Source organism: Rhinoderma darwinii, chromosome 2 (assembly GCF_050947455.1).
Source record: "Rhinoderma darwinii isolate aRhiDar2 chromosome 2, aRhiDar2.hap1, whole genome shotgun sequence".
Classification (NCBI taxonomy): Eukaryota; Metazoa; Chordata; class Amphibia; order Anura; family Rhinodermatidae; genus Rhinoderma; species Rhinoderma darwinii.
Window position 1 is genome coordinate 260263325 of NC_134688.1, and position 72089 is coordinate 260335413.

At 44.2% G+C, this 72089-nt stretch overlaps 1 protein-coding gene across 1 annotated transcript; it reads right to left on the reverse strand.

The window, feature by feature from the left end:
- Nucleotides 1-15893: 15893 nt before the first annotated feature.
- Nucleotides 15894-49391, reverse strand: SRSF10 (serine and arginine rich splicing factor 10). The gene is made up of 6 exons (XM_075853204.1): nt 49220-49391; nt 32552-32656; nt 28340-28443; nt 24329-24494; nt 24185-24232; nt 15894-19217 (listed from the first exon to the last, which is right to left on the reverse strand). The coding sequence occupies exons 1-6, from the start codon at nt 49282-49284 to the stop codon at nt 18956-18958; spliced, it is 750 nt and encodes a 249-aa protein (XP_075709319.1). The 5' UTR covers nt 49285-49391; the 3' UTR covers nt 15894-18955.
- Nucleotides 49392-72089: the final 22698 nt, after the last annotated feature.

A 72089-nucleotide genomic window follows, 5' to 3' on the forward strand; every position in this document is an offset into this window, starting at 1 on the left:
GTCATGTGTTGGCTACTGCTAAGCCGCTGGCCTGCTGTCAGTGCTACACCAGCTTGTTATGACCACTACTAACATCTCTAGCCTTTTGAATGGCGTTGTCAGGTACTGCATCTCTAGTAACCCGTTGGTCTCTGATGAATCACGGCTGTATTGGCACTAGGCGCAGGTTAGAATGGGGCATGGCATCTATCCAGTACTCCTTTCATGCTTTACTTGGCTCCTTACTGCTATGAAGGTTTTTCTGAAGAAAATAGAACCTGTTTACACTTAAGTCATATAGTAAGGTGTGATCCAATTCTTCTAACGAAATATATAAAAATAACTTGATGTCCTTTTATCCCTACAGACGAAAGTGTTTTAACATTAAGAATGGAGTCACACGCGGCAGATTTTGCTGCAGAAATTTCCCTAGACTGAAACCTGTTCACTTCACTTGAACGGGGTTGTTTCGACAGCTAACAGACATTTCCGCACGTTCTATTCAGATGAATGGAACTGATTTTCAGTCACAGAAATTTCTGCAATAATCTGCGGTGTGTGAATCCACCCTAAGGCTTTAATACTGACAATCTCGCGTTATGTTTAATAGCAGACGGCTGTCTGCTAAAGGGGCAGGTTACTATTGTAATGGCCTACTTTAATAGCAAAGTACATTTCCATCCCAAGAACATGCAACGTGTGACTTGATAATATGAATTTTTTTATATTTTTTTTTCACTGATTTAATTTTTTTTGTTATGAACAAACATTTCTTGAATACTGCTGTGCTGTATTCACTTATTTTGAAATTGTTACAATGTGATCTGTTTGTAAAATTCATCTATTTATACACTAAGAATGTGTCAGCAGCACTTATTGATGTGTGAATTATGGAGGTAAAAGAAAAAATAATTTAATTGGCATTGTTGTAGGTTTACATATTCCCTCTACTCCATAGTTCTGTATTTCAAAAGGCCCAAAATAAATTGGCTTCTAAATTTCAAGTAAAAAAAAAAAAAAAGAATTTTGAAAATAAAACAAATAAATAAGTTTTTACCCCCTAAGTAAAGTTTTGTGTTTTCTGTGCAAGTGATGTGTTGGCCTTGGAATGGAGGTGGTTGGGTGGGAGGGGCATGAGGTGCTTTTATTTTATTTTTCGCCCTCTGACCATTAAGGCCTTTGCGCACCTGGATGTTTAACCCATTAAATGCCGCGGTCAATCACAAACCACGGCCCCCTCCAACAGATCATTGGCCCCGCTGTGTGATAGCGGGATGGCGACAGTTGTCGTGCAGCCCAGGGGCCTAATGAAGGCCCCCAGGTCTACCTTCACTCTGCCTCTGTTAAGCTGTACCTCTGGCAGGGTTTAACAGAAGCCTGTAAAAATTACAATATACTGTAAATACATTAGTATTGCAGTGTATTGTACCAGCAATACTAATAGACGCAGTCTGTTCTGGCCTTGTGGACACTAGGGATGCACGATGCAATACTGTTTCGATATTGTGCATCCCTAAACGGTTTGATACCGTTATTTCATGTATTTCGATACTTTGCTGTGCGGCCGCAAAGCTCTGTATAATAACACATGAATGTATGAGAGCGGGGCTGCGGCTGTGTGATACATCCATTACCTTGCTCCGGAGTCCTGATAACAAGTGAGCAGGGTCAGGATGATTCGATGCAGCCGACACTGCACTAATGAGCGGCGGCGCTGAAGACAACATGGCGGGCGCGCTGCAAAACACCCCCATGTTCTGTCTTCAGTGCCTGAACTGCCGCTCATTAGTGCAGCGCCAGCCGCATCTCCTCATGCTGACCGCGCGCACTTCCTGTCAGGAGCGGGGCAATGACTGTATTACACAGCCGCAGCCCCGCTGGCGGAGAACATATCGGAGTGGTGCATTATAATTATATAACAGCCTGGCTAGTATATACAGGCAAGATGGGGGTTATAAACAGGGATGATAGCTGGTATATACAGGGATTATGGGATGATGGCTGGACTACCCATCATCCCAGTATATAACAACGATCTTCCCTGTGTATACCAGCCATCATCCCGTTCTATAACCCCCCCCCATCATCCTTGTATATACCAGCCATCATGTCTGTTTATAACAACCATCATTCCTGTATATAAACCCCATCATCCCTGTATCTACCTGCCAGGCTACCCATGCCGTATAGGTTTGAATGACGTAAAACTACTGTTCTCAGCATGACCCGAACAATGGTAAGAATATGCTGGGAGTTGCTGTTTCACAAAAAAAATAAAATCATATCACCTATTATCCTGCTGCAGATCATACAGAGACTACAGTACTGATTAGAGGCAGAATAAACCTTTATATTAAGTTACTCACTGGTGAGGTTTCAGATTCTAGTTGTTCGTTTTTCTCTTTTCTTCTCCATCCGGTCCAGTCCTCTATGATGACTTCTCCCGACCACAGCCCATTTCTGCAGAGTTTATCGCTCAGATGTCACTTCAAACATTTCTGCACCTATAAACAAAGATAAAATTCTGATGGCGCCACACACTATGCACCTAAATATAATAGCGCTATATACTACACCCCTGATTATAATAGCACCACGCACTGTCCCACACATAGTGCCCCCCCAGAGATCCCCCTGTAAATAGTACCTCACATATAGCCCCCCCCCCTCCTGTAGATGGCGCTCTACATATAGCCCCCCTGTAGATAGTGTCCCACATATAGGTCCTCCTGTAGATAATTAAAAAAAAACAACTTTACCTAGTCACCTTGATCCCTTCCCCACGCCGTCCTGTGTCAATGCAGGTCTGCTCTCTTCTGAGTAGGGCTGAAAGACGCTTGCGTCGTTGAAGGGCACTGATTGGCAGGGCAGAATGACTTGCCCCGCCAATTAGCGCCTTTCAACAACTGAAGCGCTAGCATAGTTGATTGGCGGGGCAAGTCATTCTGCCCTGCCAATCGGTATCATTATTAGGTGCTGAATGGTTGAGCCATCTCAGTGGGGCTGGGGCCACTGCCTCCCTAGCTATGCTGCTGACATCAACATTTATTGGTCTATTTCTTCTGAGTCTAGAAATACCCCCAAAGTGGTCTAAATATGTTGTCTGGATGCATAGCAGTGTCTGGAAGGGAAGGATAACCACAAGGATTTTGAGGCCTTATTTTTACTTGGATAATTTTTGGCCACAAGCATAGGCCTAAAAAAAAAATTGTGCAGATGATGCACATTTGTTAAAGTATTAGGTATTGATCTAGGGCAGGGGTCTCAAACTCGGCCGGGTAAGTGGGCTGCATTTAGAAAAAATGGGAAGTTGACGGGCCGCAGTACTTTCAAATTTGATACAATACAAAATTTATTGTTAATCCATTAGTTATTTGAACTACTATAACACTATATTACTAGAATAATAGTGCTAGGTTTAAAATTTGAGATATTTCTCCACGTGCTTATTTCAACAATCCAGCTTTCTAGTTTAAGTGTCGCCAAATGCAGTTCGGTGGCTCAGTTAGCACACATGTCAAGATTGGGCAGCCCCTTTTTAGATAGTGCCGCAGTGCCCTCTGTGAATAATGCAACACACCCCTAGATAAGGCCACAGTGCCCTCTGTTGATAATGCAACACACCCCTAGATAATGCCAGTGTCCTCTTCAGATGTTGTCACACACCCACTTGTAAATAACGCCACAGTGCCCTCTGTAGAGGCTGCCACAGTGCCCTCTGTAGAGGCTGCCACAGTGCCCTCTGTAGAGGCTGCCCCAGTGACCTGTAGAGGCTGCCCCAGTGATGTCAGGGGCTTGCCCAGAGCTGGAGTCCCAGGCAGAGCGCTAGTGGGCTCTTCCTGGGACTCCAGCTGTGCTCCTGACATCACTGGGACTCCTGCTCTGGGGAAGCCCCTGACATCATTGTCGATGTATGGACAGCGATGTCAGAGGCTTCCCCAGAGTCCCGGAGCACAGCCGATAATAGCGCTCTGCCCGGGACTCCGCTCTGGGGAGGACCCTGACACGCTGTCCATATATGGGCAGATATGTCAGGGAATTCCGCAGCATCCCGGAGCAGAGCCTATACTAGCGCTCTGCCCGGGACTCCGCTATGGGGAAGACCCTGACACACTGTCCACATATGGGCAGCGATGTCAGGGAATTCCACAGAGTCCCGGAGCAGAGCCTACACCAGCGCTCTGCTCGGGACTCCGGCTCTGGGGAAGCCCCAGACATCGCTGTTCATATGTGGACAGCGATGTCATGGAATTCCAGAGTCTCGGAGCAGAGCCGATACTAGCGGCTCTGTGTCCCGCGGGCCGCAGATGACAGCCCCAGGGGCCACATGCGGGCCGCGTGCTTGAGACCCCTGATCTAGGGGGATAATGAGAGTTTTTAGCTTTGTTATAAGTTTTTTTTTTTTTGTGTGTCCAATTTAAAAAATGGGTAAAAGACCACAATGATTAAGGGAGGGGTGGGGTTTTAAAAGTATAAAATGTTTAAACCAGGGAGGCGTGGTAGATTTGGAAGCAGTGCTTCATGCAGAGTCCAGGTTTGGATGGGCAAGTGTCGCACTGATATGTGGTATCCTTTCGGATAACCCTTTTTGTGCAGACACGGCACCTTTTTGTGCTGTGGCAGGCACTTCACTTGGAAAGTGCTTCCCAGAAACAATTCAGCAAACATTACTTGAAGCAGCAGAAGTTTCCTTAACCTCGTGCCCAAGTAAAATAATTTTAATAATGTTTTCTTGGTACTCCAAATATGTACGACGACGGACAACGACAGTTTGGGGGCTGTATTCTCCTGTCCTTCCCCTCATAAATTCAAAAAGCGTGTGTGTATCCGGTCTCAGATTCACACAGCTTGTACTATTTGATCCCATGTCTGGTGTGGTTATTTGGCAAATATTGGCAAAACTTCAGCCTGCCCTTGAAGTGCACTGGGGATTTGTAAATTGGAATGTCTTTTTCTGGGGTGTAGATTTCTGAAAAATTTTGGGAAAATATATTAATGGGCCTAATTTTAAAAAGTATCAAAATTAGAGTCATATGGGGGGGGGGGGGGGGGGGGGGTGAGGCAGTGCCACACCTGCCATGAGGTGAGGTGAGCCGACAGCCTCAGGCGGCGCCACCTACCCGAAAATGACTGGCGGCATTTTCAGCCAGGGACGGACTGGACCGGGGGTAGGGGGCATGCAGACTTAGCAGACGTGCCGTATGATGGGCACGTGTGTAACACTCCTCGCTGTACGCGCCACCAGAGAGGAGCAGGTCTGCAGGAGGAGCGGTCGAGCGAAGAGGAGAAGTGACGAAACGCACGAGGTACGTTCCTGCCTTAACTCGGTCGGCCGAAGCTGCTGAGACCGGGACCGGGAGTATACTGCAAGCGGGGTCTGGGCATTGTACTTGACAGCAAAGGGCTCTATGGGGCTGGAATAATCCGCCCCATAGAGCCCTCACATCACTATAATGGAAGGATAGGGGGGGGGGGGTCTGACTTACTGCAGAGGGCTCTATGGGGGGGGATTCTGCCCCCCCTTTAGAGCAGTCAGTCAGAAGCTCAGACCCCCCTAACCTTGCAGTATAGTAACTAGTGAGGGCTCTCTGGGGGGATAATTCCCCCTTCAGAGCCCTCTGCTGTCAGTAAAACGCCCAGACCCCCCCCCCCCCCCCTTGCACCACTCTCGGCCCCCCAGCGTTTGCCGACCCCATTTAAATTAGTGGGGGCAGGAAGCTGAGCGCAGTATAGCTCCCCCACACCAGTCAGTCAGTCAGTCAGTCAGTCCCCTCCTTGCAGTATAATTCCCCCCCCCCACCCCCCCCCATAACACCCCCAGTAGTGGGGGGGGGGGGGTTTCAGTGTGATTTGGTGCTACTTTCTAATTACTTTTTATTAAAAATTGTTGTTACTTTTTGAGATACAGCTGCTTTGTATCCTGAATACAGAGCAGCTGTATCTAGCACTGAATCCTGTATCCGTCAGGTCAGCGGGTCCTGCAGGATCGAGCTGTTACCGATCACATCTAAGTTCATAACTAAGATGTGATCGATAATAGGCGACCTAATGGATTCAGGTGTCAGCACTATATACAGCTGCTCTGTAAACAGGATACAAAGCAGATAGATATATATATATATATATATATATATATATAAAAATAAGTTTTTAAAGGTGTACACAGCCTTTAAACTGTAACTAAACTTTTATCAGGTCATACTGACATGTCAGAAGTTTTCATCAGTGGGGGACTGAGAACTGAGATCCCCACTGATCGCTATAAAAAAGCAGCAGTAGTGCTCGGGTGAGCGCTGTGCCGCTTAATTTATGATCGACTTTCAGCCGAGTGAACAGTGTACGGACTCATAGACTTTCTATTGAGCCTGTACACTGCTCCAAGGAAAGCCAAACAGAATCGAATCGAAGAATGAGACCTTTGTTTTTTGTGTGCAACGAATTGTAGCTTTTTAACCCTTTCCCGACCCATGACATGCCGGTGGGGGTGAAGTTTGGAGTGGGCTCACGTGCTTAACTAGTTAAATGCTGCAATCAATAGCGACTGCGGGATATAAACGGTTAGAAGGGCCAAAGGCCCCCCGCAACACGATAGAGGGGCGCTGATGGTTGTCATGGGGGCCTGCTAAGCCATGCCTCTGGAGATCGAACGATTGTTGGTTCAGGTCTCCTAGGGGGACTAATAAAAAGTGTAAATTTTTTTTTAAAAAAATATTAAAAGTTTAAAAAAAAAAACCCTTTTCCCATTTTCCACCAAGCACAAAAAATGCATCTAAAAAATAAAAAAATAAACAAAATTGGTATAGTCGTGTCTGTAAAAGTCTGAACTATTACAATATACTATTATTTAACTCGCACGGTGAATGGCGTCAACAAATAATAATTTTAAAACATGAGAATCGTTGTTTTTTAGCCTCAAAAAGTGATCAGAAAATCGTATGTACCAAAAAATAGTACCAATAAAAACAGCAGCTCGTCCCGCAAAAATTAAGCCCTCAAACCGCTCAATCAACTGAAAATTAAATTTTTATGGCACTCAGAATGTCGTGAAACAAAAAAAGTTATATATATATATATATATATATATATATATATATATATATATATATATAACATTATTTATTTTTTTTGCGCCACCTTAGTGAACAGCTACCACACACCTTTAATATTTACAATATGTACAAAAGATCGATCCAGATCTCATTTTAATCTCTGGATAATTCACACAATTATGGAAAAGGGAAAAAAAAAAGGGGGGGAAAATACGGGTTGCTGTTATAATTTCATGAAAAACAAATTACCGGTAAGTAATCAATCTTTTACCCCTCCATCTATGACAGCACCCCTGGAGATGTACAATAGAACCCACATTTTTAGGGTGGGACTACAGCTTGTAGAATTTTCTTACCAAAGGCTAGGTCAGAGACTGTATGTAGCTGTAAACGGTAAGGGTATGTTCACACGAGGTCATTACGTCCATAATTGACGGACGTATTTCGGCCGCAAGTACCGGACCGAACACAGTGCAGGGAGCCAGGCTCCTCCTAGCATCATAGTTATGTACGACGCTAGGAGTCCCTGCCTCGCTGCCGGAAAAACTGTCCCGTACTGTAATCATGTTTTCAGTATGAGAAAGTTGTCAGGCCGCGAGGCAGGGACTCCTAGCGTCGTACATAACTATGATGCTAGGAGCCCGGCTCCCTGCACTGTGTTCGGTCCGGTACTTGCGGCCGAAATACGTCCGTCAATTACGGACGTAATGACCTCGTGTGAACATACCCTAATGCTTAACCCCTATCCGCACCAGGACGTAACTGTACGTCGTTGCGGGAAGTTACTTCCCGCACGAGGACGTACAGTTACTGAGTTAATCCCGGTGCACACTGTCGGCGACAGTGTGCACCGGGAATCGGGAGGTCAGCTGTCGCCGACAGCTGACACTCCCCTCTTGCCGGCCAGCGGTCCTTTGCCGCTGATTTCGGCGCATTAACCCCTTAAATTCGGCGATCGGGTGCAATCGCCGAATTTTAGGGGTTTCTAACATATCGGCAGACCCCCGTCCGAAATCGCGGGGTCTGCCGATAGTTAGTATGGCAAACGGAAGCCAAACAATGGCTTCCGGGTCTGCCATGGATGGAAGCCCATCGGGACCAACCTTCGGCTGGTCCTGATAGGCTTCCTGTCAGAGTGACAGAAAGTCACTGTGTCGTTCCCGATGCACACTGTCGGCGACAGTGTGCATCGGGAACTTGGAGATCAGCTGTCCCCGACAGCTGACACTCTCCAGTGTTGCCGATCAGCGGCTCATCGCCGCTGATTTCGGCAATTAACCCGTTACATGCGGGGCTCGATTGCGATCTCCGCATGTAGCGGGTTTGTAGCGCATCAGCAGCCCCCATGCAATCGTGGGGGCTTCTGATGCTTGTGATGGCACCCGGGGGCCAGACAACGGCCCCCAGGTCTGCCATGTATGTCAGCCTATGAGGATCAGCCTCTGCTGATCCTCGTAGACCAACTGTCAGAGTGACTGTGACGTCACACTGACAGTTGGAATAGGTTACACTACCTAGGTAGTATAATGTATTCTAGCAGCGATCAGAGCTGCAGGTCAAAAAAAGAAAGTGTAAAAAGTAAAAGAAAAGTTAATAAACAAAAATATAAAGTGTAAAAAGTAAAAAAAAAGTTTATAAAAATGTTTTATAAAAGTGTAAAAATAAAAGGTTTTGTTTTCCTATAATAAGTCATTTATTATAGGGAAAAAATGAAAACGTTAAAAAAAAGTACACATATTTGGTATCGCCGCATTCGTAACGACCCAATCTATGAAACTATAATGTTAATTTTTCCGCACGGTGAACGCCGCAAACAAAATAAACGGAAAACTGTCAGCGTCGCTATTTTTTGCTCACCACCCCTCCCAAGATAGAGAATAAAAAGTGATCAAAAAGTCACATTTACCCCAAAATGGTACCAATAAAAACTACAACCCGTCCCGCAAAAAACAAGACCTCCCACAGCTTTTTTGACGAAAAAATAAAAACGTTACGGCTCAAAATAGCGTGTCCCAGAAAATAAATTATTTTATAGAAACGTAATTTTATTGTGCAAACGCTGCAAAACTTAAAAAAATCTATACACATATGGTATCGCCATAATCGTACCGACCGGCAGAATAAATTAAAACGTAATTTATTGCGCACGGTGAACGCTGTAAGAAATAAAGAATTTAAAGCGCCAAAATCGCTGTTTTTTGGTCACCTTAGCTCTACAAAAGATCCTGAGGGGCCAAAATGCTCACTATACAGCTAGAAAAATTCCTTGAGGGGTGTAGATTCCAAAATGGGGTCACTTTTGGGGGTTTCCACTGTTTTGGTCCCTCCGGGGCGTTGCAAACCCGACATGGCACTGAAAACCAATCCAGCAAAATCTGCGCTCCAAAATCCAAAAGGCGCTCCCTCCCTTCTGAGCCCTGCTGTGGGTCCAAACATCAGTTTACGACCACATATGGGGTATTGCCGTAATCGGGAGAAATTGCTTTACAAATGCTGGGGTGCTTTTTCTCCTTTATTCCTTGTAAAAATGAAAAAATTCTATGTTTCCACAGAAAAATAGGTGATTTTCATCTTCACAGACTAATTCCACTAAATTCTGCAAAAAAACTGTGGGGTCAATATGCTAACTATACCCATAGAAAAATGCCTTGAGGGGTGTAGTTTCCAAAATGGGGTCACTTTGGGGGGGTTTCGACTGTTTAGGTACTACAAGACCTCCTCAAACCTGACATGGTGCCTAAAATATATTCCTAAAAAAAGGAGGCCCCAAAATCCTCTAGGTGCTCCTTTGCTTCTGAGGCCGGTATTTCAGTCCATTACCGCACTAGGGCCACATGTTGGATATTTCTAAAATCTGCAGAATCTGGGCAATAAATATTGAGTTGCGTTTCTCTGGTAATACCTTCTGTGTTACAGATTTTTTTTTATTACAAATGAATTTCGGCAAAAAAAATGAAATTCGTAAATTTCACCTCTACTTTGCCTTAATTCCTGTGAAACGCCTAAAGGGTTAAAATATTTTCTGAATGTGGTTTTGAATACCTTGAGGGGTACAGTTTTCAAAATGGGGTGATTTATGGGGACTTTCTAATATATAAGGCCCTCAAAGCCACTTCAGAACTGAACTGGTCCCTGAAAAAATAGCCTTTTGAAATTTTATTGAAAATATGAGAAATTGCTGCTAAAGTTCTAAGCCTTGTAACGTCCTAGAAAAATAAAAGTATGTGAAAAAAAATGATGCAAACACAAAGTAGACATATGGGGGATGTTAACTAGTAACTATTTTATGTGGTATTACTATCTGTTTCACAAGCAAATACATTTAAATTTAGAAAAATGCAAATTTTTGCTAAAATTTGAAGTTTTTCACAAATAAATATTGAATTTATCGACCAAATTTTTTCACTAACATAAAGTATAATATGTCACGAGAAAACAATCTCAGAATCGCTTGGATAGGTAAAAGCGTTCCGGAGTTATTACCACATAAATTGACACATGTCAGATTTGAAAAAATCATCTGTGTCCACAAGGCCAAAACAGGCTGTGTCCTAAAGGGGTTAAAGAGAACCTTTCACTAGCCCATACATACTACCATACTACCTAACCTAAAACTCCTCCAAACAAAAACATATAAGGGCCCTTCATCTACATACATGAAAACCTACAATAATATACTAAAAACAGAAGGCTACCTTGCCCAAAAAGTAATATAAATTTGACTTCAACCCGCTAACGACCGCCCCATTGTGTTTTTACGTCGGTCACTAACGGGCCTTATTCCGATGCAATAGACTTTTTACGTCTCTGCATCGGAATAAGTAAACAGAGCAGAGAGGTAGCTAAGGGCTGGGGGCGTCCCTGCTCGAACGTGTGAGATCGATATTAGTATCGATCTCACCAGTTTAACCCTTCAGATGCGGTGCTCAATAGCATGCACCGCATCTGTGTGGTTTTAGAGAGAGGGAGGGAGGGAGCTCCCTCATCCCACCGACACCCGGTGATAAGATCACCCAGTGTCCGTGTCTCCGATGGCAGCCGGGGGCCTAATAAAGGCCCCCTGGTCTGCCTGTAATGAATGCCTGCTAGATCATGCCTCTGGCATGGCCTATGAATCCGTATTTACGGAAAGATGAAAATACGCTCATGTCCATGGGGCCATAGGTAAAGTTTGGCTAGCTTAGTGTGAACTACTGGGCCCTGGTAAATAAGGTCTTGTCTGTCTGAGCAAATCCATGGCTGAGCTGAGAACATTTTCAACCAAGTGAACCAGGATCTTTTCGGCCAGACTGTAGCTAAATTGTCCGAGTAGATTGTCAAATTTTTTTCCCGAAACTATAGGTACGGTGACTGAGGGCTTGAAAGACTCCAGCAAGCTCCTTGAAGTTGGAAGACTTAAATGTTTAATGGTCCCATTGACCCTGAAGGTAGGAATTCCAGTGGGCTCCCCAACCCCGGGGGCTCAAAGGGGAGAGCCCTGTATTGAAGGTGGGTTGGGGCGCTGTAGAGAACTACTGCCACCCTTAGGTATTTGGTGAACAATGCACACTGGTTCATAGTAATAGTAAATAGGAGGCAGCTGTAATACTGTGAACCGCCACTACAATGGTGTCAGTAATTCACATTACGAGCAGAGGGGAAGCAGTGCTACCACGAGCGATGCGGCCCCTTCAATTTTTAGGAACCCCTTTTTAAGGTATGGATCCCAGGGTGTTCCAGACTGTTTGATACCAGAATTTTTCCCACACTGCTGAACAATCTCAAAGTGAATTGGAAGAAAACCGCTCTTCTACCCCTGGATCTAGAGGTACCACGACTGTTTGAAGGGGGTTCCGATAGATACTCCAGGCCAATTTAGACACTTCAGAATAAGTCTCTCGTAACTTCGATGACCCCATTGAGTTACAGATTTCTCCTTTGTTGAACATAAAAAGGAACAAGATGTTGAGATGAGATATTTCACAATCTAGTTGGGTGCAAAAGAAGCAAGTTTGAAATTGTGTTATCACCTTAGGTCCTCTCTAATTTGCATAATGCCCTGCTTTTGACCCCCAAAATGTTTATTTATTTTTTAAACCTTTTGAGGTTATGGTACATGATTTGTTATGGCTTGGTAATAGGCAGAGATTGGTCTGAACCTGCTTTTCCTTCCAATTAAGCATGACTGTTCTAGATTTCTTTAGTTGCAACACTTAAGGCCAGGTTCCCACGGATCGGATACACTGCATAAAAACCCCCAGCACGTTCCGTCCAAAAAAAAGTTTCCATTTTTCAAATGGAGTTTTTTTTACTGCGGAAAGCAGAGGTGGAAAAAAAACCGTTATACTTACCTCCTCCTTCTTCTCTCTGCGTAGTCTGGCCTCCCAGGATGACGTTGCAGCCTGCGATTGCCTGCAGCTGGCACGTGCGATGAAACGTGATCCTAGGAGGCCGAACTGCAGGAAGGAGCGCATACTGGGTAAGTGATTTTTTTTGGTTTAGTTTCCTGAGTTACGATTTTTATGGCGTAATCGCTGCGATTCCACCGAAAAAGTTGCAGGACTTCGCTCTGTTGAGAGTTTTGCATCCCCATTGAATTCAATGGGGAAAACCCACAACAGAAAAACAAACAGCATGAAATGACACGCGGCAGATTTAAATTCCGCACCCAGGTAAATCTAAATGTTTACGATGCGGTGTTTTTTTTTCTGGAGCGTGGGCATATTTTCTTAATCTCATCCACTTTGCTGCTACTGTAAATGCTGCAACATTTCCACACAGAATTCCCCTTTAGGCCGGGGAATACCCCGGCCAAGAGGTTTTCACCACTAGCACATTTATCATCTTTCCACAGGACACTCTCCGCTGTACTGCTTGAAAAAAGCCCAGAGCGAGCTGAAACAGCTACTTTTGGAATAAACAAACCACTTTATTTTTCACCTTGGACTTAATGACCGGGCCTGAAAAGGTCTTAAAGTGGCTCTGTCACCAGATTCTCAAATCCCTATCTCCTATTGCATGGGATCGGCGCTGCAATGTAGATAACAGTAAAATGTGTTGTTTTTTTTAAAAACGATCATTTTTGGCAAAGTTATGAGCAATTTTATATTTATGCAAATGAGCCTTTCTAATGGACAACTGGGCGTGTTTTCTCTTATTTCCAACTGGGCGTGTATTGTGTTTGTAACATCTGGGCGTGTTTACTTGTTTTACTAGCTGGGCGTTGTGAATAGAAGTGTATGATGCTGACGAATCAGCATCATTCACTTCTCATCGTTACCACCCAGCTTCTGGCAGTGCACAGACACACAGCGTGTCCTCGCTCGTCCGACGCAATGAAGTTCCTGTGGGAGGAAGTGACGTCACAGCGTGATCTCACGAGATCACGCTGTGTGTCTGTGCACTGCCAGAAGCTTTGTGGTAACGATGAGAAGTCAATGATGCTGATTCGTCAGCATCATACACTTCTATTCACAACGCCCAGCTAGTAAAACAAGTAAACACGCCCAGTTGTTACAAACACAATACACGCCCAGTTGGAAATAAAAGAAAACACAACCAGTTGTCCATTAGAAAGGCTCATTTGCATAAATATAAAATTGCTCATAACTTGGTCAAAAATGATCGTTTAAAAAAAAACAAAAAAAAAAACGTTACTGTTATCTACATTGCAGCGCCGATCACATGCAATAGGAGATAGGGATTTGATCATCTGGTGACAGAGCCACTTTAATGACCAGCTCCATTTTTACCCCTGCATTTCAGCCGCAATAACTTTTATTTTCATTGACGTGGCCGTTTTAAGCCTTGTTTTATGCAGGAGAAACTGTAATTTATTTTTTTTTACAGTTGAGGTAAAAAAAAAATTTACGTCGAATATAGGAAAAAGCGATTCTCGGCATAGTTTCTTGTTTATTTTTTATCCCGTTTACATTTCACGTCAAATAAACCGTTAGATTAATTCTTCAGGTTATTACGGTCGTTAAGATACCTAATGTGTAGGTTTTTTGTTTTTATTTAGTGTAGGGGCAATAAAATTATATTTTATGCAAAATAATGTTTTTTATATTTATTTATTGTTTATTATTTTTTTAATCCCATTAGGGGATAACTAATTTTTTACTTATAATGTATTAGAATACTCTTGTATGCCAATACATTATACGGTCTCACTATGACGCAGGCTGCTGTTAGGGCAGCACATTGTGTGCCCTAACAGCAGGCAAACTGAACTGACAGCCCTGGGGTCCTTTCTAGGTCTCCTGGGCTGACTGCAGAGGGATTCTCTGCTCTTTGATCGCGTCACTTGATACCCGGTGACACGATCAAAGAGGGGAGTTCCATTAGATCTTGCTGCGGTCACGCACCGCAGTGATCAAAGGGTTAAACAGCTGGGGTCCAAATGCTTTCCGACCCCAGATGTATTCAGCAGGCTTCTCTAAGTTCAGGAGCTGTTAGTTACAGCTCCTGCTTAGAGGATAAGAGCTCACAGGAGCGCTCATCAGCCTCTTCTACAGCGACGTCAAAAGACGTCGCTGTAAACTAAGAACATGCACCGCCTGCTGTCAAAAGACGGTGGGCGGTCGTTAAGGGGTTAAACGGGTACCCTCAAGGCGTGCACAATGTATTTTTTATAACTTATTTTTAGCTTGTTCAGTGCTGCCAGCATCTTCTCTGTTCACAGGACAGGTGATAAATGTATAATTGCTGGGGGGGGCTCCCCGATCGCTAGAATGGGGGCCCCAACCTCCGTTCTTAACTGCACAATTGCAGTGAGGATTTGTATTGGAGCACAGTTGCGCATGCGCTCTGCCACTTAGTTTAGTATTTATTAGGCCGATGGAAAGTGCAAAAACACAGCATTTACATTAAATGGTACAGCAAGCACATACGCGTGACCACTGCTCAATTAAAGATCCTCCTCACTGCGATCGTGTAGTGAGGAGAAACGGGGGTTGAGATTCACGTTCTAGTGATCGGTGGGGCCCACAGCGATTATACATTTATCACCTATTCTGTGGATAGGTGATAAATGAGTTTTCCCACTAAGCACATTTAAATTTAAGTGTTGCAACGGAATGGTACAATTTAGGGGTTTAGAATGGAATCTTCTGAATTTTTAAACTTTTGATTGACAGTAAATCTAGTAAAGAGAACATTTCAAGGCTATATAAAACCTTGATACCACACAATGTTGAGGAACTATGGGCGAATAGTTATAGAAAATGGATAACTACTGAAGACAAATGACAAAAATTTTGGTATTAAGCAGCAGCTTGTATCAAACTTTACAGCTATTTACGATTCATATGGCTTACCATGCACCCAAGAAGTTAGTGTGTTTTGGTAATAAGGAAGAGGGAAAATGTCTTAGATGTAAAGGATATGATTCATGTTTTGGAGGTGCCCAAACCTAGTTAAATGCTGTGGGGGGGAAATAGAGGCATATCCTGCAATACAGAATTATTTTTTCCTATTACAAATTTCTATGGATGTAAGTGTGTATTGGGTGAAGATTAAGGCCCCACGCACATGACCGTGTCCGTAATCACTGTCCGTGATTATGCGCACGGACAGTCATCCGCATTTGCGGAACCGCGCTCCCATTATAAAGTATGGGAGCACAGTCCGTAAAAAAAAAAAAAAATATTGAATAAGTCCTATTTTTTACGGAAGGTTTCTACGGCACGGGCGCCTTCCCGTAAATATACGGGAAGGTGTGTCGGTCGTGTGCATGGGGCCTAAGCGATACCAGGCTTGAAGAATTTGTCTCATTCATTCTGGAAACCTATTTTGCACGGAATGCAATTGATTGTTGAATTTAATTAACGGTTGGTCTACACCTTTCACCTGCCAAAACGGTCAATAATTCACTAAAAAGCAGAGTATAGATAAGACAAAAGACTAAGTTTAATGGAGAATGGTTTGACACGCATCAAATGCATCATTTAAAGAACACATAGGATATAAACTATAAGAAAATATTCCTAAAGAACAGAAGTTGGTATTTTTTCCAAATATAGTAAATACAAATGTGAATATACATATTGATTACTCCAATCCAAATGTGACCAAACGGGCACTTGTTTAGACAGTCTATCCATAGCACTCCCTTAAGTTTTTTTTAATGTATGGATGACTAGATGCCATTACACCTGCTGAAGAATTGTAGACATCGCAGATTTTTCCCCACACATACAACCACTGACAACATTTAGTTACCAGTCTAAAATTACTAAAAACAGTCAGTGCTTTTGTCTGTTAAACCACCACTTCCTTCATGGCTCACCTGTCAGGCGACACAATGAGTCTAGATTTAAAAACAAAACCCATATGTTGCTAGCCTCTGCTTATGTAGGAGGGAAGTTACTATAGCTCATATCAACATTAAAGGCTTTGTAAACCCTCGAAAGTGTTTTTTTTTTTTGTTTTGTTATTTTAAATAGTTACATAGCTAGTACGGTTGTAAAAAGACATGTCCATCAAGTTCAACCAAGGGATGGGAAAAGGGAGGGTAAAAAGGTCAGTGTTTTGTGCAACTTTCAAATTACCTTTTATTAAAAACTATTTTTACTTTGAGATACAGCTGCTCTGTATTCCGTATACAGAGCAGCTGTATCGTTCCGCTGAATCCTGTACCCGTCAGGTCTGCGGGACTGATCCGTGGATCACGAAGGAACCACTATTACTGAACCCGTTATCCATCACAACTGAGTTCATAACTTAGATGTGATCGATTACAGGTGGATCCTGCGACACGCAGGATCCGCTGACAGAGCCCGGATTCAGGTTTTAGCGAAAGATATAGCCGCTCTATATAGAGTATACAGAGCAGCTATATCTCAAAAAGTACCAATTCTTTTTAATAAAAGCCAAGTTGAAAGTTGCACAAAAACTCTACGGTTTACATAGCCTTTAACATGCAAAAATAAGGTGCTGTATATGTGAAATGCACTCATCGGGTCTATTTTGCATATTTAAAGTAGTTGCAGATTTTGATGGAAAGCTCAAGAGCAAAACAAAGAACTAACAAGAAATGTGCAGAACAGACAAATAGAGAAAAATGTAAAAGCAGGGCATACATATATTAGGGACTAGAAAAGATATCTTACCAAGAACCACTAACACGTACCTGCATATGTACTTAGAGCAAATAAGTTCATTTCAGAGAATTTTAAGCCATGTTTGATGAAAATGAAATTTTACCAAATCATTGCTTCAAATTTCCTGGTACATGCTAGTATAGGCTACATTTAAAATTGTCTCACAGAATTTTCAATACTATTAGAAATGTCAATACTATCAAGAAGGGGGTATGGCTGGCAATTACTACCATTATGTATCATAAGGTTTGATATCTAATAACCATTAACAAATTTCAAACAACCCTATTCTGCAGCACCAGTTCTATACATTTTCCCTTTTAAAAACAGGCAGAACACAGTTAAAGGGGTTGTCCGGGAATACATTTTATTTGAATTTTAACTTAGTCATATTTAATAAGATTTTTAATATAGTGTCTACTTACCTGTGCCAGCGTTACGATCTGCCGTCACGTGACCGCACTCAGGGTAAATTTTTTATTTACTGTGAGGTACCGTGTCTTTGCTCAGCCAGCACTTCCGGCTGAGAAAGGCACGGCGCGTCATCAACTACATTTCCAGGCAGTGGGCCGGGCGGATGTTTCATGAGCTCTTCAGAGCTCCGCCACCTCCGGTCCCGCCGCCTGTAGTTGATGACGCGCAGTGTCTTTACACAGCAGGAAGTGCTGGCTGAGCAGACACGGACTATCATCCATCTTAGTACACGCCCCCTCCTACTCTTCGTTCCCGCACTGCCTGGCCGTCTTGTCTCTTCCCCAACACGCCCCCTCCTCCTTTTATCTTGTCCTCCACGCTCCCTCCTCTATTGTCCTCCTATCGCTAAAAGCCCTTTTTTTTAAAATCTATTAGCCTAATTACTGTCTGCAACAACATTTGTTAATTGAATAAAGTGTTCAAACGGTTTTCATCGATCTGTTGGACTGGTTTATTTCTCTACAAACCACAGCACTACATTATACTTTGCTCAACACAAACCATTCATGTAAGTATAAAAGAGATGTGCCCTATCTCTCTTTATACTGGATTGGGTCTAACATGTCTGAAATAGGTGGACTGGGCAGAATTACATTTATCAGTCAGTGAACGGGGTGGGGAAGGGAGATGGGTGCCTGTAATTAGATCAGGGATAGATGGAGGCACAAAGGATAATGATGATTATTAGTGTGTAAGACAGTGTGCAGGGAGCTGGGTGCCTGGAATTAGAGCAGGGAATCACACTGTGAACATAGAGGGGGCATGGCAGTATGCAAATAGCTGAGATGATTTAGAGGAAGGGGGGATGTAAGCTGTCTCCTCAGATGCAGCAGGGGATCATGGGTATGGTGGGTTACATGACAGGAAACAGCCAGGACCAGAAGCAAGAGATGTAAAGAAGCAGCAGTGACAATTTAGATCAAACTGAAACTGGTTAGAAGGTTAATAGGGGGTATTAGCGAAGGCAAACCAAGGCTGGGGGGAGAGTTTAGACTTTTTTTTTTCCTGGACAACCCCTTTAACTATAATATACCCAAGTAGAAACAAACACAATTTTACTGGTGGAACTTCAAGAATGAAGAATACTTCTATGGTCCATTAGCAATCATTTTTGGTTTAGTGTCTTGTGACTAATCAAGGTAGTAACTTCGCTAGACACACAATACCAAACTCTCCTTTCAGTATTTCAAAAAGTAGCAAAAACATTGAAGACATATGCCAACAGAAACAAACATTCTATTATACTGACTGTAAAAGATCCTAATCTATGTTGATCAGCTGCTGTCAGATGGGTAACAAATTGTGGACTGTAGCACATAGAGGGGAGGGGCAATCACATTTCTATGAATAAAACTGTTCACAGCAGCCAAATTAATGGACACTGGATTTGTGACTGTTCCAAGACCGCGATCTTGATTTTGACCGTGACCTTGACTCTGAGTGAGACGGAGACTTTGATCTTTCGCGCTCTTCTTTTCTGGACTCTCGACCTGCTTTGAATTTGCCATCTACTTTGGCTCGGGACTGAGATCCGGAGCCAGATCGTCGCTGCTCTTTCCTATCTTCTCTTGGCTGGGATTTGGATCGTGATCTAGTGTTCGATCTGGATTGTGATCTTTGCCGGCGATTAAATCTACAAGAAAATTGTCAAATAATTAATATTTCTTTCGGTATGTCACATTCAATCTTAACTTTAAGAAAATTTTAAACCAAAACTAAAGCGTGCCATGTGTCTCATTAAAGAATTCCATGTCTTAGAAGCAGCAAGAAAAAGAACCGGTTAAAAACTATCACTATATACTACACTCTAGCTGCTGCAAAGTAACAGTATGAATCAGACTTCGGTAAGACTTTCTACTTGAGTCAATGGGGATAAGCCACTTATACAGGCACCAGAAATTATGTATGATGAAAATGTATGGACAGTACACCAAAGAACTTACAGGGGAGAACATAATGAAGATCACTGTTCAGCCCTGCTGGCTCTATTCCTATATACTCTCGAGTTTATTTAGTAGATGAAAAAAAATAAAAATAAAAATGATAATCACTGTCCTCCCAGCAGGCAGTTGGTACTGGCTTTAGCTGCTCATGTGATGCTGCGCTGAGGCTTCATGGGATTGACAGCAAAGCACAGCAGGGTGAAATCTAAGACTCAAGATGGTGTGTGACCAGAAGCAGACAGGAGGCTAGATTGGATGAGAGAGTACAATACAGAAAAGTTGTCCAGAGCTGGATAGACAATTAGGTGGAGGTTGCAGGAATGGAAAGTTGCACTTACCACTGGAGGTCTTCTTGAACCCCTTCCTGACATATAGTTACATCATAACCAGGTAGGGGGAAGTATGGAACTGGCTCACAGTCCGCTCCATACAATGCAGGTGTTGGCTGTATGATACAGCAGACACTTCACTATAATGCTCATTTAACCCCTTAGATGCCATGGTCAATAGCGACCGCAGCATCTAAGCCGTTAGAAAGAGGGGGGCCTACCCCCTCAGAGCCCATAAGCCCCCTCGTGATGCAATTGTGGGGTGCCGATAGTGGGAATGGCAGCAAGGCTCCCAGGTCTGCCATCTTTGTACGCCAATCAAGCCCTCCTACTATATGTACAAAAATATGTTAAACCCTCCCCCTTTCTCCATTTTCCCCCCTAAAGTAGTGTGTGTGTGTGTGTGTGTGTGTATGTATGTATATATATATATACATGCATATACAATTGTTATCGTCGAGTCCATAAAAGTCTGAAATATTACAATATAACATTTAAACCACACAGTAAAAACAAAAAAACCTTAAAATGCTCGAATCACGTTTTTTTCTTGGTCACCTCATCTCCCACAAAAAAAAAAAAATGTAATAAAAAGTGATCATATGTACCCAAAAAACTGCAGCTCGTACGGCAAAAAATAAGCACTCATACGGCTGTATCGACAGAATAAAAAAAAAAGTTATGACTGGTGGGGAGGAAAATACGAAAATCAAAACCCGAAAAATGGCTGCAGTGGAAGTGGTTGAAAAAGGACAGTTTTCAGTCTACAAGAATTTCTGTTGACATATTGCTGAGTAAACAGGGGTTTATCCCCCCCATTTCAATTGCAAAGACCTCATTTGCCTGCTCTCTCAATGCAGATAGAACATGAGGGAGTTTGCAGCTGTAGGAGTGAATTAGCTTTAACCCCCTTTCAGATGGCGATATGTAAAAACATGTCGTCATTAATTTGCAAGTTTTTAGAAACCCTTTAAAAGCATATAGTTATGTTCTTATTTGTTTTACTACGCAAGCCATGTATTTAGCATAATTAGGCCTCGTTCACACAGTGCAGATTTGATGCAGTTTTTGCATGTATTTAAAGAGGCTCTGTCACCACATTATAAGTGGCCTATCTTGTAGATGATGTGATCGGCGTTGTAATGTAGATTACAGTAGTTTTTTTATTTAGAAAAATGATCATTTTTGAAGGTAGTTATGACCTATATTAACTTTATGCTGATGAGTTTCTTAATGAACTGGGCGTGTTTTACTTTTTTGCCAAGTGGGCGTTGTGTTATTGCCGCAGCTGTAAAGGTCCAAACTATTACAATATAACATTTAACCCATAGAGTCAATGCGTTAAAAAAAACTATTTCAGCGTTGATTTTTGTGCCGTTCCACATGCAGTTTACGTAACGGGTTAACTTCATTGTTTGGGTTGTTACGATCACAGCGTTCAGACACTTACAAAAGAAGCCTTTTTACAGAAAAAAGTTATTCATTTATGCACTTTTTTAAATAAATGTTTATATTTATTTAACTATTGAGTCCTACTAGGGGACATCACAATCCAAACCAATACAATCTTTTTATTGCTTACATAATTTGCATACAAACACATTATTGCCTATCTGTGTAAATCTGAAAGGCAATCTATTAGGCTTGCAGTCCCCAAATTCTATGGCAACCCATTTGCATATACGTGTGACAGTGAGCCCCCTCCCTCTTTTAAACTACTTAAAGAGGCTCTGTCACCAGATTTTGCAACCCCTATCTGCTATTGCAGCAGATAGGCGCTGCAATGTAGATTACAGTAACGTTTTTATTTTTAAAAAACGAGCATTTTTGGCCAAGTTATGACCATTTTCGTATTTATGCAAATGAGGCTTGCAAAAGTACAACTGGGCGTGTTTAAAGTAAAAGTCCAAGTGGGCGTGTATTATGTGCGTACATCGGGGCGTGTTTACTACTTTTACTAGCTGGGCGTTCTGATGAGAAGTATCATCCACTTCTCTTCAGAACGCCCAGCTTCTGGCAGTGCAGACACAACCGTGTTCTCGAGAGATCACTCTGTGTCGTCACTCACAGGTCCTGCATCGTGTCAGACGAGCGAGGACACATCGGCACCAGAGGCTACAGATGATTCTGCAGCAGCATCAGCGTTTGCAGGTAAGTCGATGTAGCTACTTACCTACAAATGCTGATGCTGCTGCAGAATCAACTGTAGCCTCTGGTGCCGACACGATGCAGGACCTGTGAGTGACGTCACAGATCTGCACTGCCAGAAGCTGGGCGTTCTGAAGAGAAGTAGATGATACTTCTCATCAGAACGCCCAGCTAGTAAAAGTAGTAAAAACGCCCCGACGTACGCACATAATACACGCCCAGTTGGACTTTTGCAAGCCTCATTTGCATAAATACGAAAATGGTCATAACTTGGCCAAAAATGCTCGTTTTTTTAAAAATAAAAACGTTACTGTAATCTACATTGCAGCGCCGATCGGCTGCAATAGCAGATAGGGGTTGCAAAATCTGGTGACAGAGCCTCTTTAATTCCTTGGTTAAACGGCCGGGATCAGAGTAATCTATGATCCCGGGCCGTTGCAGCGGGAGCTTGGCTGCCAGTCAACGCCGGGCCTGTGCAATCATTATGGCGTAACTGTGAATCATGGTGGCTTAATGTAAGCCAAACCATGACGTATAGTTAAGTCCCGGTGGCTTAATGGGTTAATGCTATGGCTGATCGGTGTATATTTATATTGCTCAGGATGCATCGATTTGGAGCTCACTAGCAATAGAGTTGCACTGTAGACGAAAACGAGCTTAGTCTACATTCGCACGACAGTGAAAACCATGCAACAACCGTTAACGGATCTGACATGCTATCAGCGGCGAAATTACACTGAATGCCCTACACACTCACTGATGAGGCAGTCTTCTTCAGGTGTGGTCTCTAGTCTTCATGGGTTCTGCGAAGGCGACGTGATGACGTCATCGCGCCACCTCGCAGGACACGTGATGACGTCATCGCGCCACCTCGCAGGACACGTGATGACGTCATCGCGCCACCTCGCAGGAAACGTGATGAAGACTAGAGACCACACCTGAAAACGACGGTGCTGCATCGGTGAGTGTGGGGGGGGGGCCGCGTGGCATCATCCACAGGGAGGCTGTAAATAGTGTCTAGGTAAACATGTGACCTTCCTTTGGGTGTTTTCAGGGGGCTGAGACAAAAAAAAAAAGCCTGACATGATTTTTTTTTTTTTTTTTTTAACTGCCATGAAAAACGGACAGACTGGAAACTGATGAAAATTTGGAGACACTGATGCAAAATGGCCATGAAAATCTGACAGTTGATCCGTTTTTAATGGCCGTTTTTTTTCACCGTCGTGTGAATGTAGCTTTAGTCAGGATATAAACACGGCAGGTATTGCATCCAAACATGTGTATAAATAGGAGCCTATACACTACACCAAGAAGTGGTTATTAACTCCTTAATGACCGCCCACCATCTTTTGACAGGCGGTGCATGTCCGAAGTCTACAGCGATGTCTTTTGGCGTCGCTGTAGAGGCTGATGAGCGCTCCTCCTCTAAGCAGGAGCTGTAACTAACCACTCCTGAACTTAGAGGAGCCTGCTGAAAACAGAAGAGGTCGGAAAACTTTAGGACCCCAGAAGTTTAACCCTTAGATAGCCGCGGTCCGCAACAAGATCAAAGGCAACTCCCCGCTTTGATCACGTCACCGGGTTACCAATGACTAGATCAAACACCGGGGAATGCCTCTGCAGTCAGCCCTGAGGACCTACAAAGGTCCCCATGGCTATCTGTTCAGTTTGCCTTCTGTTAGGGCGGCACACTATGTGCCGCCCCAACAACAGCCTGTGTCATAGTGACACAGTATAATGTCTTAGCATTATAAAGTTATAAATAAAAAAGTTATCCCTTAATGGGAATTAAAAAAAAAAAAAAAAAAAAAAGAAAGGCAGGCATTTTGCATAAAATATGTTTTATTGCCCCTACACTAAATAAAAACAAAAAACCTACACGTATTAGGTATCTAAACGACCCTAATAACCTGAAGAATTAATCTAATGGGTTATTTAGCGTGAAATGGATAACAAAGAAAAACTGTAAAAATATATATTTTTTCTATCCCCAAACTATGAAAAAAAAAATACTACAATTTCTACCGAAAAAAAAAATAAAAAAAAAATGCAGAGGTAAAAGCTGAAAAATATAGCTGGTCATTAAGGCCTTTACAGGCCCGGTCATTAAGGGGTTAAGCATGAAAAGGCTACAATTTATTGACACCATCAGCAAAACAAGTGTGCAACAGTTTTCTCACCTGCCATGATGTGACCGGCTTCTGCTACGGTGTGGTTTCTCAGCTCGCCTGTGAAAGACGGGAAGTTAAGAAATTAGACTAGCACAGTACATTTCAGAATGAACATATATTATGCACTTTTCTGGTAAAGCAGCAGACACTTACCCTCTAGGACTATAAGACCGTTCATAATTCTGTTCTAAAGAACGGCTCCTAGACCTTCTTCTATCATTACTGCGGCTTCTAGATTGCCTGTTGTATCGGTCATAATCATCATAACGTGACGAGCCATACGAGCTTCTTCCTTCTTTAGACTTCATTTGATTAGGTGCTGTAAAAGGGACAGGAAAAAAAATAAAAGTAAACTTATTTTGTAATTAAAAGGATTGTCCACTTTCTGAAAACTGATGACCTATCCACCGGATAGGTCATCAGTATGTGATCAGTCCGACATCCGGACCCTGCAAAGATCCGCAACTCCGGCTACCTCCGTGATGTTTGGAACGGGATGCAGTAGTTGGAGCCGGAAGCAGGTGGCTCCGACCACTGTATAGCGGCCGTTCGGCAGAACTGCAGCTCTGCTCCTATTCACTTGAATAGGAGCAGACCTGCAATAATTGCAGCTCGGCTGCTATTCTTTCACCGGAGCTATGTGCTTCCGGCAACATCGTCCGGCGCCCAGAGGCAGCAGGTGTGGCAGATCGCGGTGGGGTCCGGGTTTTCGAACACGGCACCGATCATATACTGATGACCTATCCAGTGGATAGGTCATCAGTTGTCAGAAAGTGGAAAACCCCTTTAAATACACAATGCATGCAGACCACAAAACTTGCTTGAAAAGTATTCTATCGGCCTTTAACCCTTTCAGGACAAGACCAATTGTCGTTTTTATGCTTTTGTTTTTTTCCTCCCAGCCTTCAAAAAAAGTCAATTTTATTTTCGTTGAGACAACCATGTGAGGGCTTAATTTTTACAGGACAAGTTGTACTTTCTAATGGTACTATTTGATATTATGTGAGATGTGCTGGAAAGTTGGAAAAAAATATCAGAATGGGGTGGAATTAGAAAACAGCAGTTCTGCCATTTTCTTATGGGTTTAGTTTTTACAGCGTTCACTGTATGGTGAAAATGACATGTTACCTTTAGGTATAGGAAGGCAAGAAAAAAATGCAGTCTAATGACGGGCATCGGCGCCAGGCTCAAGAGGATAAGGAACGGAGTCCGGTAAGTATGATCAAGGAGATCTTTAACTCAAAGGACGATGAGTTTCTGGGCCGGACTGGTCCCTTCGTCAGGTCAGTCAGTATACACTGGTTGCACGTGTACTGTGCACATATATATACATATATTAAAACAAAAACGGGAACACCCCGGTGCACAGCAGTTCTCTATTCATTCATGATTTCAGTAGCCGTTACAGGATTAAAATCCTCCGTGGCTTAAAAATTTTAAAAACATGATATACTCAAACAGTACATGTTGTTCACATATATTCTTACACTTATTCATAAAAGGTGTATATTCTGAACAACAACACGTCTCATATTCACATACACCTATTAGTAGAGGCATTTTTGAACTCTTATACTTTTGGAATAATGTCATGTTCCATAATTTATATTCATTCTCATATGTAAGGTGAAAATAAAAACATCTTGGCATATCTTTATAAAAAACATGGTCACTTTGTTTATTTATTGTCTGATGTATGCAACGTACTGTTACTTTATTGCGATACATTTGTGACTCGTTCCATTGTAATCCTCTTTGTATCTTGTTATTCATCCAAGGAGGAACGTTTTGGGATTGAGATTTAGATTATTATTTATAATTAGAGCGGCTTAAAAAATGTTTCGAATACTTTTAAAGTGTCGGACTGCGTCTGTCTACATTGCCTGCAGTAGTGGTTTATTTAAACAAAAAACTGGCATGGGAGAAATTCCAGGGTTTTTATACATAACACCTAAAGATCTGCCCATTGATTTCAATGGGAAAAACGGCGTTCTGTTTCGACGGACCGTTTTCTTACGCGGCCGCGAAAAAGAAGTGCAGGTCACTTCTTGGGACGTTTTTCATAGATTATCGAAAACTGCTCCAAAAACAACCTTAAAAAACGCAGTAAAAAACGCAAATGGCTTAAAAAACGTCTTTTCATGGGAAAACCGCTGCGTATTTTCAGACGTTTTTGGTTAAGCGTGTGAACATATCCTTACTGTGCAGGCTAGTACTATCACGGTGATAGCAAATTTATATAGTTTGTTTTACGGGGCATTGAAGTGGCAAATAAAAATAACCTGATTTGGCCATTTTGACCTTTTATCCCGCTATCCAGCACCATATCGGAAAAATATTTTTAGAATTTGGGCACTTTTTTTTTTTTAAATGAGATCTAGGGAAAGGAGGGCAGTTTGAATTTCTATATTTAAAAACTTTTTTTAGATTCTTTTACTATTTTTAGCACCCCCCCCTAGGTGACTTGAATCATTAGATCGCTTACGCTATGGACAGCCATGCACTAATTTTGCCATAGACTGCAAGGTTGTAATATTGAAATCTATGGTAAAATTTGTGCATTGCTATTTAGACCTGCCACAGGCAGGTCTCAACAGCAATATTCCTATAGAAGGCATCGGAGTGTTCACAAGGCTTCCAGCTGCTAAAGGAATACAGTCTCCCGCGATCTTTCCGCACGGGAGCCCGTGACCACAGGATAGGTCATCAGTATATAAAAAAAAAACAACCCAGACAACCCCTTTAAGGCCTAAAATAGGCTTGTCACTTAGGAAGGAATATTTTTCCTAAATATGTGTAATTAAAAACGAAAATAAACCTCAGAAGACGACTTTTGTTATGCAAATGACAACTCTCTGCAGGATTCAGGTCCTGAACTTCCTTATTTGGTGTTCCCGGCATCCCCAAGGACTATCCAAAACTCCAAGGCAGATTCTGGTCTCAACCAGCAAGATCTTGCTTTCTAGCGCGAGATCTTGCATTCTTTGTAAAAGAGCTCTATATACTGTATCACTATAGAAGTTACCTATGAATAACTGCTATAGTAACAGTATATAGAGATCTTTTACATAGCAAACGCAAGATTAGACGGGGTGAGTCTTTCATGGAGAGTTGTGGGTAGTCGCAGGGGATGCCAGGATCAAAGAAGAAAGCTCAGGACTCAACTCCCCCGGAGAGTTGTGATTTGCAAGTAAGTCTTATACTGTGGTTTATTTCCATTTTATTTTTTAAATTACATACATTTAGGAACATATTACTTTATTTGCCCTATGTGCAGTGATAGGTCCTCTTTAACTGGTGAGAATTAGGATGTTTTTATTTGTTAGCTGTTTAATCAGATATTGCACAGGCAAATACATAACCACAATGGACATGGACAATGGGCCTAATTTATCAATACTGTATATTAGTAGCCAGAGCTTCTGTAATTACTGTTAACTTTAAACCCAGAGTAAAGTTAAACTTGTCAGTTTTACCACACAGCGAACGCTGTAAAGATGAAACCCAAAAAACAATGGAGCAATCAGTTTTTTTCACATTCCACCCCACAAAGAATTTTTTTTCCAGTTTACCAGTACATTATCTGGTACAATATATGGTGCAGTGAAAAACCGCAACTCGTCCTGCACAAAACAAGTCTTCATACGGCTAGGTTGACGAAAAACCAATAACGTTATGGCCTTTGGAAGGTTGGGAGGAAAAATTTAAAAAACACAAATAAAGGGCTGCGGATAGAAGGAGTTCAAGAGCTGTAAAGTTCCATTGTACAGAAATGCATGGTCTCTGAATTACTTCATGCACCTGGCTCTCTCCAACCACGTTATCCTGCTGTGAGCGCCTTTAATGTTTCATGAACATGACCGTGTGTTCCGGCCAGGCCCCGTCCGTGATTCGTGGAAAGATAGTAGACTACGGCATTCATTCCGTCAAAATGACGGAACCCTTGCGCAACTGAGAAAAACAGAAACCATTTGCACCAGATCCATCACCATTGAAATCAATGGTGATGCAAACGGAAACTTATGGTATCCGTTTGATTCAGTCAGGGTTTCCGTTCTGACGGAAAGCCCCGACGGAACCCCAGAACGGAGCCCTCACGCATATGTGAATGAAGCCTTAGAACAGTTTTTTGCAGAAGGCTAATTTGTTTTAATGAATACTCACTTTTTCGATCTCCTTGAGCAAACTGAATTTCAATCTGGCGTCCACAAATCCATCTTCTGTCTAAGTTATGCAAGGCATCTTCTGCATCACGGACATCTTCAAACGTGCTAGCAGTTAAGGTACTTTACAATATCGCGTGGATAAATTAGAAGCTCTTTTTAAAACATGGTAAAGGTTAAAAATGCTTTTTTCTATTAAAAAAAACTGTCTCCAGAAGTCTTTTGTGCTAACCACATATCCTGTCAAAACGACTGAAAACAAATGCTGCAATCAAAGAAAAACCATTTTAAGGCCTCGTGCAACGAACGTAAAAACGCCCGTAATTACGGGCCCATAGACTTCTATTGGCCACGGGTACCTTCCCGTTTGCTTACGGGACAGTGCCCGTGCCGTTGAAAAATATGGAACATGTCCTATTTCAGGCCGTAATTAGGGCACGAGCAGGCCCATAGAAGTCTATGGGGCTCCCGTATTTACGGGAGCGCTGCTAGACGATGTCAGGGGATGGTCACTGTCCAGGGTGCTGAGAGAGTTAACTGATCGGCAGTAACTCTTTCAGTACCTGGGACAGAGACTACCGCTGGAGTTAATAGCATTAAAAGTTAACTTACCCAGAACTCCCTGCTTCTTCCTCCAGTCCGGCCTCCTGGGATGACGTTTCATCCCATGTAACCGCTGCAGCCAATCACAGGCTGCAGCGGTCACATGGACTGCCGCGTCATCCAGGGAGGTCTGACTGGATGTCAAAAGATGGAAACGTCACCAAGACAACAGCCGAGGTACGTACAAACTTTTTACTTTCAATCGCTGCGGACCCGTTTTCTCTGCACTAATCGGCAGCCCCTTCTCTCTATCAGTGCTGGATAGAGAGAAGGGGCTGCCGACTAGTGCAGAGAAAACAGGCCCGTAAATACAGGTGGAATACTTGTGACAACGTACCCTTACTTACGGGCACGGATCCGTAAATACTGGTGGAATACGGGTGACAAAGGACCCGTATTTATGGGAGGAAAAAAATACGTTCGTGTGCATGGGGCCTAAAGGCTATGTACACCTTTGAGGTTTTTTTAAAAATAAATAGATGAGTGATTAGTGTAACTTCTTAAATCGCTTTTATTAAAAAGTGATTTTACTTTTGTGCTATATACAGAACAGCTGTATCTATGGCTTTTCACTGAATCAGTCAGGTCCACAGGACTGACGGGTTCAGTGTCAGCGGGTCCCGTGTGTCTGACACGCAGGTTCCACCTGTAATCTATCACATCTAAGTTATGAATAAATGCTAAAATTAGGAAGTTATGATCTAATTTTTTTTATTTTTTTAGAGAAAAAGAAAAAAGCCCTCTTTATATAGGCCATTAAAATTTGAACAGTGTGGGTCCAATCAAATTGAATGGAACTGAGCTAAAGTACCTGGCAAACCTAAAAAACAAACCCAGATATCTCTAAATTACGATCAGAAATCTATTTATACCACAAGAGCAGCAAATCAAAGTCTTGCCATGCACTATTTTGACTTTTTTCCACCCCTCTATACCAGGGGACTACTATTTCCACATCGCTGCAGTATTGAACAATCAAGTGTAATGACATTGTATGCTTCTTTTACGATCAGGAGCTATAATCAAAGCTGTCAAATAGCTGACTCGTACACATTATCGAAGGGTGTAAAGACACCCTAACGGCAAAGGAATTAAAGCATCTATTATCGATGACTGATATTTTTGAAAAGGCAGATCAACCTAAAACATGATCTACTTTACGTCATTATGAAAGCCTGGGTTATATTTAAGTCAACTTTTTGCAAGTCATACCAAAAATGACTCCCCTTTTATCAGTCAATTTTTATTTACCGGCTTCAATGGGCCACATATTTTTATTACGAACAGATTCAACAAACTGGAAGGACTAGCAACTGTAAGTTAAAACAAACCTCTGCACAGCTATCCAGAAGACTAAACGCATATCAAATAGCCAATTGTGTCTTATTGTCTCTTTAACTCACCAAGCTATGTTCACATCAAGTTTTTTGGCCTACATTTATTTACTTTACTTATATGCCCGGAAAAGCTTCCGACGTACACGTTAAACGTAGGCTGTGACGGATGCCTAAGAGTGTTTAAAGGATACGTCATGAAAGGCTATTTAAAAGCTCATGATGTATACATTTTAATGGATGCCTGTGACACATGTCGAACCGTTGCATCAGTCGCCCATTGACTGCCATGGTAAAAATATATATATTTTTGTTTACTGGACTCAAGATGTAATAGAGTAGCTTACTATGCTATTCCATAGCTATCTGCAGTAATCTGTGTGTATACCTGCCTAAGGCTATGTTCAAACTGAGTATTTTGCCGAGTTTTTTGGCGCGGATACCGCGTCGCAAAACTCAGCAAAAACGGCCCGAAAACGCCTCCCATTGATTTCAATGGGAGGCATCGGCGTCTTTTTCCCGCGAGCAGTAAAACTGCCTCGCGGGAAAAAGAAGCGACATGCCCTATCTTCGGGCGCTTCCGCCTCTGACCTCCCATTGACTTCAATGGGAGGCAGAGAAAGCGTATTTCGCGCTGTTTTATGCCCGCGGCGCTCAATGGCGAAAATCGGCGTGCAGGGAGAGGAATATCTGCCTCAAACTTCCAAACGGAATTTTGAGGCAGATATTCCTCCTGCAAAATACCCCGTGTGAACATAGCCTAACAGAGGCCCTCTGGACATGTTTAGTGTGTTAGGAAAGCTTACAACGTACACACTAAACAACTAATTTTAAGGCATATTTGTTTACTAATATAATTTGAAATATATGTACACGCTATCACGCTTCTTGCATGGATATAAATACCTTCAAACAAGGTTATCCATAGGTAATAGTATTCGATTTTAATCTGAAGCAGGAAATATTAACATGGAACATACTAGTGTGTTTAACCCAATTAAAAAACGGGGAAAAAAAATGTAACCTGTAAAATAGGGGTTGTCCGGGATTACAAAAACATGGCTGCTTTCTACCAAAAGCAGCACAATACCTGTCCACAGACTGTTTGGTATCACAGATCAGCTCAATTGAGTTGCAACACCACACACAATGTGTGGTGCGGTTTCTAGAAAAAAAACAAAACAACGTTTTTCTAATTCTGGACAAACCCTTTAAATAATTTGTTGGATTTAACCCAAATTTTCCAAAACTGGCCTTAGGAGCTATATAGTTTAAAGATAAGTATTGCCAAAGAAGTAGGAATTCTAGTCTCTCATAATGGACCAGAAAGTCTTTACAAACCGTTGGGAGGCATCATGGCTTTCTTATTCTAACCTGCCTATGAGTATTGTTTGCACTTCGGATACTGACCAATGTCCCTTTTGAGCTTGAAGAGTGAAAAAAGGATACTGATACCACCTCATCTATGTACAGATTGTGGATTAATGAAGCAACCAATCAAAACCTACGGCCTACAGCAACCCAGTGTCAAACCATGTACTTACACAAGACTGTAAACACATCTTTGTTTAACAGGATACATCAAGACTCCTGTAATCTTGACAACCTTTCATTCAACTTTATCTTGACCTTTTATTTCTAAGAGCTTGTCAGTAGGACTTGTCATGATGTGCTTGCCAATTAATAGATGCTTTTATCTTTAACTTTGAAAAATAAATTTCCTGAATTAAGCGAAGCTTTGATCATATTTTGGCTTCTTCTTGCAGCTTTTCTTTTCCCACTTTCCCTTTAAATCTTCAAGCCTGATCATTAAGATGTCTTTGCTTTGTCTACTTGTCTCTACTCTAAAGGTTCTTTCATGCTTTCTCTGTGGTTCGCCTTTATTGTACAGCTTTAAACTCTGAGGTAATAACAGAGGACAGCAGAATTAATGGACAGTATTCATATATATATATATCCATCCAACACAGATGCCAATAAATGCAGTGAACAATGTTAATGGCACTTAACCCCTGCTATTAATGAAATACTAGTGAGATAAGATTTCATAAATGGTCAACAATTAAATGATTTTATCCAGTCAATTAAATTAAGCGCAACAAAGTGAAAGAAAATACCACAGAATGCTGCAGAATTACTTTGCTATGTATGCATAGTGAGAAATACAAAAAAAAATAATATGATCACAGCAAAGCAATTCTCACATGCTGTTACCTCTCACACCTTCTTCCAAACGTCATATTCCCTCATCAAGCATCTGGAGGAAGAAAGGATATTGAACATAAGCAAATCCTCTTGGACGCCTAGTGTAGAAATCAAGTGGGACATATACGTCAACGATGGGACCATATCGACCAAATTCTCTGCGTATATCTTCAGACCTGGAATATATGCAGAGATTATATTAGTTTACTTTTTGTATATTAAAAGTATGATAAACTGATTAACCTTCCAAAAAGTCATTTAGAAACAGTGATCAAAAATATAGCAGCCAAAATTATATATATATATATATATATATATATATATATATATATATATATATATATATATACACATACATACACACACACACATATACTAGGGTCTGTGATGCTCCATGTAGCCTTGCCCTAAAGGCTTCAATGTACACAGTACTCTCTCAACCACCATATTTTTTTTGTCCTAAAAATTAAAATATGAGGCAGAACTCCAATTCACGATGAAGAAAGTGTTTCGAATTTCAAATACGGTTGAATGAGGTTTTATTTACATGCACAGGTTTTTTTATGCAGCTAGATGATAGAGGAAGAGAAAGTATAGGAGAGAGATTCTACTTTATTTGAATCCACTCCTGGTTTTGGCTTAAACACTCATTCACCTGCATTTTCATTTCTAGATTATGAAGTGACACTGACAGGAGGATTTTCACCCTTTGCTACTGCTGTCTAAATAACATTTAGATAGCAGCCATAGTTTTTGGGTTTGTAATTTTTTTTTTCTTTCTTAACCCCTTAGTGACCACCAATACGCCTTTTCACGTGATTCACTAATGGGCTTTAGGCTAGGCTGACGCCTTTTCACGTCAGCCTAGTCCAAGTCCTGCACTTTAGTAAAAGTGTAAAAAAAAAAAAGTACACATGTGGTATCGCCGCGACCGTAATGACTCCATTAATAAAGTTAATAGGTAATTTAAACCGCAAAGTGAACACCGTAAAAAAGAAAACGCAAAAAACCATGGCAAAATTGCAATTTTTTTTCCATTGCCCCCAAAAAAGTAATAAAAATTAATCAATAAGTCCCATGCACCCCAAAACAGTACCATTCAAAACTACGTCTTGTACCGCAGAAAACAAGCCCAAAAAATCACTACATTGATGGAAAAATAAAAAAATTACGGCTCTTGGAAAGCGACGATGCAAAAACAAATAATTTTAGTTCAAAAGTGTTTTTATTGTGCAAAAGTCGTAAAACATAAAAAAAACTCTACATATGTGGTATCGCCGTAATCATACCGACCCATAGAATAAAGGTAACATGTTATTTACATCGCATAGTGAACGGCGTCAATTTAAGAACGCATAGAACAATGGCGGAATTTCAGGTTTTTTTTATAATCCCCCCCAAAAAGGTTAATAAAAGTTAATATAAAAATTATATGTACCCAAAAATGGTGCCATTAAAAAGCACAACTAATCCCGCAAAAAAAAAGTCCTCATACAGCTATGTAGACGAAAAAATAAAAACGTTATAGCTCTTTGAATGCGACTATAGAAAAACAAATAAAATAGCTTGGTCATTAGGGCCTAAAATGGGCTGGTCACTAAGGGGTTAAGCTAGACGTAATGGTTATTGTTAACATTTTACGATCACCATTTTTTCTATGGAACTAAAAAAAAAAACTAGACCCAAACCATGAAGATCTGCTTTAGTCAGAACATTTTTCATGCTCCAGGTGTTCTTAGCGATTAGCAATAAACACTTCAATCATAACATTTGCTTTACGAATGCCCAAATAAATGCACGTGGGGCAATGAGAGCACAATATGTTCCAAGCTTGAAGGATCTTCCAAAAATGGTGTAGGACCCCTTCAGCTGATTAACCCCTTAATGACCAAGCTATTTTTTTAAGTTTTTCCATCGTCTCATTCTAAGAGCTATAACCTTTTTATTTTTGCGTCGACATAGCTGTCTAAGGTCTTGTTTTTTGCGGGACAAGTTGTAATTTTTAATAGCACCATTTTGGGGGACATATTGTTTATCGATTAACTTCTATTAAAAGGGGGGGGGGGGAATAGAAAAAAACCAGCAATTTCGCCACACTTTTTTGCGTCCTAAATTTGCGCCGTTTACCGTGTGGTATAAATAACACAATAACTTTATTCAGTGGGTTGTTGCGATTGCAACGATACCAAATTTGTATCGTTTTTGTATGTTTTACTACTTTTACTCAGTGAAAACACTTTCTTCAAAATTGTTTGTGTCTCCATATTTGAAGAGCCGTAACGGTTTTATTGTTTCGCTGATGCAATTGTAGGAAGACTTTTTTTTGTGTGCGAGTAGATGCGACTTATCACATTTTTTTTTTTAGAGCGGCTGTCACCAGATTATAAGTGCCTTATCTCCTACATATTCTGATCGGCGCTGGAATGTAGATAACAGTAGTGGTTTTTATTTTGAAAAACGATCATTTTTGAGCAAGTTATGAGCAATTTTAGATTTCGTTTCTTAATGCCCAACTGGGTGTGTTTTTACTTTTGACCAAGTGGGTGTTGTAAAGAAGTGTATGAGGCTGACCAATCAGTGACCAGTGTCATATACTTCTCATTGTTCCAGCCCAGCGTCTTTCACTGCACAATCTCACTGCTGTGGATCATGCTGGGCTGGAACAATGAGAAGTGTATGTCACTGATTGTATGAGGCTGACCAATCAGTGACCAATCAGTGACATACACTTCTCATTGTTCCAGCCCAGCATGATCCACAGCAGTGAGATTGTGCAGTGAAAGACGCTGGGCTGGAACAATGAGAAGTATATGACACTGGTCACTGATTGGTCAGCCTCATACACTTCTTTACAACACCCACTTGGTCAAAAGTAAACACACACCCAGTTGGGCATTAAGAAACGAAATCTAAAATTGCTCATAACTTGCTCAAAAATGATCGTTTTTCAAAATAAAAACCACTGCTGTTATCTACATTCCAGCGCCGATCAGAATATGTAGGAGATAGGGCACTTATAATCTGGTGACAGAGCCTCTTTAAGGCTTGATTCATAGAAAATAGCAATTTTTGTATGTTTTATTATTTACGACGTTCACAGTGCAGGTTAAATTATGTAATAGGTTTATAGTCGGGGTAGTTACGGACGCGGCGATACCAAATATGCGTAACTTTATTAATAATAAAGCAGTTTGTAAGGGGGAAAAGTGGCTATTGAGCACCGCATCTGAAGGGTTAAACGGGTGAGAGCGATACTGATATCGATCTCACCCGGTCGAGCAGGGACGCCCCCGGCCCTCAGCTACCTCTGGCAGCTGAGAGCAGGGAGATTTGACAGCTCCCTGCTTTGTTGATTTATTCCGATGCAGTGACGTAAAAAAAAAAAAAAGTCTATGGCATCGGAATAAAGCCCGTTAGTGACTGATGTAAAAACACTATGGGGCGGTCACTAACGGGTTGTTCGTGTGAGAGCTGCAGCCTCTTTGTTTACATGGGTTTCATTCTGGTTCGTACTTGCACATGCCGTTACTTTCAGAACGGCTGTGCTTGGTATTGAAGTGTTGTCTATTAGTTCGGTATAAAGCAGATTCAAACATATACCGTTCCAAAGCTCGCGCTTGGATCTGTCTGCCCACTAACTAATGTTGCCTATATGTCATTTTATGGTGCCGAAAAGCAAAGCATGCAACACTATTCTGTAACGGTGGATCCGGCGACCATCTAATGTGTATGAGAGTAAGCAGACTCCTTTGGCGCAGATGTCGGGTGGGGGAGAGAATCAATGATGTTGGATTTCAACATGCCCTATTCTTTGTTCTCACAGGAGCTAAGCATCTGCCAGAAGTCTGGTAGTGTTATTCCCCTCTCCTCATTGAGAGAAGCCGAGCATGCATGTGGGAAGGGAAGAAATAGCGGTTGGCCAAACGTGCATTCAGCCGTACAGATATCTAAGGTTTATTGTCATCTTTACTTGCAATGTGCTATTTGCACATGGGGAAAAAGACATAGGACATGACCACTGAGTGATGTGCTTTAAGGCTGGATTCACACGAGCATGTTCGGTTTGTACGGAACGTATTTCGGCCGCATTTCCCGGACCGAACACACTGCAGGGAGCCGGGCTCCTAGCATCATAGTTATGTACGACGCTAGGAGTCCTTGCCTCTCCGTGGAACTACTGTCCCGTACTGAAAACATGACTACAGTACAGGACAGCTGTCCCGCAGCGAGGCAGGGACTCCTAGCATCGTACATAACTATGGCTTTTTGCTATCAGATGGTATCTTTTTGTGACATATGGCACAACTATGAGATAGGGGTTTTCTCTTAGGCTTCCTAGATGTCACACACACACACACAAACAATAAGAGGGGAAATAGTTAGGTAACTAATCCCCATATAAATATTCCCATAATCAGAATACCTACTGGGTTGGGAAACATGCTAGGCTCCACCATACGCTTGGAGGCAGGCTTCTCACACTCAGACATGGTGCAGGCATGATAGGAGTGATACAAACTTTCCTACCTGAGAGAATGAGGCCTCATGTCCAGGTGACCTTTAACCTGGATCACCGGGACTAGCGTGATGACAACCAACAGTAGCGCACTCCTCTTCTGCCTGCTCTTGGAAGCTCTGCAACTGCAGGGCATTCCATGCGGACGCCGTTAACAGGGCGTCGCCATGACACTTCCGGCGTCTGCACCAGAAATACGTCACTCCAGAAGTGATGTACGCGTGCATTCCACCGTGGAACGTACGCTATGAGCAGCAGAGGATTCCTGTATCACAGGTGGAGTGGTCGGCTGGGGAGCTCAGGGAGGACCGGAGTGGGCACATTGTCTTCACCTTAGCTTTACCCGATGGTGCACGGGAGAGGTGAAACGTGTCCCAAGTTCATGGAAGATGGGAGCAGTGTTTTAAAAGTAGAGGTGAGACATGACCACTCACTGCCTGGTGATTTAATTTTAAAGTAGGCTAACCAACTGACACCAGCCCAACCGGCAGCAACCTCTTGATGCCCAATAGTGACAGGAAAGATCACGGAGGAGGGAGGGGCTATTTAAGCTTGTGCTGTTTCCTGTCCAAATTAGAGACAGAGCCCTTACCTACTGTGGTGCTGTCATGGAGGGTAAGCGAGAAAACAAGCCTTCACACCCCTCCATCGACTGAAAAATAAAAAAAGTTATGCCTCTCAGAACAAATTTACTTTTCTTTGTAAACGTAGTAAATCTTAAAAAAAATAATATACTTTTTATCACTATAATTGTATTGACCCGCAGAAGTTAACATGTCCTATATGCCGCATATCGAACGTCGTAGAAATCGAAACCAGAAACCCAAAAAACAATGGAGGTGTTTATGGGCTTTTTTTATTCCACATCAAAGAATTTTTTCTTCAGCACATTATATGGTACAATAAATGGTGCAGTTAAAGACCAAAGTGTCCCTCATACGAATGTTTAGTCAGAAAATGACCTAATGTTTGAATTGAAGTGTAGCTAAACGTTCGACAAACTTCTGACATGTCACAGTGACATGTCAGAAGTTTGTATTGGTGGGGGTCCAAGCACTGAGACCCCCACCAATCGCTAGAACAAAGCAGCTGAAGCGTTTATGTGAGCGCTCAGCTGCTTGTTGTCTGTTCGGCTATTTCCAGAAATAAATGTATCGTTGTACGGACTCAATAGAAAGCCTATGAGCCCGTACACAATACACTTATTTCCGGAGAAAGCCGAACAGAAACTAAGCAGCTGAGCGCTCACACAAACGCTTCAGCTGCTTTGTTCTAGCGATTGGTGGGGGTCTCCGTGCTCGGACCCCCACCAATACAAACTTCTGACATGTCACTATGACAAGTCAGAAGTTTGTCGACCATTTAGCTACACTAAGTTTTTATCTTAGGGAGCCTAAGCATGCACATGACCGTAAAAATCGTCTGTAATTGCGGACCGCAATTACGGACCGATTCACTTCTATTGTCCGTGGACACCTTCCCATTTATTTACGGGAAAGCATCCGGGCTGTAAATGTGTACTGCAAAAGATAGGACTTGTCCTATCTTTTTGCTTTTTACGGGCCGTGCTGCCATAACTTAATTTTTTCACAAGTCAGGAAATATTATAAATTAGATTCTAATTTATAACATTTCCCTGTGCTGGTCACTAGAGGGAGCAATTCCCAAAATTGCAGCATTGCATGTGGTAAAGCAACCACATTGCTTTATGCTGCAAATTTGGTGTAAACACACACGCTCTAGTGAGCTCACAGAATGCCCCCTCCCTTATCCTGGCTAGTGCCAGGAGGGGATTGAATGTTCAAGCCTCCTACACTGTGTGCCGCCATTTTTTGAGCGAATACACAGTGTAGTAGGTTTACATACAGTGGTTATAACACAAAACATACATAAACATGACTTACCTACTCCTGCCGCCGCCTCTCCCTCCGGTCCGTCTGCTCCCTCGCTTGCTCCTGAACACATGCCCGGAAGCCGCAACCGGAAGTAGTCATCTTACTGTCCGGCCGCGGCTTCCGGTCCACAAGAAAATGGCACCGGATGTCGCTCGGCTGAAGACCTTCCATTTGGACTGTGTGGGAGCGGCACATGCGCCGTTCCCACTCTCTATGGGGCTGTATGTGCCGTATATCGACACATACAGAGATGAAAAAAAAAATGGCAGTCCCCATAGAGAAGAAAGTTTGAAAAAAAAAAGTAAAACACAAACACACAAATAAACGTTTTTTTAATAAAACACTAAAAGCAAATGTATCTAAAAAAAATGTTTTTCGCGACACCCGTCCTTTAAACAGGACCAGTCACTTCTGACATACCTATTTGAGTAAATACTTGTATCATTAATTAAATAATTCTGGAACCTATCTTAAGAACCTTGCGTTGTGCCATTCTTCTGTTATTCCTCCTAGAAATTGAAGAATAAATTGACCACTGTGTATTACCATTCCCGTTGTCAAAGACGTGTGTTCCTTTAGTCACTGTCAGCACTGATTGGACCCTGTCAGTCTGTAAGCACACACCCCAAAATAGTAACACCCAGTTGTACATTTATTTATACATTTCTACAAGGAACAACAGGAATGGCACAACATAGAGTTCTAAGAAAAGTTGCTCAAATTTTTTTACGGGGAATACAAAAGTGTTTTACTAAAAACAGGCATGTCAGGTGACAGGTCCTCCTCTTAAAAGAGACTGTCACCACATCATAAGTGTCCTATCTCCTACATAAGGAGATCGGCGCTATAATGTAGGTGACAGCAGTGCTTTTTATTTAATAAAACAATCTATTTTTACCACGTTAGGAGCGATTTTAGCTTTATGCAAATTAATTTCCTAATGCCCAAGTGGGCGTGTTTTTACTTTAGACCAAGTGGGCTGACCAATCAGCGTCATGCACTTCTCTCCATTGATTTAGTCAGCGCATAGTGATCTTGCTAGATCAGTATGTGCTGTCTTATACTGACATATTAACGTTACTGAAGTGTCCCAACAGTGAATAGACATTCCTTTCAGCCAGGACGGGATGTCACGATACCAGAATTTTGACTTCGATACCGATACTTCGTTTAGTATTGCGATAGCGATACCAATTTGATACTTTGCCAACAGTAATAATAATTAAAAAAAAAGTTCTTACATTTTCTAATGTGAGGCACGTGGTGTGATAATGAATGTAACCTCCACGTGCCTCACATTAATAGTAATTAACCCCATCATGTTTCTCAGTCATAATGGGTTAATATATAAGGTACATGATGGCGTTAATTACTATTAATGTGAGGCACATGGAGGTTAAATTCATCACACCTTGTGTCCCACAATAAGGCCCCATTTCACACGAACGTGCTTTTGGGGCCGCAATTCCCCCGAAAATCCACAGGAGAATTGTGGCCCCATTCATTCCTATGGGGCCATGCACACAACTGTAGTTTTTACTGTCCGTGCATGGCCCAGGAGCACGCACCGCAGAAAGAACGGACATGTCTTATTACGGCCGTCTTCTGCGGTCCGGGCTCATTGAAAATAATGGCCACGGCCATGTACATTGCCCGCGATATGCGGGCGGCTCGCGGCTGACAGTCCGCTGCCGGCCAACCTGAAAATCACGGCCGTGCACATGGCTACGGTCGTGTTCATGCGGCCTAATAAGTGATAGAAAGCAGTTTTTATTTTATGTTTTGACAGCGTACACATCATAAATGATGCAAAAAAAATTGTTGCGCAGGTCATTACGGCCGCACCAATACTGATTGTGTGTATATTTTATGTATTGAGACTTATTTTAATGTTTATTGTAAAAAAGGTGAATGTGTTTTTTATTTAACATTACTTCATGTTTTTACTTTATTTTTAAACTTTAATGTACTGGCATATATCTATCTATATGCTGATAGTAATGTACTGGCATATATCTATATTACAGTACATTAGCCTGTGTAATGATAGTACACAGGCAGTTGTTAGGACATACCTCAGTATGCCCTAACAGGAAACATGGTAGGACAGCCCTGGGCTCCTTCAATAGACCCTGGGCTATCGGCCCATATATGGTATGTCCCTCAATCGCATCACAGGAATTCCCTGTGACGAGATCCAAGGGGCATCCTCCCTTCTCATTTTCCCATGAATGCTGCAGTCTGCTGTGATCGCAGCATTCATGGGAATAGCGGCGGAGATGAGAGGTTTCTCTGATCTCCGCCAGCAGGGCTGAGGTTGTGCAATACAGGCATTGCCCCGCTCCTGACAGGAAGTGCGTGCGCGGTCAGCATGAGGAGATGCGGCCGGCACTGCACTAATGAGCGGCGGTTCAGGCACTGAGGACAGAACATTTTTGCAGTGTGCGCGCCATGTTGTCTTCAGTGCAGCGCCGGCCGCATCACATCATGCTGACCGCGCACGCACTTCCTGTCAGGAGCGGCGCACATGTCAGAACTCAGGAGCGCGGCAATGACTATTACACAGCCGCAGCCCTGCTCTCATACATTCATGTGTTACTATCCTTAGCTGTGCGGCCGCACAGCAAAGTATCGAAATACATGAAATAGCGGTATCAAACCGTTTGGGGATGCACAGTATCGAAGTTTCGATGCATCGTGCATCCCTGGCTGGAAGGAATGTCTCTTCACTGTCTAAACACTTCAGTAACGTTAATATAAGACAGCACATAGCGAACAACGCAGTGTCACTATGCGCTGACTAAATGAATGGAGAGAAGTGTATGACGCTGATTGGTCAGCATCATACACTCCTCTGTACAACGCCCACTTGGTCATTAACCCCTTCCCGACGTAAACAACTTTCAGATTTTCATTTTTTCCTCTCCACATTCCAGAAGCCATAACGTCTTTATTTTTCCGTCGATATAGTACTATGAGGGCTTTATTTTTGCGGGACGAGTTGTAGTTTTTCGTAGCGCCATTTATTTTGCCGTATAATGTACTAGGAAACGAGAAAAAAATTATTTGTGGGGTAGAAAATGAAAAAAAAAACCAGCGATTCCTCCATGGTTTTTTTGCGCGCTGTTTTTACGGAATTCACTGTGCAATTAAAACAACATGTTAACTTTAATCTGAGGGTCAATACGATTACGGCGATACAAAATATGTATCGTTTTTTCTATATTTTACTACTTTTACAAGTAAAAACCTAAGTGTAAAAAAGAAAATTTATTTTGCGTCGCCAAATTCCGAGAGCCACAACTTTTTTTTTCCCGTCGATTAAGTGGTATGAGGGCTTATTTTTTGCGGCATAAACGGTAGTTTTTAATAATACCATTTTGGTGTAAATGCGACGGTTTAATCACTTTTTATTTCATTTTTTTGTGGGAGATGAGGTGACCAAAAAATACATTCTGGTGTTTACATATTTTTTTTTTACGGCGTTCACCGTGCGGGTTAAATAATGATATATTGTAATAGTTCAGACTTTTACGGACGTGGCGATACCAATTATGTATATTTATTTTTTTACTATGCTCTAGGGGGGAAATACGAAAAGGGGGGTTTTTGGAACTTATTATTTTTCTTACACAAAAAACAAAGAAAAAAATTTTAACTTTTTTTATTAGTCCCCCTAGGGGACTTCAACCAGCAATCGTTAGATCGCTTGCACGATATACTGCAATACAAATGTATTGCAGTATATCGTGATTCTGACAGGCACCTATTAACCCCTTAAGGACGCAGCCTAGTTTGTGCCTTAAGGCTCAGAGCCCATGTTTCAAATCTGACATATTTCACTTTATGTGGTAATAACGTCGGAATGCTTAAACCTATCCAAGCGATTCTGAGATTGTTTTCTCGTGACACTTTGGGCTTCATGTTTGTGGTAAAATTTGGTCGATATATTCAGTCTTTATTTGTGAAAAATTGCAAAATTTAGAGAAAATTTACAAAAAATATCATTTTTCAGAATTTAAATGCATCTGCTTGTAAAACAGACTGTTATACCACCCAAAATAGTTACTAGTTCCCCATATGTCTACTTTAGATTGGCATCGTCTTTTGAACATTATTTTATTTTTCTTGGACGTTACAAAGCTTAGAACATAAACAGCAATTTCTCATATTCTTAAGAAAATTTCAAAAGCCTTTTTTTGAAGGTACCTGTTCAGTTCTGAAGTGGATTTGAGGGGCCTATGTATTAGAAACCCCCATAAAACACCCCATTTTAAAAACTAGACCCCTCAAAGTATTCAAAACAGCATATAGAAAGTTTTTTAACCCTTCAGGCATTTCACAGGAATTAAAGCAAAGTGGAAATGAAATTTGCAAATTTCATTTTTTCTGCTGAATTTCAATTTTATTCAATTTTTTTCTGTAACACAGGTTTTACCAGAGAAATACTACTAAATATGTATTGTCCAGATTCTGCAGTTTTTAGAAATGTCCCACATGTGGCTCTAGTGCGCTTGTGGACTAAAACACAAGCCCTAGAAGCAAAGAAGCACCTAGTGCATTTTGAGGCCTCTTTTTTATTAGAATATATTTTCGGCAGCATGCCAGGTTTGAAGAGGTGTTGAGGTATCAAAACAATGGAAACCCACCAGAATTGACCCCATTTTGGAAATTACACCCCTCAAGGAATTCATTTATGGTTTTTGTTATCATTTTGACCGCACAGTTTTTTCACAGCACCTATTTGAATTGGGCTGTGAAATGAAAAAAATTATATTTTTTCCAATAAAATGTCATTTGTGATCAAAATTTCTTATTTTCACAGGGAACAAAATACCCCATTTTGTTGCCCAATTTGTCCTTAGTGCGGCAATACCCCATTTGTTGTGATAAACTGCCGTTTGGGCCCATGGGAGGGCTCAGAAGGAAAGGAGCGCTATGTGTTTGTTGGAGTCCAGATTTTGCTGGATTGGTTTTCGGGTGCCATGTCGCATTTACAGAGCCTCAGAGGTATCAAAGCAATGGAAACCCACCAAAAGTGACCCCATTTTGGAAACTACACCCCCTCAAGGAATTCATTTATGGTTTTTGTTATCATTTTGACCGCACATTTTTTTCACAGCACCTATTTGGATTGGGCTGTGAAATGAAAAAAATGATATTTTTTCCAATAAAATGTCATTTTTGATCAAAATTTCTTATTTTCACAAGGAACAACATACCCCATTTTGTTGCCCAATTTGTCCTTAGTGAGGCAATACCCCATTTGTGGTGATAAACTGCCGTTTGGGCCCATGGGAGGGCTCAGAAGGAAAGGACCACCATTTGGCCTACTGGAGCTTTTCTGGTGCTAAGTCATGTATGCAGAAGCCCCTGAGGTACCAGTACAGTTGAAACCCCCGAGAAGTGACCCCATTTTAAAAACTACACCCCTTAAGACATTCATCTAGAGGTGTAGTGAGCATTTTGACCCCACAGGTACTGTGTAAAAGATAATGCGCAGCAGATGGTGCAGAGTGAGATTTGCAATTTTATATATATATATATATATATATATATATATGCCATTTCAGTGTCCAATATAGTGTACCCAGCATGCGCCACCGGAGATATACACCCCTTAAATTGTAATGTGGGTTCTCCTGGGTACGGCAATACCCTACATGTGGCTGTTATCAGCTGCCTGGGCATACGGCAGGGCTCAGAAGGGAAAGATGAGGGGGGTAAGCTGTGCGGAGTGCATCAGGGTAAATTAAAAATCAAGGGATGTATGATACATTTTAAAACAATCTTTTATACAGAGCCCTGGTTTTTCGTGAAAAACGTGTCACATTGGTATATTGTGTTCTTCCTTATCCCCCTCTTATAGCACACTCTGCACCTCTTTTGACTCTTTTCCTTTCCACTGATTTGGGGAACTTCTCCTGGAAAGTGTTGCCCTGGTACGATGCGTGTGGCCTCGCTTCCAGAAGTACTGGGTGCCCCCCCTTCCTGGTCCCTAAACATTAGATCTTGAAATTTCAGGAAAGTTCCCCTCTGGCCTGCACATCGACGTAGCACGTACGCATTGTACAAAGCCATCTGTATGATGTGCCCGGCCAGCTTCTTATACCACACCGCATGGCGCTGTAGGGCTTCAGGACTTGATTTGACAAGTCCATCCCTCCCATGTACCTATTGTAGTCCCGGATGCAGTCTGGTTTGGGGGTGGCCTTTCCTTCATATATCCTAAATCTGTAGGTATACCCGGATGCACTCTCGCACAGCTTATACATCTTCACGCCATACCTTGCCCTCTTACCCGGCAGGTACTCACGGAATTGAACCCTCCCTTTAAAATGTACCAGGGACTCATTAATAGAAATACACTTCTCGGGGGTGAATGCTTGGGAAAACCGGGCACTGAGACGGTCTAATAGGGGTCTCCGTTTATACAAACGGTCAAAACTGGGGTCATCTCGGGGTGGGCACGGCTCATTATCAGTATAATGTAAGAAGCAAAGTATTGCCTCATTTATTTATTTTTTTAGGTTCCAGTTCAGTTCTGAAGTTGCTTTGAGGGGCCCATTTATTAGAAACCCCTATCAAACACCCCATTTTAGAAACTAGACCCCTCAAAGTATTCACAACAGCATTTAGAAAGTTTATGAACCCTTTAGGTGTTTCACAGAAATTTAGAGCAAAGTAGAGGTGAAATTTACTTTTTTTTTTTTGTCAGAAAATCCTCTTTATACCATTTTTTTTATAACACAAAAGGATTTATCAGAGAAACGCAACTTAATACGTATTGCCCAGATTCTGCAGTTTAGAGAAATATCCCACATGTGGCCCTAGTACGGTAATGGACTGAAGCACCGAAGCAAAGGAGCGCCTAGAGGATTATGAGGCCTCTTTTTTATTAGGCACCATGTCCGGTTTGAAGAGGTCTTGTGGTGCCAAAACATTGGAAACCCCCCAAAAGTGACCCCAATTTGGAAACTAGCCCCCTTGAGGAATCCATTGCAGTTTTCTTGGGGTGCATGCGGCTTTTTGATCAGTTTTTATTCAATTTTTAGATGGCGTGGTGAATAAAAAACAGCAATTCTACTATTGTTTTTTTATTCTAGTTTTTTTACAGCGTTCACCGTGCGCTATAAATTACATATTCACTTTATTCTGCGGGGCGATACGATTATGGCGATACCGGATGTTTATAGTTTTTTTTTATGTCTTATGGCGTTTGCACAATAAAATACGTTTTGTAATAAATCATTCACTTTTTGTGTTACCTTATTCTAAGAGCCAGAACGTTTTTATTTTTCAATCAATAAAGCCGTGCGAGGACTTATTTTTTGCGTAACGAACTGTAGTTTCGATCAGTACCATTTTTAGGTACATGCGACTTTTTGATCTGTTTTTATTCCATTTTTTGGGAGGTGAAGTGACCAAACAATTGTGATTGTGGTACGGTTTATTAATATTCTTTTTACGGCGTTCACCGTGCGGGATAAATAACAAAATAATTTTGTAGTTCAGGCCGTTACGGACGCGGCGATACCAATTATGTATAGTTTATTTGTTTGTTTATATATTTTTATTAATAATAAATGAGTGATAAGGTAAAAAGTGGGACTTTTACTTTTATTACTTTTAAAACTTTTATTTTCTTATTTTTACACATCTTTTTTTAACTTTTTTACTTTGTCCCACTAGGGGACATGAGGGCAGGAGGCCCTGATCGCTATTCTAATACACTGCACTACATGCGTAGGTAGTGCAGTGTATTAGAACTGTCAGCTACTCACTGACAGCAAGCATAGTGGGTCCTGACGTTGTCAGGACCCACTAGGCTTCCGTCTATGGCATAGCCGGACGCCATTGTTTGGTGTCCGGTTGCCATAGTCACCATCGCCGGCCGCTATCGTGTAGCAGGCCGGCGATGGCGGATTAACCCCTAAGAAACCGCGATCGCTATTGAACGCGGCTTCTGAGGGGTTAATCGGCGGGGAGCTCCGCGATCGGTCCCGGCACATTGAGCAGTGATAGTCTGCTGTCGGAAACAGCAGCTATCACAGCTCATGAACGCGCCCCGCGCGAACGGCGCCGTGTTTACTCCATGACCTACTATTAGGTCACTGAGCACGAACGCTACAGTTAGCATGACCTAATAGTAGGTCATGGAGCGTTAAGGGGTTAAAGAGGCTCTGTCACCAGATTTTGCAACCCCTATCTCCTATTGCAGCAGATAGGCGCTGCAATGTAGATTACAGTAACGTTTTTATTTTTTTAAAAACGAACATTTTTGGCCAAGTTATGACCATTTTTGTATTTATGCAAATGAGGCTTTCAAAAGTACAACTGGGTGTGTTTAAAAGTAAAAGTACAACTGGGCGTGTATTATGTGCGTACATCGGGGCGTGTTTACTACTTTTACTAGCTGGGCGTTCTGACGAGAAGTATCATCCACTTCTCTTCAGAACGCCCAGCTTCTGGCAGTGCAGACACAGCCGTGTTCTCGAGAGATCACGCTGTGACGTCACTCACAGGTCCTGAATCGTGTCGGACGAGCGAGGACACATCGGCACCAGATGATTCTGCAGCAGCATCGGCGTTTGCAGGTAAATTGATGTAGCTACTTACCTGCAAATGCTGATGCTGCTGCAGAATCAACTGTAGCCTCTGGTGCCGATGTGTCCTCGCTCGTCCGACACGATGCAGGACCTGTGAGTGACGTCACAGAACTGCCAGAAGCTGGGCGTTCTGAAGAGAAGTGGATGATACTTCTCATCAGAACGCCCAGCTAGTAAAAGTAGTAAACACGCCCCGATGTACGCACATAATACACGCCCACTTGTACTTTTACTTTTCAACACGGCCAGTTGTACTTTTGCAAGCCTCATTTGCATAAATACAAAAATGGCCATAACTTGGCCAAAAATGCTTGTTTTTTAAAAATAAAAACGTTACTGTAATCTACATTGCAGCGCCTATCTGCTGCAATAGCAGATAGGGGTTGCAAAATCTGGTGACAGAGCCTCTTTAAGCCCTGCCAGAGGCATGTCTTAATAGGTGTACAAAGATGGCGGACCTGGGGGCCTTCATTAGGCCCCCAGGCAGCCATAGCAACCATCGCGCGCCCCCCCCCATGATTGCATTGCAGGGGCACGATGAACTGTTAGTGGGGGTCGCCCCCCTCGTTCTCACGATTTAAATGCTGTGGTCGGTATTGACAGCGACATTTAAAGAGGCTCTGTCACCACATTATAAGTGCCCTGTCTCCTATATAAGGAGATCGGCGCTGTAATGTAGGTGACAGTAATGCTTTTTATTTTAAAAAAACGATCTATTTTCACAACGTTAGGAGCGATTTTGGTTTATGCTAATGAGTTTCTTAATGCCCAAGTGGGCGTATTTTTACTTTCGACCAAGTGGGCGTTGTACAGAGGTGTGTATGACGCTGACCAATTGGCATCATGCACTCCTCTCCATTCATTTAGACAGCAGAATCACGTTCTTACTAGAACATGATCTGCAGCCACATACACAGCGATTCTGCTTGATTAACATTAATCCATTGTCCTGATAATGAATACACGTGACCATCCAGCCTGGACGTCATGTGTATTCAGAATCCTGACACTTCTGACTCTTTTCTGTGAGATTTACAGCAAGGGAAACGAAATCTCGTTTATCTCCATAATCTCGCGAGATTTCGTATCCGTTGCTGGAATCTCACAGAAAAGATACCCCAGTATAACTTGACCGCTATACGATCTTTACACTGACCCCTATAATAGATGGTTATATTCACATGAACATTTCTGCGCACACACGCACGCATACTAAGAATAGCAAGTTATGCGGATATAAAAATGAACCATATTGGATCCGTACTACAGTTAGAACGGAGGTTTTAATTCTTTGAGTACTAAAAATATATATAGACGTAACAAAAAAAAATAAAAAAATTAGAAAATATATACAGTAGAAAAATCCACCCCAATATGAAAGAACTGACGTAAATATTAGTGCAGTTACAAATAACCATATCAACCAAATCATTTAGTTCATTTTCAATTCCAATCTGATTGGCTGCCTCCAATTTTTGACTGCTGTATTTTAGAATAAATGAGTCGCAGCCATGTAATGTCTCACATAAATAACCCGTACTATAAAATCAAAACCGGCCTCTAGTAAATAAGACGAAAGAAATACACACCACAAAAGACAATGCAGCGTGTGCCGCACAGAAACCTAGTAAATTGCGTCGTTATTTTCACGGTAACCGAATTACACCGCTCGTCTCTCGCACTAGGCCTTTCTTGACTTACAGCAATAGTTTCACTTACCGGATGTCGTCTGCTATATTCCGGACAAAGAGCGAGGTGTTGGGGGGACGGAGGTACCTAGACATGGCTGGTTTCTGAAAGAAAACAAACCGCGTACGTGCACGCTACAACCACACACGAGTACAATGGCGGCTCTACCGCTTAGGCCAAACGAGATCTCGCGAAAATTCTCGGAGGGGGCGGGGCGCTGATATGGGCTGCTGGCGGCAGTGTTGGCGCGCTAAAATTAGCCGGAAGTTGTAATACTACTCGTTCTTCTACCGGGGTTTTGTTTTATTTTGCACTTTGCGCCACAGTAAATGCGTGCTAAAAAAAAAAAGCAGATACTGACAAGAAGTCTTGTCACATTAGATCATATAAAAACCATATCGCGTACAAAAATTATATATTATGCTCCGTCTAGAACACTACGTGGGGGAATGAATGCCGGCATGAAATGGCGTCCTTATACATTTCAAGTTACTCAGCTGTAAATTCGGGCTAAAAAACATACTGAAAACTTTTGTGGGGGATTTGCGTCATGGCATCTAAGACTTCATTAACATAAGTGTATTGAAATGAGATAAATATGGACAAGAAATTTGTGATCTCTGTCTGAAATATCGTTGTCGGCAGCATATCTCCTTGTGTAAACGGAGAAGCACTACTGACATGATAACGTATGGGGATGAGCGAACGGAGTAACGACCGCCCGTCCCCGTACATAGCTCCTTGTGACAGGAGCAAACCAGCGCTGATCAACAAGCTGTTTCATTGATCGGCGCTCGTTGCACAGGCCAAAATTAGCCGGTGTAATAGTGCCTTTACATTGGGCGTGGAGTGACGATGGCGTTACGCTGGTGGTTGCAGTTGCCAAGACACTGATGTAATAGTGGCATATTGAAAGATAAGTGAGGCCACATTCAGACTTAAAGGGAACCTGTCACCAGCATTTCACCTATTAAAATCTCACCCCCTCGCTGGCCGCTGCGGTCAAAAGTTCATTGCCGTTATCCGTTCTCCAAAACTCCTCCTCCGACCACAAATAACGGTCAGCAAACATTTTGCGCCTTTTATGGTAATAATCTGTCAGTCTCGTTCGTTCCTCTTATGGCCGCCCACCGTCAAAAACTGGCCCACCCTGAATGCCAAAATCTCATCTGACACCCGAGACCCTTCCCTGCTTCGTCCGGGCTTCAAATTGAGTTACTGCACATATGCCACTATGGTGTCTCGTTGTGCGCACCCACCACAATGGGACATCGATGCGCAAGCGCAGGATTTCAAGTGTGCTGGGGGGGAGGCGAGGAGCTGTCAATCAAAAGTAAGGAGGCAGGGTTTACTCGGAAAGACTTGAGGAATGAAGATATGACTCTTTTCTGCTCATTAGCATACAGTGCGGGAACACTAAAAAACTGAATACTAAAGCTACAGAGCCGACTAAGAAGACAATTATAGGTTACATAGAAATGATTTTTCACCCACTTCCACCAGGTATTGCTGGCTTAATAGGTGAAATACTGGTGACTGGTTCCCTTTAAGGTACTTTTACATTACCCGACCTGAGCCGTGTGAACGAGACTGCTCTTTGATCGGTTCTCGTTTGCTTCTTTCACAATGAGCAAGTATGGGGACGAGCAGGGGCTTAGCTAGGGGGGGGGGCAGGCGGGGCATGTGCCCCGGGCGCAAGGGAAGGCGGGGCGCCGAAGAGCAGCTGATCGCTGCTGATAGGCACCCCATATGTTTACACATCGGCGTTCTGACTGGGTTCTGTGACGGCCAGGGAGTGGACCAGTCCAGTCACCTGACCGGTCACCTGACCTCACGTCAGTGACATGAGGTCAGATGACTCAGGTCAAGGAACTTGTCCACTCCCGTGCTGCAGCCTCCCTGCATCTGCTTCTACTCTGTGCTCTGCCTGTTACAGCCGAGAGCAGAAGAGGAAGCTCCGCCCACAGCCCGTCCTGACCTGTCATCAAGGAGACATGGTGAGTGTCTGTGTGTGTGTGTAGTGTGAATACAGTGTGTGTCTATGTCTTAGTATGTGTATATGTTACAGTGTGTGTGTGTGTGTGTGTGTGTGTCTCTGTCTGTGTCTCTGCATGTGTTTGTCTTTTACATCTACTACATTATCTGTACTCAGAGTATCACTGTGTTATCTGTGGTGTTACATAGGACTGCAGGTAACACTACTACATTATCTGTACTCAGAGAGTTATAGAGTTATCACTGTGTCATCTGTGTTGTTACATAGGACTGCAGGTAACACTACTAGATTATCTGTACTCAGAGAGTTATCACTGTGTTATCTGTGGTGTTACATAGGACTGCAGGTAACATCTACTACATTATCTGTACTCAGAGAGTTATCACTGTATTATCTGTTAGTGTTACATAGGACTGCAGGTAACACTACTACATTATCTGTACTAAGAGAGTTATCACTGCGTCATCTGTGTTGTTACATAGGACTGCAGGTAACGCTACTAGATTATCTGTACTCAGAGTTATCACTATGTCATCTGTGGTGTTACATAGGACTGCAGGTAACACTACTAGATTATCTGTACTCAGAGAGTTATCACTGTGTTATCTGTGGTGTTACATAGGACTGCAGGTAACATCTACTACATTATCTGTACTCAGAGAGTTATCACTGTGTTATCTGTGGTGTTACATAGGACTGCAGGTAACTACTACATTATCTGTACTCAGAGAGTTAGCACTGTGTTATCTGTGGTGTTACATAGGACATAGGACTGCAGGTAGCATTACTACATTATCTGTAATCAGAGAGTTATCACTGTTATCTGTGGTGTTACATAGGACTGCAGGTAACACTACCATCTGTATTCAGAGAGTTATCACTGTGTGTTATCTGGGGTGTTACATAGGACTGCAGGTAACATCTACTACATTATCTGTGCTGTGTACATATGTGCCTGTGTGCGTATATATGGGTCTGTTTGTGAATGTGTCTTTGTGCTTGTATATTTGTGCCTTTTATGTATTTGTATATGTCCCTGTCTGTGTATTTATCTGCCGGTGTGTGTGTGTGTGTTTATATGTGTCGTTACGGCTATATATTTACCTGTATGTATGTATTCCAGAATGTGTGTATGTATATTTGCCTGTATGTCTAAATATCTATCTTTATGTATGTACAGTATATATGTTCCAGCGTGTCTATATATGTGGTTAATTTTTGGTTTGTGTAGGGGGCGGCAATAGAGAGTCCCGCACAAGGCGCCATCCAACCTAAGGCCGGCCCTGGCTGTCACCAACCCTAGTCAGAAGGAACTCCGCCGCTGCCTGCGCCGCATGACCTCCTCGGCTCCTCCGGTAAGTCACACCTGGCAGAGCGGAGAGTGGTAGCGGTAGGCTACCGCTCACCGGTCTGTTCACAGTGTGGCGCTAAGTACAAGGGGGAGGGGAGTGTGGCGCTATTTACAAAGGGGCAGCGGGCTGTTTGTGGCACTATCTACAAGAGAGGGGCTGTGTGTGGCGCTATCTACAGGGGGCTGTGTGGCCTCTTTAATTTATTTTCTTTTAATTTATTTTTATGTTAATTACATTATAGAACTACACCGCTTGTAAAATGTAGAAATGCTTTTATACTCGAGTTACATTAAAAAAATTGTGAAAAACAATTACACCTCATTGTTTGGTAGAGACAGCAAATATGGCGAGGGGGAAGGAGATGTCGGGAAATAAGTTGGTGGGGGGGCACCAATCTGAATCTTTGCCCCGGGTGCAGGAGAACCTAGCTATACCTCTGGGGACGAGCGCTTGTTACTTCGATCGCTCGCCCCCATACGTTTGTATCGTGTCGGCAGCACGTCTCCCTGTTTACACAGGGAGATGTACTACTGACAACAATATTTTCAGTGTTTAACCCCTTTAGGACGCAGCCTGTTTTGGCCTTGTGGCACAGCCGATTTTTTTCAAATCTGACATGTGTCACTTTATGTGGTAATAACTCCGGAATGCTTTTACCTATCCAAGCGATTCTGAGATTGTTTTCTCGTGACATATTGTACTTTATGATAGTGGAAAAATGTGGTCGATAAATTCAATATTTATTTGTGAAAAACACCAAAATTTTGAGAAAATTTGCAAAAATGTGCATTTTTCTAAATTTTAATGTATTTGCTTGCAAAACAGATAGTAATACCACACAAAATAGTTACTAGCTACCATTTCCCATTTGTCTACTTTATATTTGCTTTGTTTTTTGAACATCCTTTTATTTTTCTAGGACGTTACAAGGCTTAGAACTTTAGCAGCAATTTCTCACATTTTCAAGAAACAGCATTCAAAAAGTATTCAAAACAGCATTCAGAAAGTTTCTTAACCCTTTAGGCGTTTCACAGAAAATAAAGCAAAGTAGAGTTGAAATTTACAAATTTCTCTTTTTTTTTGCCGAAATTCATTTGTAATAAAAAAAAAATTGTGTAACACAGAAGGTTTTACCAGAGAAATACAACTCAATATTTATTGCCCAGATTCTGCAGTTTTTAGGAAATATCCCACATGTGACCCTAGTGCCCTAATGGACCAACACACCGGCCTCAGAAGCAAAGGAACACCTAGTGGATTTTGGGGCCTGCTTATTTTTAAATTATATTTTAGGCACCATGTCAGGTTTGAAGAGGTCTTCTGGTGCCAAAACAGTGGAAACTCCCCAAAAGTGACCCCATTTTGGAAACTAGACCCCTCAAGCAATTTATCTAGGGGTATAGTTAGCACTTTGACCCCACAGGTATTTTGCTATATTTATTGGATTTAGGCCGGATTTACACGAGCGTGTGCGTTTTGCGCGCGCAAAAACGCTCCGTTTTGCGCGCGCAAAAGGTACTTAACAGCTCCATATGATACGTGGCTGCGTGCTTTTCGCGCAGCCGCCATAATTATGACACTCTGTAAACAGAAAAGCACGTGGTGCTTTTCTATTTTCATTCATAAATTTTACTGCTGTTGCGTGAATCACGCATGACTTCAATGGGTGCGTGATGCGTGAACAACACACACATAACGGACATGTCGTGAGTTTTACGCAGCGGACACACGCTGCGTGAAACTCACGGACAGTCTGCACGGCCCCATAGACTAACATAGGTCATGTGGTATAATTAATTTTTTTAATAGAAATTAATTAACCTTTGCAGGACTGATCCTTTTTTGCTTTTCCATTTTAGTTTTTCACTCCCCGCCTTACAAACGCCACTTTTTTATTTTTCCATGAATTGAGCGGCTTGAGGGCTTATTTTTGGCAGAACGAGCTGTAGTTTTTATTGGAACCACGCAGTAACTGTACGTCCCTGTGCGCTAAGACACTGGCCACATGGACGTACAGTTGCGTCGTGGTCCGTCTAGGGGTTAAAATGATACGATAAGCTGATGAAGGAGCAGGGGCGGATTACCATGAGGGCAATATTGGCAAGTGCCCGGGGCCCGAGGCTGGAAGGGGGCCCAGTTCGCCCCGGTTCTCCCTTACCGGCTGTTAAAATGACAGCCGGTTCAGAGATCCGGAGTGAAGCGGGACTGCTCACCCAACCAGTGGCTATACACTACACTACACAATAAAAAAGTTACTATAGTAACGGGAGCCGCGGCCCGTTACTATAGTAACTACAGTACTTACCTTCCTGTTTCCGGTGCGCAGCGCATGACGTCACCACCATCCTGAGTCAGGACATCCGCCGCGGCTGAAGAGCAGGGTAAGTTTGATACCCCTTCTGCTTGAAGCTGATGGCTTGGGGTCCGACTCCCAGGACCCCCGCCAATCACCTGTTTTGAAGGGGACTCAGCGCTCGTATGAGAGCTGGTGCTTCCCCTTCATTCGGGTCACTTGCTCACACTGAATCCGTGTGGGCGATTCACAGTGTGAGCGAGTAAGTGAAATGAAGGGGAAGCAGCTCTCGTACGAGTGCTGCGGCCCCTTCAAAACAGGTGATTTGGGGGTCCCGGGAGATGGACCCCAAGCCATCAGCTATTGATGGCCTGTCCTGAGGATAGGCCATCAATGTTTAGGGACTGGACAATCCCTTTAAGCCTACGATGTTGCAGGCTTAGAGGGCCCATGAGACAGGATCACAGATTGTGTGATGCTGTCTGCTGGGCCCTGTATCTAAGCCATTCACATGGTAGGCTTAGATACAAGGCCCATGTGTGATCCTGTCTGCTGGGCCCTGTATCTAAGCATCTTACATAAGCACATGGTAGGCTTAGATACATGGCCCATTTGTGATCCTGTCTGATGGGCCCTGTATGTAAGCCTACCACACGTGTAACTAATCGTTTTTGTTGTGTTTGTGTTTTTTAACTACGTCGGATTCCAGGACTACTTCGATGACGGCGTTTTTATTATCAATAAAATGGTTAATGAGGGTTGTCTGGGTGGTTTTTATTTCAATTAAATATTTTTTCTATGTTTTTGTTTGTTTTTTAAACTTTATTACTACCGCCTTAGTAATGGACGCCGGCTGATTGAAACTATCCGCTTCCTGCTCTGCCATTCACTCGTCCTGGAGCGAAATCCCCTGGACAAAGCGTTGCTGATGCCCTGGCCGTTGATTCCGCTGCAAGAGGTGGCACTGACGTCACCTAACTTATATGGATAGTGACACGTAGGGTCCGTGGACCCACTAGGCCATACCGCCTTGGTATGGCAGCTGGCCAACAGGGAGCAGGTTAAAGTCTATAGTTCATATAGGGTACCTGTAGCAGCTCGGACAGTAGCACGGCAGACTCGGCTGGGACTAGGCAGCAGACAGACGTCAGACGTGGCGAAGCAGGACAGGCGTGGAATACAGCACAGCATGACTCTGGCTCAGCATGGCACACGACCAGGATAGCACGGGATACAGGAACTGGAACAGGAACACACTAGGAGACCATCGCATAGACAAACATAGGGTACGACAACAACGCTCAGGCATCGAAGCAGGGGGCTGGACCCCTCTTATAGTCCAAGGTACTCACGGGCTGATGCTTCATCAAAGTCCAGTGTGCGGGCTGCCCCTTTAAGAGCAGGCACGAGCGTGCGCGCACACCCTACGGGATCCGGCTGAGGTGAGTGGAAGCGAGCGCTGGCGTCTCCTGAAGAGGAGACTGGGGCCAGCGCTCACCGACCTGCGGCTGTCAGGAGGAGAGTGGACCTGACGGCCCGCAGCTACAGACATGACAGACCGTAAAGTAAGGGCTCTCTCTATTTGTGGAATTCCCAGCCAGGGCGTCAGCAAAGCTCTGTCCGGGATTCCGGCGCTCCAGGAGTAGCCCATAACTTCACTGCCCATGTAAGGGCAGTGACATCAGGGGCACCTCCTGCAGCGGAATCACCGTCCAGAGTATACCAACGCCTGGCCGGGGATTCCACTCATAGAGGGAGCCACTGATGACATCACTGTCCATTTATGGACAATGAAGTGAGTGGCTCCTCCTGGTGCGTCGCAATCCACCGCCAAAGAGTTTCAGATTCTTGGCCGGGGATTCCGCTCATAGTGTGAGCCCGTGACTTCACTGTCCATATAAGGGCAGTGACGTCAGGGCCACCTCCTGCAGCGGAATCCCCGGCCAGAGCATTGCCGACGCCTGGCCGGGGATTCCGCTCATAGAGCGAGCCACAATGGCACTATTTTCAGGGAGAGGGGGTGGGGGGCTATCTACTAGGGGAATATGTGGCACTAGCTACAGGGGGAGTGTGTGGCACTATCTACAGGGGGAGTATGTGGCAATATCTACAGGTAGGTGTGTGGCACTATCTACATTGGGGCAGTGTATGGCAACATCTACAGGGGGTGTGTGGCAACATCTACAGGGGATGTGTGGCAACATCTACAGGGGGTCTGTGGCATCATCTACAGGGGTTCTGTATGGCATCATCTACAGGGTGTCTGTGTGGCATCAACCACAGGGGGGCTGTGTGGCATCATCTACAAGGGGGCTGTGGGGCATTATTACAGGTGTATGTGTGGCATCATCTACAGGGGGGCTGTGCGGCATCATTTTCAGAGGTGTGTGTGGCATCCTCTACAGGGGGGGGATGTTGCATCATCTACAGGAGCTCTGTGTGGCATCATCTATAGGGGGGCTGTGTGGCATCTTCTACAGGAGATCGCTGTGGCATCCATAGGGGGGCTGTGTGGCACTATCTACAGGGGGAGTATGTGGCAATATCTACAGGTAGGTGTGTTGCACTATCTACATTGGGGCAGTGTGTGGCATCATCTACAGGGGATGTGGCAACATCTACAGGGGGTGTGTGGCAATATCTACAGGGGGTCTGTGTGGCATCATTTACAGGGGATCTGTATGGCATCATCTACAGTGTGTCTGTGTGGCATCTACAGGGGGGCTGTGTGGCATCATCTACAAGGGGGCTGTGTGGCATCATTACAGTGGGTCTGTGTGGCATCATCTACAGGGGGGCTGTGCGGCATCATTTTCAGGGGTGTGTGTGGCATCCTCTACAGGGGGGATGTTGCATCATCTACAGGGGCTCTGTGTGGCATCATCTACAGGGGGTCTGTGTGGCATTATCTACAGGGGATCGGTGTGGCATCTACAGGGGGCTGCGTGGCACTATCTACAGAGGGCAATGTGGTATCTACAGAGGACACTGTGGAACTATCTACAGGGGGCAATGTGGCATCATCTACAGGGAGCAGTGTGTGGCAATATCTACAGGGAGCAGTGTGTGGCACTATCTACTGGGGGCAGTGTGGAGCACCATCTACAAGTGGCACTGAGTGTGGCACTATCTACACTGGTTTTTAGTAGTGATCAACACATATCGCCTAGCTCTAGTGATAATGTGAGACATCACCTGCCTGTCAACAATCAGATAACCAGAGACATATTGGCCACCATAGTAGTTGTCAGCCAAACTAGTGCAGAAATTTCCAAAGATGCCACACCCTAAGTGTCCCTGGAAACATTTTTTAAATGTTGGCAACTATGGGAGCGAGGAGGATACGTGTACTGTTACTATAGTAATGGGCCAGTGTAGTTTATTACATAGACGTGGGCCCCCTGTTTTCGGGGCCCGGTCGAAATTGCGACCGCTGTGACCACTATAGCTACACCACGGTGTGGGAGTATTTAAATATGACTAAGTGTGAAGGCAGGGCTCTTATTTTGTGCTGCATTATCACTTATTACTGGGTTTTATTGGAGGTTGAACCCACAGGAGTAGCACTTTGATTTCTTCCCTTATATGGTTTTATATGTCTGTCTTCTCCTCCCAGAAATGTTTGTCTTCTTATGTGGCCTTTGGATTCTGTCAGACACCAGGGCCCAGGTTCGAATGCTACCTCTGCATCCCCTATAGCTATGCACTTCTTTCTGTGTCTATGCTTAAACCCTGCATACCTTTCTGCTACAACCTGTATTTCTTATACTTGCTTACATTTAACCCCTTCCCGACATCCGCCGTATATATATGGCGCTCACTGGCAGGGATTCCCGCAAAGTGCAGTACCATTACGTTGCGGTGATAGTGCGGGTTCAGGAGCTGAGCCCGCATCATCACCGCCGGGTGCCAGCTGTATGTTACAGCTGGCACCCTGATGTAACGGCCAGGACCGGAGCTAGCCTCTGATCCGGCCGATTAACCCCTCAGATGCTGTGTTCAATAGAGAACGCAGCATGTGAGGGGTTTTTAGCCACCGGCACCCCATCACTGGGTTGCAGGTGGCTGCAATACTCGCCTCCCGGTCAGCCAGCAACGAAAGCCTCCTATGCCCCACTCGGAGGTGGGGCCTAAAAGGCTTCCGGTACCATTGGCAAGATGGCGCCGGCTCAGCTTCCGGCTCAGATGCTGGTCTGGCGCTATCAGCAGTGGGTGTCCGCTAGCTCCGATCCCTGCCATTAACCCCTTAAATGCAGCGGTCTAAAGTGATCGCTGCATCTTAGTGGTTTGTAGCAAATTTGCAGCCCTGTCGTGCGATTTTCACAGCCTACTTCCAATAATTTCTGCAAAAAACCTGTGGGGTCAAAATGCTCACTATACCCCTAGATAATTTCCTTGAGGGGTCTAGTTTCCCAAATTGGGTCACTTTTGGGGGATTTCCACTGTTTTGGCACCACAAGAGCCCTTCATACCTAACATGGTGCCTAAATATTTTCTAATAAAAAGGAGGCCCCAAAATCCACTAGGTGCTCCTTTTCTTCTGAGGCCTGTGCTTCGGTCCACAAGCACACTAGGACCACATGTGGGATATTTCTAAAAACGGCAGAATCTGCGCAATAAATATTGCATTGCATTTCTCTGGTAAAACTTTCTGTGCTACAAAAAAAATGGATTAAAAATGAAATTCTGCAAAAAAAATAATTACATTTGGAAATGTCACCTCTACTTTGCTTTAAAGAGGCTCTGTCACCAGATTTTGCAACCCCTATCTGCTATTGCAGCAGATAGGCGCTGCAATGTAGATTACAGTAACGTTTTTATTTTTTTTTAAACGAGCATTTTTGGCCAAGTTATGACCATTTTTGTATTTATGCAAATGAGGCTTGCAAAAGTCCAAGTGGGCGTGTTTAAAGTAAAAGTCCAAGTGGGCGTGTATTATGTGCGTACATCGGGGCGTTTTTACTACTTTTACTAGCTGGGCGTTCTCTTCAGAACGCCCAGCTTCTGGCAGTGCAGACACAGAGCGTGTTCTCGAGAGATCACGCTGTGACGTCACTCACTTCCTGCCCCAGGTCCTGCATCGTGTCGGCCACATCGGCACCAGAGGCTACAGTTGATTCTGAAGCAGCATCAGCGTTTGCAGGTAAGCAGCTACATCGACTTACCTGCAAGCGCCAATGCTGCTGCAGAATCAACTGTAGCCTCTGGTGCCGATGTGTCCTCGCTCGTCCGACACGATGCAGGACCTGTGAGTGACGACACAGCGTGATCTCTCGAGAACACGGCTGTGTCTGCACTGCCAGAAGCTGGGCGTTCTGAAGAGAAGTGGATGATACTTCTCGTCAGAACGCCCAGCTAGTAAAAGTAGTAAAAACGCCCCGATGTACGCACATAATACACGCCCACTTGGACTTTTACTTTAAACACGCCCACTTGGACTTTTGCAAGCCTAATTTACATAAATACAAAAATGGTCATAACTTGGCCAAAAATGCTCGTTTTTAAAAAATAAAAACGTTACTGTAATCTACATTGCAGCGCCTATCTGCTGCAATAGCAGATAGGGGTTGCAAAATCTGGTGACAGAGCCTCTTTAATTCCTGTGAAACGTCTAAAGGGTCAAGAGACTTTCTAAATGCTGTTTTGAATACTTTGAGGGGTGAAGTTTTTAAAATGGGGCAACTTATTGGGGGTTTCTAATATATAAGGCCATAAAAGCCACTTCACATCTGAACTGCCCCCTGTAAAAATAGCCTTTTGAAATTTTCTTGAAAATGTGAGAAATTGCTGCTGAAGTTCTAAGCCTTGTAATATCCTAGAAAAATAAAAGGATGTTCAAAAAACGATGCCAATTTTGTGTGGTATAACTGCCTGTCTTACAAGCAGATACATTTAAATTTAGAAAAATGCTAATTTATTGCTAAATTTTTGTGTTTTTCACAATTAAATACTGAATGTATCGAGCAAATTTTGCCAGTAACATAAAGTCTAATGTGTCACGAGAAAACAATCTCAGAATCGCTTGGCTAGGTAAAAGCATTCCGAAGTTACTACCACATAAAATGAAACATGTCAGATTTGAAAAATGAGGCTCTGTCAGGAAGGTCAAAAGTGACCAAAGGGGGAAGGGGCTAAAGTTTAATTTTAAAAAACATTTGACATTATTTGACACATCAACAACTTTGATCGGAGGGAGTCAGTGTACTGCCCCACTAATTGCTTGAATGAAAGGGCAGAAGCACTTGGTAGAAGCACAATGGACTATGTACTTTCTATTAGCCTTTAAACCACTCTTCTCTAATTGCAGCAGTATACAGACTTAGGCCTCATTTACACGAGCGTGTGCGTTTTGCGCGCGCAAAAAACGCAGCGTGTTGCGCGCGTTGGCATTGCGTTTTGCCTGCGTATACGCAGCGTTGTTGCGTTTTCAACGCGCGCACGACTAGCGTTTGCAACGAGCGTCAAAAACGCAGAGGAGATTCATGGCAAGCCAGCCTACAAATAGGCCAGCTGGCCCAACCCCTGCTTGCTGGGAGAAGCAGGTTTAGCACCTTAATCTCCGCCTCTGCCGAGCTCGTCGATGTGTGGAATGTGGCTTTGGCATTATGTCGCGCAGGTGGCGTGTCTTTGGGACGACAATGCAATTGTCCATGCAGAATGTGACACGTGTTATAGAATTGTGTGTCGGTCTGCATAACTTCTGCTGCATTAATGATGCTACCTTTGATGCAGCAAATATCCTTACAGATGCAGGCAGCAGCCTCAGTGTCCCGGTTATTCCTCTCGGCCGATCTCTCTCATCCTGCCTTCGCATGAGGGATACTTTGGCGGCATATTTTGAATGTCGATCTGGAGCCGCACCGTGGGTGCGTGATGACCTTTGAAGGGTTCTCTGTTGTTTGTCGGCTTCCCTACACACGTCACATGTGGGCTGGGGTTTTTCTTTTTTTCGTGGTTGTTGTTGGGTTAGGGACTTGCAAAACAAGAGGAGTCTTGACGCGGGCTGCGACCTTACATCTGTCGGGGTTTGAGCAGGACTTTAGAAAGTTGGCAACCTTCTTTCTGGAGATAGAATGTTGTGTGGGCTAAAGTTTGGAAAGGCCAATTGCTAGTGTACATAGTTTGCCTCGGGGCCCATGACAGCACCTAAACGTCCGCACCTCTTGCAAACCATATCAAACCCCGAGTGATTAACTAAAACCTTATATCACGTGTGTATGCATTGTACCCAAATCCCAGAGGTGTGCGAGGGTATAGGCCAAGGAAATGTGGCCCAAACATTGTGTGGAGGGGTATCAATGAAAAACAACACGAAATATAACCATTCAACATTCAAGTTTTTAATACAGGGTTTTGCAAAAGCCCAAAAATGTTTCATCAAACAAAAAACACCAACATGGTGTATAATATAGATCCAACAAAAAAAGAGGACGGCGAGTTGGCATCCCTGCACCAAAAAAGACTGTGGCGTCACAAATTCTGGCCTCCAACACACTTAAAGGTGTTGGTACTGGTGGCCCGGGGATGAATAGGCCTGCATTTCAGCCCCACTATGCTGGACCTGGAGCTGTGTAGGTTGTTCCTCGGCAGCATAGTGGTGCTGATGTTGCCCGGGGTATGTTGGGCCAGGGAAGTGGGGAGCCATAGGGCGCATATACGGATGCGGGCGTTGCATCTGGGGGCCTGGGTGGAATGGGCCCGGCACCTGGGGCGTGGTGGCCGGCATGGCTGAACTGCGCCACTGTTCAATGGCCGTGAAGCACACGTTCGGATTGTGGGGCGGTCTGGAAGCGTCGATCAACGTCACGATCGACGCTTGCAGACGGCCCATACGGTCCATGGGGACCAGCCGGAGGAGGGGAACGATGCTTCGGCCAAAGGCGTCGTTCCCGTCCTCATCAGCGGCTCGCCTTAGATACTCCAGGACCCGGGCATCTACTTGCCCCGCTGCGGAGGCCTGTTGAGCACGGGCCCGGCGAGTGCGGGCACGCACGGGGCGCTCCTCTGCCGGAGAGGCGACGGCCCGTGCAGACTGGCCAGGGGCGGGCTCCAGGGGTGTCGGCTCTGGGCTAGGGGGCAGGACAGGGGCAGCAGGAGGTTCCGGCCGAGACTCGCCCACGTCTGTCTCTTCTGCGGTATCCTCCAAATTGTCTGTGGTTCTAGAATGAGGAAATTACGTTAGAACAGAATATATAACAATGCCTACAACAACACGATGGCAAACAGGACATGGGCGAACACACATTAGACACATGCAATGGCAGAAACTCTTACGTGCGCATCTCCATGATGTCCTTCAAGAACATCAGCTGTTGGGTATACATATAGGGTCGCTTGCGAGATGCGCCATCCCCGCTGCGTCCCCTTTCACCCATTTCACGCCGGAATTGGTCACGGCAGCTCCGCCACCGTGTTTTGATCTCTTGGACTGTTGGAGTTAAAAAACAGATATCATGCCATCAGAACTATGACCTCTCACTTAAATGAAGGGCCCTGCACTGCCAATTACGTGGTACACGGTGATGCGCCTGCTCCACAAAAGTTTCTCGTGAAAATGCGCAGAAGACACATACAGGGCCCCAGTTCTTCAAAAGGGATGACATGCTTTGCCAGAAAATGCCTGGTACTCACCCAACCGACTGCGGTCACGGGTTCGGCCACTCTCCCACTCCTGGCCGAACAGCTCCTTTGCCACCTCCTCCCAGGCGTCCTCCTTGGCCGTCCGGTTGTGGTACGCCTCCGAGCGAGTGTCCCAAATTTCTGGATGTCCCTGGACCAGGACGAGGAGGCGCTCCACGTCCATCCCACGCGGCATGGCAGCAGATGTTCACAGTGGAAGATACCTTCACAGTCTCCAGTCACTAGCCCTGCCCACTCGCAGTGGAAACTCAAGCACTTTGTTAGGGATCTGCCAGGTACTTCATCTAGGTATACTCCTGGGATTAATCAATCCACACCTGAGGCCAGACCTGTTCGACTGACACCATCACCCACCAACCAGGGTGGCAGGCTCAGGAGTGGGAGAGCCTATCGCGGCCTGGTCTGTCGGAGTTAGCTCCGCCTCCTGTCCTTTATTACCTGCCCTGTTCTCTCCCTCAGTGCTTGTAATTCTTTTGGATTCCTGGCCCCACTGCTGCTTGCTCCAGCCTGCTTCTGCCGTGCTTCTGCCTTGCTGCAGTTCTGCTTGACCTGCTTTGCTTTGCCCCTGGCTTGCTTCTGTCTCCTTGCCCGCTTGGGTGTACTCACTTCGTCCTGGTCCTGACTGTCCGTTCGCCGCTCCGTTTCCTCGTGGCGTTCCGTGGCTACTGCCCCTTCCCTTGCATGTTCCCTGTTTGTTTTCCTGTGCACTTAGACAGCGTAGGGACCGCCGCCCAGTTGTACCTCGTCGCCTAGGGCGAGTCGTTGCAAGTAGGCAGGGACAGGGCGGTGGGTAGATAAGGGCTCACTTTCCCTTCACCTCCTTCCGGCCACTACATAATTACAAGCCATTACCTAGTCTACCATTTCTCCTACGCTGACGCTATCATGGACCCCCTTGAGACCCTGGCCCAGCAGATGCAGGGCCTCTCCCTACAGGTCCAGGCCCTGGCCCAAAGGGTCAATCAGGGTGACGCTGCTTTAGTAGTACCCCTCACCTCACCTCTAGAACCCGACCTCAAGTTACCTGACCGGTTCTCAGGGGACCGTAAGACGTTTCTCTCCTTCCGGGAGAGTTGCAGACTGTATTTCCGCCTAAAGCCCCACTCCTCAGGTTCCGAGAACCAGCGGGTGGGTATCATCATATCCCGACTCCAGGAAGGGCCCCAAGAGTGGGCCTTCTCCTTGGCTCCTGACGCCCCTGAACTTTCCTCTGTTGATCGTTTTTTCTCTGCCCTCGGACTCATTTACGACGAGACTGACAGGACTGCCTTAGCAGAGAGTCAGCTGGTGACCTTATGTCAGGGTAGGAGACCGGTTGAGGAATACTGTTCTGATTTTAGGAAGTGGTGCGTAGCTTCTCAGTGGAACGATCCGGCCCTAAGGTGCCAGTTTAGGTTAGGATTATCTGACGCCCTGAAGGATCTGCTGGTTAGCTACCCCTCGTCTGACTCCCTTGACCAGGTTATGGCCCTAGCAGTACGACTTGACCGACGTCTCAGGGAACGTCAGCTAGAACGCTTCAGTGTGCTCCCCTCTGACTTTTCTGCTATCCCCCCCGAGGTCCCGTCTCCTCGCCCCTCCACGGAGGACTCGGAGGTACCTATGCAACTCGGGGCCTCCATGTCCCCTCGACAACGTAGGGAGTTTCGCAGAATGAATGGTCTCTGCTTCTACTGTGGGGACGACAAGCATCTACTGAACACCTGTCCCAGGCGCAAGAATAAGAAGCCGGAAAACTTCCGCGCCTAAGTGATCATCGGGGAGGTCACTTGGGCGCACAGGTATTTCCCGTTAATGTGAAACGCAATAAAATTTTGCTTCCCTTTCAGGTCTCGTTTGCTGGCCGGGCTGCCACGGGCAGTGCTTTCGTGGATTCAGGGTCATCTGCTAATATCATGTCTGCGGAATTTGCTATGTCTCTAAAGATGCCTTGTATTGATTTACCTTATCCTATCCCTGTAGTAGGAATCGACTCAACTCCCCTTGCTAATGGTTATTTTACTCAGCATACTCCTGTTTTTGAACTCCTTGTTGGCTCCATGCATTTGGAGCAGTGCTCTGTACTGGTGATGCAGGGATTATCGTCTGATCTGGTTTTAGGCCTTCCCTGGTTGCAGTTGCATAATCCCACGTTTGATTGGAATACTGGGGATCTCACCAAATGGGGTAATGAATGTCTTATGTCATGTCTTTCTGTTAACTCTATTTCTCCCCGGGAGGAGGTAAACACGCTTCCTGAGTTTGTTCAGGACTTCGCCGATGTGTTTTCTAAGGAGGCCTCCGAGGTGTTGCCCCCCCATAGAGATTACGATTGCGCTATCGATTTGGTGCCTGGTGCCAAGCTTCCTAAGGGGAGGATATTTAATCTTTCATGTCCTGAACGTAAAGCTATGAGGGAATATATCCAAGAATGCCTGGCCAAGTGTTTCATTCGCCCCTCGACTTCTCCTGTAGGTGCTGGCTTCTTCTTCGTGGGGAAGAAGGATGGTGGTCTTAGGCCGTGCATTGATTATCGTAACCTGAATAAGGTCACCGTAAGGAACCAGTACCCACTTCCTTTGATTCCGGATCTTTTTAATCAGGTTCAGGGAGCCCAATGGTTTTCTAAGTTCGATCTACGGGGGGCATATAACCTTATCCGCATCAAAGAGGGGGATGAGTGGAAAACTGCGTTCAACACACCCGAGGGTCATTTCGAATACCTGGTCATGCCCTTTGGGTTGTGTAATGCCCCTGCTGTCTTCCAGAATTTTGTTAATGAAATCCTGAGAGAGTACCTGGGTAATTTTCTTGTTGTGTACCTTGATGACATACTGGTGTTTTCCAAGCACTGGTCCTCCCACGTGGAGCATGTCAGGAAGGTGCTCCAGGTCCTTCGGGAGAATAATCTGTTTGCTAAGACTGAAAAATGTGTCTTTGGGGTACAGGAGATACCATTTTTAGGGCAAATCCTCACTCCTCATGAATTCCGCATGGACCCTGCCAAGGTTCAGGCTGTGGCGGAATGGGTCCAACCTGCCTCCCTTAAGGCGTTACAGTGTTTTTTAGGGTTCGCCAACTATTACAGGAGATTTATTGCCAACTTCTCGGTCGTCGCTAAGCCTCTTACGGACCTTACCCGCAAGGGTGCTGATGTCCTCCATTGGCCCCCTGAGGCCGTCCAGGCCTTTGAGACCCTCAAGAAGTGCTTTATCTCGGCCCCCGTGCTGATTCAGCCCAACCAAGAGGAGCCATTTATTGTGGAGGTTGACGCTTCCGAGGTGGGAGTGGGGGCCGTCTTGTCCCAGGGTACCAGCTCCCTCACCCATCTCCGCCCCTGTGCTTACTTCTCTAGGAAGTTTTCGCCCACGGAGAGTAACTATGATATTGGCAACCGCGAACTTCTAGCCATTAAATGGGCTTTTGAGGAGTGGCGGCACTTCCTGGAGGGGGCCAGACACCAGGTAACGGTCCTTACGGATCACAAGAATCTGGTTTTCCTAGAATCGGCCCGGAGGCTTAATCCTAGACAAGCTCGGTGGGCACTATTCTTTACCAGATTTAATTTCTTGGTTACCTATAGGGCTGGGTCCAAGAATATTAAGGCTGATGCTCTGTCACGTAGTTTCATGGCCAATCCTCCTTCTGAGAAGGATCCTGCTTGTATTTTACCCCCTGGTATAATCGTCTCTGCCACGGATTCTGATTTAGCTTCTGATATCGCGGCTGATCAGGGTGCAGCTCCCGGGAACGTCCCTGGGGACAAACTGTTTGTTCCCCTGCAATACCGGCTGAGGGTACTCAGGGAAAACCATGACTCCGCTCTATCTGGTCATCCTGGCATCTTGGGCACCAAACACCTCATTACCAGAAACTATTGGTGGCCTGGGTTGCCTAAAGACGTTAGGGCTTACGTCGCCGCTTGTGAGGTTTGCGCTAGGTCCAAAACCCCTAGGTCCCGACCTGCGGGCCTAATACGTTCCTTGCCCATTCCCCAGAGACCTTGGACCCATATCTCCATGGATTTTATCACCGATTTGCCTCCATCTCAGGGCAAGTCGGTGGTGTGGGTGGTAGTCGACCGCTTCAGCAAGATGTGCCACTTTGTGCCCCTTAAGAAGCTACCTAACGCCAAGACGTTAGCTTCTTTGTTTGTGAAACACATCCTGCGTCTCCATGGGGCCCCAGTCAATATCGTTTCTGACAGAGGGGTACAATTTGTTTCCTTATTTTGGAGAGCTTTTTGTAAAAAGTTGGAGATTGATCTGTCCTTCTCCTCCGCCTTCCATCCCGAAACTAATGGCCAAACGGAAAGGACCAACCAATCCCTGGAACAATATTTAAGGTGTTTCATCTCTGACTGTCAATTCGATTGGGTCTCATTCCTTCCCCTTGCTGAATTTTCCTTGAATAACCGGGTCAGTAACTCGTCAGGGGTCTCCCCGTTTTTCTGTAATTTCGGGTTTAACCCAAGATTCTCCTCCGTCTCCCCTGGTTGTTCCAATAATCCTGAGGTAGAGGATGTTCATCGGGAACTGTGCACCGTCTGGGCCCAGGTTCAGAAGAACCTAAAGGCGTCCCAGAGCGCACAAAAGATTCAGGCGGATAGTAGACGTTCTGCTAACCCCCGGTTTGTCGTCGGGGATTTGGTCTGGTTGTCGTCCAGGAACTTGCGCTTTAAGGTCCCGTCCAGGAAGTTTGCTCCCCGATTTATTGGACCTTATAAGATCATTGAAGTCCTCAACCCTGTATCCTTCCGTCTGGAGCTCCCCCCATCATTTCGCATACATGACGTCTTCCATGCCTCCCTCCTTAAACGCTGCTCCCCGTCCTGGTCCCCCTCGAGGATACCTCCTGTTCCCGTTCTCACCCCTGAGGGGGTGGAATTCGAGGTGGCCAAGATTATGGACAGTAGGATGGTCCAGGGCTCCCTCCAGTACCTGGTCCATTGGAGAGGATACGGGCCGGAGGAGAGGACTTGGGTACCTGCCCGTGATGTTCACGCTGGGGTATTGATCAGGAGGTTCCACCTTCTCTTCCCCACTAAACCGGGTCCCCTTAGTAAGGGTCCGGTGGCCCCTCATAAAAGGGGGAGTACTGTTAGGGATCTGCCAGGTACTTCATCTAGGTATACTCCTGGGATTAATCAATCCACACCTGAGGCCAGACCTGTTCGACTGACACCATCACCCACCAACCAGGGTGGCAGGCTCAGGAGTGGGAGAGCCTATCGCGGCCTGGTCTGTCGGAGTTAGCTCCGCCTCCTGTCCTTTATTACCTGCCCTGTTCTCTCCCTCAGTGCTTGTAATACTTTTGGATTCCTGGCCCCACTGCTGCTTGCTCCAGCCTGCTTCTGCCGTGCTTCTGCCTTGCTGCAGTTCTGCTTGACCTGCTTTGCTTTGCCCCTGGCTTGCTTCTGTCTCCTTGCCCGCTTGGGTGTACTCACTTCGTCCTGGTCCTGACTGTCCGTTCGCCGCTCCGTTTCCTCGTGGCGTTCCGTGGCTACTGCCCCTTCCCTTGCATGTTCCCTGTTTGTTTTCCTGTGCACTTAGACAGCGTAGGGACCGCCGCCCAGTTGTACCTCGTCGCCTAGGGCGAGTCGTTGCAAGTAGGCAGGGACAGGGCGGTGGGTAGATTAGGGCTCACTTTCCCTTCACCTCCTTCCGGCCATTACACACTTCCTGGTTTTTGTTTGCTTTGTCCAGCTTTATAGACTGTTTTTCATGGACATAACAAGTGATGCGTGATTTTCGCGCATGCAACGCAGGAGCGTCCGTGTGTCATGCGTTGTTTTCACGCACCCATTGACTTCAATGGGTGCGTGATGCGCGAAAAACGCACGATTATAGAACATGTCGTGAGTTTTACGCAACGCACGCGCACTGCGCAAAAATCACGCATCGTCTAAACTGCCCCATAGAGTAATATAGGTGCGTACGACACGCGTGAAAAGCACGCGCGTCGCACGCACGTATATTACGCTCGTGTAAATGAGGCCTTATAGACACAAGCATATAGTTAATTTAACCCCTTAATGACATGCCACATACTATTTAGTCGCTGTGGTTAAGGACTTAAAGGACCAGTGTCATGAAAAAAAATTTTTTTAGACCAATTTGCTTTTAGTGTTTTATTATTTATTTTTTATTTATTTGTGTGTTTGTGTTTAACTTTTTTTTATTTTTTCACTTTTTCTTGTCCATGGGGGCTGCCATTTTTTTTTCCATCTCTGTATGTGTCGATTAACGACACATACAGACATGGAATACGGCATATACAGCCCCATAGTGAATGCGAACAGGGCCCGTTCCATCCACTATGCTGTACGCCGTCTGTGTGGGAACGGCGCATGCGCCGCTCCCACACAGTCCAAATAGAACTGTGCGACGTTTCTTGTGGACCGGAAGTCGCGGCCGGACAGTAAGATTACTACTTCCGGTCGCGGCGTCCGGACTTGTGCACTTCCCCTTTCCTATCCCACTTCCCCTTTCCCATCCCTTGGTTGAACTTGATGGACATGTGTCTTTTTTCAACCGTACAAACTATGTAACTATGTAACTATGTAGCAGACGGAGCGGACGGACTGGAGGGAGCGGCGGCGGCAGGAGCAGGTAAGTTAGGTCTGTGTATGTACGTGTTTTACTGTGTGTTTACTACTGTATGTTAACCTACTACACTGTGTGTTAGCTCAAAAAATGGCGACACACAGTGTAGGAGGTTTGACCGTTCAATCCCCTCGTTTCTCCCGGCACTAGCCAGGATAAAGGAGGGGGGATTCTGAGAGCTCACTAGGGCGAGTGAGTTTTCTCAAATTTTGCAGCATAAAGCAATGTGGTTGCTTTACCACATGCAATGCTGCAATTTTGGGATCTGCCAGGCACAACTTCTGTGTTTACGCCCATGGGTAATCAGTCTGCACCTGGTTCTATGTCTCTGAGACTGACTCCATCTTCCACCACTCAGGATGGCAGGCTTAGGAGTGGGAGAGCCTATCGCAGCCTGGCCAGATGGAGCTAGCTCCCGCCCTCTGTCTATTTATACCTGCCTTTCCTGTTCCTCCTTTGCTTGTGATTCTTCTCGTGTGGTTTCCTGGCCTTGCTGCAGCTCCTAGCTATTTGACCTTGCTTCATACTGACCCCGGCTTACTGACTACTCTCCTGCTCTGCGTTTGGTACCTCGTACATTCCTGGTTTGACTCGGCTCGTTCACCTCTCTTGTTGCTCACGGTGTTGTCGTGGGCAACTGCCCCCTTTTCCCTTTGCTTGTCCCCTTGTCTGTTTGTCTGTCGTGCACCTACTGAGCGTAGGGACCGTCGCCCAGTTGTACCCCGTCGCCTAGGGCGGGTCGTTGCAAGTAGGCAGGGACTGAGTGGTGGGTAGATTAGGGCTCACTGTCTGTTTCCCTACCCCCCTGTCATTACACCTTCATAGAGTCCTCTGCAGTCACTTAGATGGTTAGACACCCCCCCCCCATTGAGTATAATCCCCCCCTTCCCATAGAGCCCTCACTAGTTACTAATATATTGCAAGGGTAAGTCAGATTGTCTGACTGCTGGGGGCTCTATAGGGGGGTCTGAGCGACTAACTTCTGGGGGCTCTATAGGGGGGTCTGAGCGACAGGCTCTATGGCTATCCCCCCCACACAGAGATGTCAGAATCAGACACTCAGACCTCCCTATAGAGCCCCCAGCAGTCAGTGAGACAACCTGACTCCCCTTGCAATATAATCCCCCCATACAGCCCTCAGTTTTCCCATAAGGGAAATGTATGACATATCCACCTGTTTTTGCTCTCACTGCCTCCTAGCCACATCCTGATTACATGGTCTGGAGTTGCGAACACAGCGTAGCTTGCTGAGCTACGCTGTTTCCGTAAGTCCCATAAAAGTGAATGAAAGTTACGGAAGCAGCGTAGCTCGCAGACTCACACCGATCACTAAAACTAAGCGGCAGAAGCACTTGTGTGAGTGCTGAGCCGCTTGGTTTCTGTTCTCGGAAAGCCGAACAGTTTGTGTACGGGCTCATAGAAAGTCAATGAGTCCGTACACCGCTACTTTGGCTTTCCTGATTTAGCCAAACAGAAACTAAGTGGCTCAGCGCTCACATGAGCGCTTCTGCCGCTTAGTTTTAGCGATCGGTGGGGGTCTCCGCACCCGGACCCCCACCCATCAAAAGTTCTGACATGTCACTATGACATGTCAGAAGTTTGTTGAACATTTACTTACCCTTTAAAAAGAGGTGTTACAATTTATTTTATTTGATGTGTTAAAAGCTATGTAAACCTTTCAAAAAGTTGTAATAAAATAGTGTATGGTATTTGATGCAACCTTTCTAAATACTTATTAAAATGTATTTTTACTTTTTGAGATACAGCTGCTTTGTAGCCTGTATACAGAGCATCTGTATCTAGTACTGAACCCTGTACACCGTGTTCCAAATTATTATGCACATTGGATTTAAGTGTCATAAACATTTAATTATTCGTTTTTCAATTAACCCCTTAATGACCAGCCTATTTTAGACGTTAATGACCAAGCTATTTTTTAAGTTTTTCCATCGTCGCATTCCAAGAGCTATAACTTTTTTATTTTTGCGTCGACATAGCTGTATAAGGTCTTCTTTTTTGCGGGACAAGTTGTAGC

What these genes read in the sequence shown, in the direction of transcription:
- SRSF10 (XM_075853204.1), bottom strand. Translation starts at nt 49,284, where the DNA reads ATGTCTAGGTACCTCCGTCCCCCCAACACCTCGCTCTTTGTCCGGAAT. An exon ending in AATATAGCAGACGACATCCG is followed by an intron (nt 32,657 to 49,219) that starts GTAAGTGAAACT and finishes CATATATTCCAG; the next exon opens with GTCTGAAGATATACGCAGAG. An exon ending in AGCCGGTCACATCATGGCAG is followed by an intron (nt 19,218 to 24,184) that starts GTGAGAAAACTG and finishes ATTTTCTTGTAG; the next exon opens with ATTTAATCGCCGGCAAAGAT.